General features: G+C 38.4%; 1 long non-coding RNA gene across 1 annotated transcript; it reads right to left on the bottom strand.

Annotated features, from left to right (window-relative positions):
* Nucleotides 1-36289: 36289 nt before the first annotated feature.
* LOC129204107 (uncharacterized) lies at nucleotides 36290-52045 on the bottom strand. The gene is made up of 3 exons (XR_008576281.1): nucleotides 51958-52045; nucleotides 50858-50900; nucleotides 36290-36380 (listed from the first exon to the last, which is right to left on the bottom strand). It is a non-coding gene; the product is annotated as an uncharacterized LOC129204107 (long non-coding RNA).
* Between the last annotated feature and the right edge of the window lie 20044 nt (nucleotides 52046-72089).

Genomic DNA, 72089 nt, shown 5'->3' with positions numbered 1-72089 from the left:
TCAGCGCCTCTGTGATAACATATTTAAGAAGGAAAACAAAACAGTTAGGGATAGCTTTTGCAGCTGGAGAGAGGAGTGAGAAGATGTAAGAAACTCTGCAGACACCAAGGTCAGTGCAGAAGGAGGGGGAGGAGGTGCTCCAGGCACCGGAGCAGAGATCCCCCTGCAGCCCGTGGTGAAGGCCATGGTGAAGCAGGCCGTCCCCCTGCAGCCCATGGAGGAAGGATGAGGGGGTGTAGAGATTCCACCTGCAGCCCGTGGAGGACCCCACGGCGGAGCAGGTGGAGGCACCTGAAGGAGGCTGTGGCCCGTGGGAAGCCCACGCTAGAAGAAGCTCCTGGCAGGACCTGTGGAATGTGGAGAGGGGAGCCCACGCCAGGGCAAGTTTGCTGGCAGGACTTGTGACCCCATGGGGGACCCCACGCTGGAGCAGTTTGCTCCTGAGGGTCTGCACCCCGTGAGAGGGACTCCATGCTGGAGCAGTTCGTGAAGGACTGTCTCCCATGAGAGGGACTCCATGCTGGAGCAGGGGAACGATGAGAGGAGTCCTGCCCCTGAGGATGAAGAAGCAGCAGAAACATGTGATGAACTGACCCATAACCCCCATTCCCCGTCCCCTTGTGCCGCTGAGGGGGGCAGAGGTTGAAGCCGGGAGTGAAGTCGAGCCCGGGAAGATGGGAGGGGTGGTGGGAGGTGTTTTAAGATTTGATTTTATTTCTCATTCCTCTACTCTGTTTTGCTTAGTAATAAATTTGATGAATTTCCTAAGTTCAGTCTGTTTTCCTCGTGACAATAATTAATGAGTGATCTCTACCTGTCCTTATCTCAACCCACAAGCTTTTTGTTATACTTCTTTCTTTCCTGTCTAGTGAACAAGCGGAGTGATAGAGCGGCTTGGTGGACACTTGGTGTCCAGCCAAGGGTAAACTACCACAATCCTCACCAGCAAGAGCCTGTCTCAATGTATGAGAGCTAGGAAAGCCTGGCAGGCTTGGTAAAAGCTCCTATGTCCAAGGAAAGCATGGATTGCAATGAACTGGCATTTTCTAATTTAAAAAAAATTTTTTTGAGCTATTCCTGAACACTCCTATTCATAGACTTTTGATAGATCTGAATCTGGCATGACAACTAGCTGTTATTAGACATTAATGGACTCCCACAACATACTTTGATGTGGACATATCTTTAAAGACTCTTTAGTTGAGAATAGCTTTAGTCAGCAACACCTGGCATAAGGGAGTTTCATTTTTGATAACTTCAGTTTGTATTCCACCTCATGATCTAGTCTCAAATACTCAACTAGGAGTTGTCACAAACTAGCATCTTTGCATTCTTGGTCCTGGACTAACTTCTTTGGCCTTAGTCAGATGCTACTACTGAGGAAATAAAGGTTTCCACTCCATAAAGTTAGGTAGTTGTACTCTGTTAATACCTTACTTTTACAGCTCACGTTTCAGTGCTAGTCTTCTCAATGGCTATTTGTTTGAATCCTACATTCAAACTTACACAAATTCTCACGTCAGCTGAAAGCTTTTCTTGTCCTTTCTAAGGTGTGCTGATTTCACTATGTAGGGTTTTGTATGGGCTACTAGGGGACTGTTTTTGCATAAGCTCCTCCAGGACAAATGGATGGGAGTGCTAATTTAACATCAGACTCCCTCCCTGTCATAAGTCCTTACTTGGTTACAATAGAGTATGAGGCCTGCAGTTCATGTTCTCCTCCTTCTGTCATGCATTATTTGCCAAAGATTTATATTTTGCTCCTAACTGTTGTACTATAAACTCTAAAGATATTCTATTGTTTTTTAAATCTCTTGACAGTCTGTATTTCCCCAGCATATCTAGTCTCAGATTTTTATTATAAAACATCAGCATTTTTTAATTATTTTTCCAGTGTAAAAGGGATATTAGTATTGCTACGATTGCATTACAGTTTTCTCCACAATCCATCTCAAATAAAATATTTCAACTATATATAGGAAACTATTGCAGGGTTGTAAATATGACCAATGAAAAGCTGTCAGCCTCTTAAGTACAAGTGTATTCAGGGTCTATCTGTTCAGCTTATGGAAGATTTTAGTCTTCAATGCAGACACAAAAACTTCATGTGCAAATGTAAGGCAGCTACAGCATTATCACAGAAGATTATGCTATTTTTCTAGTTCAAGTATACTACTGTAAGTAATTTTCATTCTGAGTCTGAACAGGTTCTCTGTTCTTGCTAACTGGAAGCATTTTCCTGTGGCTAAATCCATTTCTGTGATTAAAACATCCCTCTGGTTAGATTTCTGAAATTGAAAAGGAATATTTTGTCACGTTCCCAAGTTATAGTCTAGTGGTAGATTACTCAGTTCAATAACATAAACAGCTGTTTTGTCTTCTATTTCTCATTTTAAAATCAAATTGATAATTAAAAAAAAATCCTTCCTGCTCTAAATCAAAGTAATCAAAATAGATTTGTCAGTTGTGATAGTGTTTCTGGTGTCATTATATGTCCTACCTTTTCAATGACCGCTTACAAGATAAAATGAAAACTCTGCCTCCATTTTTTCAGGCTTACAGTTCATGTTGAGGCCTGAAATCCTTACACAAGCTTAGAAACTAAATCCTAATGTGCATCCACTTGCACCTCTTCTACACCCAGTCACACTTGCCTGTTAAATATTCTCTTGTTTTCTGATGTTAGTCTCACCAGACTGCCCATTAGCACCATATTTTATTTAATATGCTAAGTAAATAATATGGAAAGGCTCCAGGAAGTAGAATAGTTGTAGAGAGGAGAGTGTAAACTCATCAACATAAGCATTGCAGCTGTCACTGCCTTTTCAGTTTTGAGCATACAGACTGATTCCTTGGTTCTTCCTCCAAACGTTTAATCTATAATGCTTTTTTCCAAGTTCTTTCAGGTGTGAAGACCTTTCTTGGGAAGCTAATTAAAAATAAAAAAAAAAGGGGAAAACCACTGGAAAAATGTATTCTGCATGTCATCTCATAATATCCTGCATAAACACATGCCAATTCCCTTAGGTGAAGGTGTACAGTATGTGGGAGTTGGGAGAAAATGGAAGAAAAAGAATTATGGAAATAAATGTTTCAATAAAATATGCATCTGTTATTACTTCCGGGAGACAGTATCGATCTTAACGTGTCTCCAAATTTCCAGTATTATTTGGTTCATCTTTTGCTTAATGGATCATTCTGTGAACTGTCACATTTTTTTGGCCACTTAGGGAACAATTAAAGCTAAGTTACAATGGAATGAAGTGCTAGGTAATGAGACTAATGAATACAATAGTGACATAACTTATTTACTGAGGACTCATGACATACCACACTGCTAATACATAACAATAATGCCTCCATTAGGAAACATCAATTCTATACAGCACTTCACAATATTAACACTTCCATCCTGTGAGAGAAGAATAAATAATTTGTATTATATTGTAAATACAGGTTTATCAACTGTAATTCACAGTGTTTTGTCTTCCCTCCTTCACAGTATCATACACAATGGCTCCTATCTCTGACTGAGGATCATGATTAAGATACAGAAGCAAATAAAAAGCTACACCTGCTCTTTCCAGTGCTGACTTTGATATTAGATGTTTATTAAAACAGCCTTTAAGCTGTGAAAATTCTACACTAGTGTCATCTGTGATATTATTTAAAAAAATAAAAAATAAAAAAAACCCAAAACCCAAAACCAAGCAAACAAAAAAAAACCCCAAACAAAACCCCAAAACCCCAAGATGTATAATGTTTCAGAGGTGCTTTTAATGTTACTGGATGTGTTTGCTTTCTAATAATTATATGTTGTCAATAAGAAAAAAAATGTTAAGTATATTCTCAGACATAGTTTCTGGACATAAACTGATCACCAGCTGGAACCAGGAAGAAATTTATCCCTATAGTATATTATTGCAAAATTAGGTACATAACATAGCCTTTATTACCTCCTCCAAAGCTTTAGGCATTGACCTCTGGTAGAGATAGGGTCAACTGAATGGACCTGCTGGCCTCTTCTGCTGTAGCAGTGTGCATCTACTTATAGAATGAGTTATGGGATGCTAAAGTATCATCTCTAGCAAAATGGCCATCACCCTGGCCTCTAATGCAGGTTTGCTAATGGTGCGGGACCCATCGACCAAGCTTTCCTCTTGTGCGTTCCCAATGTTATTTCCACTAGTTCAGAGAAAATACAACAATATTCATCTGGTCTCCCATTGTGCTTCTAGATCTATAATTGCCATCAGATAATATTAGAGGGTGTAGCCCTCCAAATTTATGGTTTCCATTTTGGCATATTTTTTACATTTTAAGAAATTAGTAGGTTAAGCATAAAATGAATGGGGAAAGAAGAATGGAGTTGATAGGACATGGGTGTCTTACATAAATACACCAGTTTATAGGAGAGATCCTACAACACAGTATTGCATTCAGATTAAGATCCATATTTGGAGCACAGAATGCCTCTTACAAGAAAGAGCCAAAGACATTCTGCAGCTTGCCTGTATTCACATTCACAAAGGATTTTCTAACACCTAAGCTGTGGTTCAGAGTCTCTATTTACCCATGAATTGAACTTATAATACAGAGGATTCACAAACAGTTTGCAAAGTTGGGCCATTTCTATATGAGGTCAAAAAGCAATGCTATTTAGATCAGCATGGAACTCACAGAAGCTTTGCTATGTAATAAATAACTAGCATCTATATGTTAGGGGTATGTCTGAATAGTGCAACATACTGCCGTGTAAAAACCTCTGAGCCAGTTAAGGTTCTAGGAGAAATAAAGGACTATTACAGTGCAGCTCTGCAAGGGCTAATTAACCTAGGCTATGCTATTCTTCTGTCCAAACTAGTTTATTTGTATCTTGCCTGTGATCTAGAAACAACATGAGGAATATGGCCTAGAACTGTAATAAAAATGTGTTTTGACACAATGTAAGGTGGCATTCCTAATGTCAAAAGATGTTATTGTCATTTGGAAGATAACTTCATTCTCTACATGGAATTAATATTTCAATAATTTTTTTTCCTACAAGTTTAAAGAGTTTGAAATATTTCTTCAGGAAGATTTCCTATCATTGTTTTGTTGGGTTTTTTTGTCTTGTGTCTTTTTATGTGGAGTAGGTTATAAAGTAATGTGAGAAAAGGTTATTGCTCTGCTCTAAGGGTTTTAGAAATTCCATTCTGATGTGCCGTATCTGGGAGAAATTTTAATTACATCTGGTCTTGAAGGTCCTATGTATTGTCTTATTCAGACTTCCCCTGAAACCATAGCACTCGCTGCCCCATGTAGTTTATACTTCAGAATAAGGGATACTTTAGTTTTTACTGCTGCAGAGGACCGTAATGTGAATTTTTAACGGGACTTACTCACTGTCTCCCTTTTCTTACTTGGGTATAGCAACAGTTTTGGGGAAAAAAGAGAAGGTGACAGGAGTAAAAACAAATTCAGAAAGAAAATAGCCATCAATCAAGTAATATCTGCAACTATCTCCTAAGGGTAAAACTGGTGTGGTTCTGTTATATCTCATTTCAGTAAGGAGTGGCATAAAAAGGGGCTAAAAAGAGCCTAGAAGACGTGAGAGAGGAGAGAGAGAGAGGGAGAGGGGGGGAGAGAGAGAGAGAGATTTAATCAGACTGACTGACAAAGTTAATATATATTCTCTATGAAAGAGGAGTCTCCAGGGTCATGGTTTCAGTGTTGAACAAGAACTCCAGAAAGTTTAGAGAGCTGGATTGAGTCAGAATTGATTTTTCTCTGTTTACTACATTCCCCAGGTGAAAAGTTAATGAACCAAGGCTAAAGCATAAAAAAGGGATAGGTTACTTGGAGGGCTGTGATAAAAATATCATCCAGGTAGATCAGGGATGAACTTTCATGCTCCAGAAACTAACCACAAAAAGGAGGAAGGAAAAATGTACTGACAAAGCAGAGCATGGTCTGTGATGATATGCTGTTCCAACCAGAAAATACATGGTAATCTCAACAGTGTAAGCGCATACAGATACCTCTTTACCTGTAGATAAGCAGATATTTGACTGCAGCCTTTTGACAGGTCCATGAAGCCTGAGGTAAAGAGTTTACTATCAGAACTACAATTTCTAGGGAGAAATGCCAGAAGTCAGAAGCCTGGATTGTTAATTAGGACTGAAAGAGAGAGACTCACTAGCCCTATGAAATCTACCTCACTAGTATGATATAATGCTTTCCTCCCATCACTGCCTCTTCTTACCCAGCCCTGACAGACACTGCGTGAAAAGACGTGTGTTCGTTGGTCCCAGCATTTCATATTTGTTCTTCTCAATACCAGCAGGGACCCTGCTTTGCATCCTGTTTATGGAGCCTTTCTTGTTCCTGTTCCAGCAAAGAAAATGGAGCAAAACCAGCTGATTCCTTTTACCGTCCTCCCCTTTCATCACAAAAAGTCCAGAGCAACAATTTATCTCAGACTTTTTTGGATCCAGGAAGAGTGAAAAAATCAGTGCTACTTGATGAAACCTGAAAGAGGTCATTTTGGATGCTGGAGATAAACACTGAAAAAGTTGCTGACAAGGGATGGCAAAGATTTTTCTAAGCTTCATTTGTCTTTTACAGATTTGTACTAGGTATTGATGAATGCTTTGTTGGAAAATTTTTTCATAAGCAGAGTCAAAACTAGAGAACATGAACAGCACAAGCTCTGCCCCAGATCACATTGAGTTATACTAGTGGATTAAGTGATTAAAACAAGACACAGGCTCTATAGCCTGGTGGTTAAGACATTCATGCATGATATTAAACTCAATAAACCTTACCCTCAGATTACTGAGAATTTAGTGCAGGGTATTAAGTTTTTAGTGTGGTTTTGACCACGATCTGTCTATCTGTCTCACCTTTTTCCAAAAAAACTTCACAAGATTCCCTTCCACAATTAGGCTTAACTGAAAACTATTTCTTCTCAAAAATCTCAAAATCATGCTTTGGATTAAAAAGTTATTTCCCTTTGAGTTTTAGATTCCCTTTGAATTTAGAGAAAAAGTGCTCTGCGAACATTTTTACTTCAAACAATGACAGGAGAGAGAGGGTAATTAAGGTAAATCTTAGGTATTTCCTTGTTACCTCTGTTACTCATATTCTTTTGACTTGTCACTGTCTATTGCAGTCCTCTTAAAATGACTTTAAGATACCCATAAATACTTTGGGGATTGGTTACAGGAAAAATTATGAAGTTTCTCAGAATAGACTAGAAGAATATGAAGAAGCGACAGGCCTCTAATGCTGGTATCTATGTCCATGTGAAATACATCACGTAAGCAAAGTGAATCTATTAACAGTATTCACTCCGCTCTCATAAGACCCCACCTGGAGTATTGCATTCAGCTCTGGGGCCCCCAACATAAGAAGGGCATGAAGCTCTTGGAGTGAGTCCAGAGGAGGGTCACAAAGATGATCTGAGGGTTGGAGCACCTCTCCTGTGAAGACAGGCTGAGAGAGTTGGGCTTGTTCAGCCTGGAGAAGAGAAGGCTCCGGGGAGACTTTAGAGCAGCCTTCCAGTACCTAAAGGGGGCCTACAAGAAATCTGGAGAGGGACTGTTTATCAGGGAGTGTAGTGACAGGACAAGGGGTGATGGGTTTAAGCTGAAGGAGGGTCAATTTAGATTAGATGTTAGAAAGAAATTCTTTATTGTGAGGGTGGTGAGGCACTGGCACAGGTTGCCCAGAGAAGCTGTGGATGCCCCATCCCTGGCAGTGTTCAAGGCCAGGTTGGATGAGGCTTTGGGCAACGTGGTCTAGTGGAGGGTGTCCCTGCCCATGGCAGCAGGGGGGTTGGAACTAGATGATCTTTAAGGTCCCTTCCAACCCAAATAATTCTATGATTCTATGATTTTCTTAAAGCAAGAAGACAGGTAGGCAAGAGATTGAAGGGGATCAAGCAGAAGTTCTGCACTGAAGATGGACAGAGGAGCTAAGAGATAGTGGTGTCTTCCTTTAATATATTTCTTTTTTTCATATGTGAAAAAATACTCTTTTCTTCTTTATAATGTCACAGGACATATTCAGGGAACAGTCAAATACTTGAATGCTGGTGAAGCATTAAGTAGTTAGTGCTATTTAACCCCTTTGGATTTAGTCAACAGGAGGGTAGGAATTTTGAAAATAGTTTGGAAATTAGAAGTCCAATGTAGGACTTCAAAAGTACATTGTAAGATGTCATCAAATATTAAATTTGCCAGTGTCTCTGAGCTCTCAGACTACAGAGCAATGGCAAAAGCAGTCAGCTAGAGCCAGCCACATACTTCAGGATTCTTGACCTTTGATGGAAAGCAGATAAAAACTAGACCCACAGAAAACATTCTTCCCTCAAAGACGACTACACAGGATTCCCATCCATTGATCTTTTTTTTTATTTCATTTTATTCTATTTTTTCACTTCACTAAAAGTGATTTCAGCAAAATGACCCACAAAGGCTTACAATGGAAACCTCACCTGCCAATAGATACATTTTACCAGGCAAAAGACGTGCAACACACAGGATACTCACAGGAGTTAAAGTAACCAACCATAATTTTTTAAAATAATTTTAAGTCTCTATTGTGACAGTTTGTTTTATGATGTCATGCCTGGGCAATTACAGAGCCATAATTGCATAGCTATGACTCATTGCAAACCAATCAGTGCAGTCAGTTTCCTAATGCTATTTTCTACTATAACATTGTTATTGTAAAGGCAGGAATTCTTTAATCATCAAATTGAATGACTGCCAAGAGCTCATTTTATTGACCATTAAACATGCTTCTGTTTAGAAGAAATGTTACAACATCACTGTTTCCAATAGTGGATTTTTCTGCAGTGGTTTTTCATAGGACAATCTGCAACCAAACGATAGGTCAAAAAAATGTTTATCATCTGCAAATTTACAGGACATTCACAAATGCAGGTCCTAACCCAAACCGTATTAAAGTCTCTTCTAAAGTTTACTTTTTGGCTTTTTTAAAGTATTGTATCAAACCCCATTCAAGGAAACAACAAAACATATATTTTAATTGACAAACACTGAAATTTTTCAAAGATGACTGGTCCAAAAAATAAAACTAATATCTGCACCTGAACACCACCACCGCATGTCTTTTGATATTTGGCAACTCTTGGCAATTCAAATGTAATTTTTAGTAAGGCTACAGTTTTAGAAAATTAAATGGAAACTGGTAAATGCACTGCTGAATTGTGGGAACATTTATAATGACAATATTACAGTTTCCTCTCACTGTCAAAGGATTCCATGGGAGGCACAGCATGATGTTGCTTTATTCAGAGAATAATTTTCCACCTGCTGGAAAGAGGTATCTTGTTGGCAGATACATCAATGATCTGAAAATTGAGATGAAATGAAAATATATATACAGCCATATTCACTTTAGTGGCAGAACGATGGGTTGATTCCCAATTTTTGGAAAACCTGTACAAAACCTTATGCCAGTACCTAAATATTTCTACAGCTGCAATTTCTGAGAACACTTGCAGCCTCATTCAGCAAAAAATCACCCTATTTACAAAAATACATTATCTTTGGACAGTAAAACCATGAAAAAAACATGCAATTATGTTACCTTTTATCTTTAAACACACAGCAAGTCTAGAGTCTATAGGAATAATCTCACTGCATTGACCTGCCAGTACCAACTAATGATTTCCTACTGTTTTCTCTTTTTCTTGTTCAGTTTACCAAGAAAAGTGTTCAGAGAGTAAAACTAAAATAAAGCCTTTTTCTAAGGTAGTAAAAAAAAAATTGAATACTCCTTTGTAGCTCCATAAACATCAGTAGAATCATTATGATATTTGTCACTAAATAACCAATTCAATCAATGATAAAGAAAGGGGAAACAGTGCAGTCTAGTAATGTACTTAAAAAAAGGATGTGCTTATACAACAAAACAAATCTGATTATGTGAGTCTGTAAATAAGCAGAGGTTTTGTTCTCTACCAGTTAGCAAGTTGAGATATCCTTTTAACTGCCATGAAAAGTAAAATAGGTATTATTAGCAATAAGGAAAAACAAGAGGTACCAAGAAAAAAGAAAACAGCATATACATGCTGGAAAAGAAGGGAGAGAAGGGAGTAAGACATGGCAAAAGAAGAATGTGTCTGTGGTATAATGTACTGACAAATGCATCCACGTTTCAGTGCAGGCATGTCACACAGTGACAAACAGAAACAAATCCAGAATTTTCCAGTGGTAAACCAGTCTTTTGGAATGAAAGTATCAAAAGGCAAACTGACTTGGCCAATTCATGTTGCAGGTTAGGTATTACCTGGTAAAAGAACTAATATTTATGGACCAACAATTCACTGCTGAAGTCATTAGATGATGCGAAAGTGGGGGTTTTTTTATTCATTTGCTCTTCAGTGAATGCAGCAGGACACAGGCACCTCCATGGAACAGTCCCTGGTGCTTTAGACCATTTCTCTTTCTTATTTCCCTTATCCAGGAAGGCATAAAGGGAACAATGATTTGGATCTCAGTAGATAAGCCAGTACTGTCTTCTAAACCATCTTGAGGTTGTCCTCAAAGCCAAAACCAAAGTCTGTTTAGAAATGAACGCAAAAGGATTCAGCTCACCTATCTGAGCACACCCAGTGCCTTAGTATCCCAGTGCTTCATATCCTAGCAGACAACCATCAGTAGACTGCCTGAATGCAGATGAAGAGCTTGGTCTTTGCTATTAGTCATAGGTTACCCAGAGCATTTAAAGAATCCATTCATGCCAGTTCAATTGTATTTTGAAATATGACGTCCAATTTCCTGTAATTTCACCTATGTGAATTTGGGAAAACACACTTCCAGATAAAGCTATATGTAAAAGCAATTGTGTCACATCACAGGCTGTACCACAGGTATCCAGGGTGCATAAATAAAACTGTTGCAATGCTGATGTGATCATGTTCTCTCCTTGCCTTGTAAGCCCAGAGAGAGCTGTCAGTTGCACACAAAGAAAACTGCAGATATCTACTGAAACATCCAAAGTAAAATCTTCTCAAATGCAGAAAGAATATTGTCACACTAGTGAGCAGACCAGAAGCTGAATGAACAGCATGGACAATCATTATACACCTCTACTTCTTGCAGCATTTGTCAATGCTAACCTTTCATGAAAGACATCGATAAAGTAACTGGATATTGCCCATATTCCTCAGAAGAAATTTTCTTTATTAGCACAAAACCAACCTGAAATATAAAATATGGCAGTGAGATGAGTTTGTGAGAGACTTATCTTAAAGAAGGAATCAATCCTTGCTCTGCTGAAAGAGTTGAATAAGGATGTTGTTTACTGCTTTGCTAGCTGCTATTGCAGTTGTGACAGTTTGTCTGAAGGTTGTATTATAAGCGATAATTCAGCAGAAGGAAAGAGAATGATAGCCTAGTGCTGGACAGTCAACTACTGAGGCAAAATTAAATGGATGAGGGACAAGAAGTCAGAGATGTCAGCATCCAAGCAACCCTAGCCACAGAAACCAGAGAGCAGCAGATTGTAGCAAAAAGGTTACCTTTTTCCTCTCCCTTTAAAAGATAGTCCTCAGAAAAGAAAACAGCCATGACTACTGTCAGGAGCCTGAGTGCACCCATGGGCACCTCACCCTGACTGGCCCCACTGGGACTCCCAGGCAGACCCTCTCAGCCCATGGCCTGATCCATTCAGGCTTGGATCAGAGCACCCACACCTGCCCTGAGATGTGTTCCCTGATGTTCCTGACTTCCTCCTTGGGCTTCTGGCTTGATCTTGGTCCAGACTTGTCACCTATCATTTGCTTGACGATCACAGGATTGTAGATGGACCTTGACCCTGCCTGCACCTTGACTTGGGTCTTGTAGGCGAGGGCCCTGCCTATGTTGGGGGTCACTCTCAGCTCCCAGCTCAGGCCTCCTCATGGGGCTGTCCCACTCTTACTGCTCCTGGTATCTGCTGAGGCAGGAAAGGATGCAAGGAGAGTAAGTCCCATCTTCTCTTTTCCCCTCCCACTGAAAAATCCCTTGGTGCAGTATCTGTGTGTATATGTACACTAGAGCAGGTACATGGCGGAACATGTTTGTGTATAAAGTACTGTATGCTAGAGTTTGTGGTGGAGAACAGCCAGGGGAAACCAGAACTACATCTGGAAACAATGATGGAGTACGCATGGGGACCTTAGGACACCATGAATGCAACACAGAAAACTTCAGATCTTGAAGGCAGTGCCTGACACAAAGGTAGGAAGAAACCAGTTACTAGGTGCCTTTAAAAGAAGGAAAAAGCAACAGGATATAGGAGAAACTGCCCTAAAATCATAACAAATCTTATTTTATAAATGAGCACTTTCAAGGGGAAAAAAAAAAACCAAACAAAAAACAAACAAACACGATTAATGGGGCAGAAGGAAGACTGCAGAGTAACACTCCAGACTGACTCCAACAGCAAGGAAAAGCTGGGCCATGTGGCTGAAGACTGCATGCTTAGCACTAACAGATCCATACACAGAGCAAATCCAGGAAGGAAAGTTACGAAAATTATGTGCATGCTTGTAAAGAGGGGTCTGAAAAAGATTCAGAAATACACTAGTCAAACATCAAAATGGGTAAACATTGTCACTCTGTTCCCATCAGTACTAATTAAGGCTGGCAATATCAAACAAGACAAAATGCTTCCTACAATATTCAAGTCCCTTGGAAAGACAGTTTCCAACACCTGTTGTCCTCCCAGAGGGGCTGGTTACTTTTTCAACTAATGACATCCAACTATCACATGATATCCTTAAGTAAATGAAGTGTGGTTGTCTTTATTTACTTCACCTAGATCTTTTATGAATATTTTATTTTACTTTAAGGTCTTGTACAATCTTAAAATTATATACTCTATTTTGGACATTCAGATAAACATTTTGGGAAGTTGTTAGACTCACTTTAAATTCATGGATATCTAACGATAAGTGTGTAACCTCGAGAGACTTGTCAACAACAAATCAAAATACAAATCTACACAAATACATGGTGACCCAGAGCACCCACAGGTTTCCTACTACAGGAATTGCATGGTGTAGTTTCGAAAGCTTTCACAGGAACGACAGGGGAAACAAATCTGTTAATGATCAGTAACAAACAAGAAAAGTTCTATATCATCTGGAAATTAACCTGAAATTTTGAAGGAGTTTGTGACAACATTACCAGAAAATAAATATATTCCTCTTACATTCCTCATTGAATTTTTTCTAATCTCTAGCTATAAAATCTTAAAAATGAACAAAAATTTGCATCATAATATAGGAGATCCACAATTACTAAGTTGTTCATTTAGTTTTCCTAATTATAGGCAACCACTTCAAGACATAGTCTTAGGATTTTTAATAAAACCTACAGGCTGTTTAAAAAAATACTGCAAACCTTCATCTGGTCATGGTTGCCTAGTTATGCAAAGACAAATGGGTACCTAAAGCCGCACACGAGCTGGAAGAGCAGTATCCAGACATTCAATTTTAACATGAAAATACTGTTTTACTTGTATTTCAGGATAGGCCAGATCCAAACCATAAATGCAGCCTTTTTGAATGCCTGCAAAGCAATGTTTAGAAAGCCAGTGAGTTCTGCTCTTTCATATCCACAAAGTAAAGTTGGACTTCCTCTTTGCTAGTAATGTCAGTTGTTGCCATCTCATTCCTCCACTGTACCTTCTGCACAGATTCTGTGCCAAGACTTGGGAGAAGCTTTACTTCTGTGTTATCCCGTTATAAAGTTTCAGACTTCACCAATCACCCAAAGGCTGTTTTCTCCCTAACCTGTTATTATGCAGCCAGGACAGCCTGTTGGGGTGTTTTTCAGCAGGGCAAGCGATATCTCTGCCTGTCTGAAAAGCAGTCATTAAAAATAGTCCTTACATCTGTGTCTGCTGTTTGTATCTGGTAATCAGAAGTCATTAGTAATGGCTCTTGTATAAAGCTGGAGAAATAACCAACACTTTCCTCTTACGCAGAAGGGAGAAAAACTAGGAAAAATACCTAAAGTTCCCTTGCATTTCAATTACATCAATTCATTAGATAAAACTCAGACAATTTACATTGTAAACCATTAGTATATATAACAGAGGTTTCGACACAGATTTTTATTATATTCACTTTGCTTATAGAGTAGCAATATATTTACAGATCTCTTTTTCATCTTCATTTTCTTTTAAAAAAGCTCAGTAAACAGGTACATCATCTTCAAAGTCCCAACAAAAATGAATGCAGTAACTCACATCATATTAAAAACATCTTAAAAAAACCAGAGTATGTATACATATGAATTAGGAAAGATCAAGATGAAACATGGCAGGAGAAGAGAAATACTACCCTGAGAGTAGAGGCCCCTATTATGTTCTTCACAGAGTAGATCAATGCATTTTTGATGCAAACACAATGCTTAGTTACAAAGGCATAAGTCCTGCAATTGACTTTGCATAGACAGATTCAGCTGCCCTCTTGAAGCCTCATTGACTTCAATTGACTCCCACGTGGAGTCAGTTGCAGAATCAGAGACTCTGGTAATGACCATGCGATAAGGGCCTGAGTCCTTGTCCATTAAACTCAGTGTGAGATTTTTCAGTTGACTTAGTGGATTTCAAATCTGAGTCTAAATGCAGATAAATAAGAAGGCATAAGTAGTTTGAATGCATTTCTGAATTAAAAGACTTTCTTTCAGCCATTGCATATAAACGTTAAACTCAGCAGCATACATCCTTTAAAAATCCATTCATCTCTGTTATGGGAAAGTAAATAAAAAGGAATGTAAGGAAAGCTTACATCCCAACTGCTTGAATTAACCTAAAAAAGGGGTAAGGTTTTATTTTTTCCTGAATTTTCACAACATTAAAGCTCTTCTCTTCTACTACTGTGGTCATGTGCAGTGCATTTCACCTTAAAAAGGTCCACTCATTTTCATTGATAGTTTTGTACATTTACAGTATAACTCAATGTTAATTAAAGTCAGTCAATGCAACTGAAACAATTATAGGCTCTCTTTTAGATTTAAATGTTCCACCACCGAACAGTTACAATTAAGTGCAATTAAATTTTCTGTTTACATAGGCTACATTTCTTGAAACTATCATTTTTATAGCTTTACAGTGGGAGGGAAAAATCCAGCATAGCCCCCAAATTTCCTCACATATTTTCATCCTATGGCACTTTCACAGTAAGAAACACCGATGACAAGGCTTTCTTTGATAAGAGCTAAGAGTCTTTCTCTGCATTTCTTATCTTGTAGGCATTGAGATCTGGGTCTCAGAAGACTTACCCATTTCAAAAGCTTATTAACACTAATTCTTTCCTTTAAGTAAGCAAAACAGATAGATTTTTAAAAGCTAGGAACAATAACAGATAAAAAACATATGGTAAATATTTGTTTCTTGTGTTATTCTAAATTCATTTTTCATTTTCGTGTTGTAAATTGCCTAATTTTTAACACACTTGAGGCAAGATCATTACCTTTACCTACACTTGCTCCATGCAATAAATGCAAAACATACATTTATAAATAAAAGATAATACAGTAAATGTGGAATAGTCATACTGACTATTTTTAGATTACGGCATTCCAGAAGTCTTACTGCCTCTTTTACCACTCACACTGCTGTAAAACAGAAGTAATGACATCTGTCTTTGGTAGATAGACCATAATATAAAATTAATGCATCTATATACTAGCAGGCACCTTTAAAATAGTATTTGAAGGCATCATTTATAGTATTCAATGGCTGGAGATGAAGTACTGCCATTTGTACAAGCAATGTAACTGGCCCTGCCTGATAGAGAAATTGTTTCTCTTAATTTTGCTAGTCTAATTGTAGTTAAATTTTTCAGGCTATACATCTACCCATGCTAACTATTTTGGGAGATGCTCCAGAACCAGATTTTGTTTGAATATTAAGATGGGTGTTGAGTTATTTTTCATTAAATACAGGTAACTGTTCTTTTCCCAGCTTTAGATGACCTGATGACGAGGAGAATTTTAAAAAATGTGATTTTGTTTAAATATCTGTTAAGAGCTTTTATGCCATACCCTGGTAAATCCATGCAGATCTGGTCAGTTCTTATGTTTGTGGTAAATTGCAGTTTTACATGTGCTTAGTGGAGGTGTTTTCAATTTTAACAGCTATACACCTCTGAGGAAGTTATTCTCCCTTAACTTTAGCAAGTCACTGGTGGTGTTGAGATTTTATGTGCCTTACACTCACAGAGCAACCGGCCAGACCTCCTGAAGCAAGGAGCTGCTGGCGTTCAACCAGATGTTGTCTGCAATAGCTGCTGTCAGCTGCACAGGGCTGGTGCAAGACCAGCAGCCAGGAGAGAGCTGGGAGCCTTTTTTCCTCCAAGCTAGAAGTATTTCTCCTAGTAGGACCCAAACCAGAAAAAAAATAGGAGGAATCATAGAGCAGGAAAAGCAAATTGGTCCAAAAGGCTTTGCAGAACCAAAGCCGACACACAGCAACAGGGGGCTCTGGTTGGCACAGGACACCAAGATCACACAAGGATACAGACCCCAGAGGGAAAGCTTAGCCAAGCTGGGTGAGAATGAGGGAAGGAGGAGACCAAAACAAGAACACATGTGCATCCCCAGGGAAGATTTATCCCATGCAATGACATAGCAACTCTTGTAGAAAAAAGTTATGAAATAGGTAAAAACTGTCTTTTTATGAATCTGGATCTGAAGCACCTAATCCAGATTGATCTTGAGGTTACTAAACCCATCCAGGCAGAGGAAGACCAAATTAATGATGCATAGGCCCCCTGGATTCCAATAGTTCCTAACATTTAAATTCTTGACTTTGCAACTTGAATAATGCTTAATGCTGCAGTTCTTTATGCTGCATTTGTAATGCACCATCGTTGTGAAGTTTGAATGCATTAGCCAGATTAAAATGAACAGTTATTGTCAGTGGCACAAATCAAACTTCTCCAACTACTAATCTCAAATGGAACAGACACAGACCAGCCTTCCTAAGCCCTCCTTCATGTTTTGCAGTGGAAGGCATTATTTGTTTGCTGCCTTTATTACATACAATATACTCTTGGAGAGGCAGGTTGCAAATATATGTTCTATATCAACCACATGAAAAATGTTTGCCCTGTATTTTCGCTAGCAATTGAACTCTCTGGAGGATAAGAGCTATGAGATCAAAGCAAACAGAAAGAAGTCGTAAAAACGGTGCCACACATCAACACCCTGGTAATGCACAGAAGTTGTCAAAGCTGGATGCGACTGCAATGTCAATAGGGTGAAAGGAAGCTGAGGGGTGGCACAGCTGGTACGCACAATTCAAAATATGCTTCATAGAGTCAGGGCTAGTGAAGGTTATTTCTTCGCGCCCCTTTCATATAAATCTGCCTTGTTCTTCTGCTTCTGTCTCTGAGAATAGGACAAAGGAACTCAGTGGGCTCCCCTAGACTTGGGTAAAAAGGTACTGCTTAGAAATGCAGTAAGGAAAAATAAAAAGGGTTTTGCCAACAACTCTAAAACTCCAAGCTGGGCTGAGAAAACTAGAAATGCATTATCTGGAAAAGGTGAGACATCTTATATTTTACCAAGAAAGTAAGGACATATTTTTGGCTTGGAGTCGTAAAATATGTTAATTGTGATGCTTTTGCTAACCATTTGAAAGTTTAATTTTAAAAGGTACATATAAAGATGTAGATAAAGATATAAATATACAGATAGCTAAATGTAAGCTGTTCTAGATGAAATTGGAGTGGAATAAAAACTAGTGTATGACTGTAGAGGACTTTTAGAGACACTTTTCATGAAATATTTGTTCTGTGTACTAATGGACACCTGTAGTCCACCTCCAATGCTATCAGCTTTGGCCATTTATCAGCATCCAGACTAAACAATCAACAAAATAACCAAGGAAAATTGCCATGAATATCAAGGCATTATTACCAGAGTCAGAGGGAGTGTTCGTCCATTTTGTTAAGGATTCTGCATTCATATTTTGAGGGCAGCTCTATTTAAACAACTGCACTTAAAAAATCTATCTAGGGAGCTATATTATTTTTTTGAAAATAAACGTGAGAAGTTACAAGTAAAATTGCAACTTTGATGAACTTTTAGTGGGTTGCAAAATATATACATATTTTCTGAATCCGATATCTCTATACTTGTTTTCTTCCTAACCATACAACTACTTCAAGACAGTAGTGTTAGTGCTTCTACTGAAAAAGTAGACTTATTACTACACTAAAAATAAGGATACTTTCAGGGTTATATAATTTCTGCCTTTATTCCCTCTTTAAGAACAACCAAAAATGTCAAGTATCAGCTAACCTATTCTCATCCATTAGCTCTCGGAGTTCAGAGTAGAATGGACTTCAAGAAAGGACAGTTAGGAAATGGGTATTGACAAAGTGCAATTTTAGCCTAGTATAGCTAATCTCTTTAGGCTCTGTCTATAGTCAGTGGAGTAAGATAGTTTCCTATAGAGGATGATTCAGAACAGAAACCTAATTTAGCTCTTCTGACTCACCCTCCTCAGAATGAATCAGCAGGCACTCTTGACCAACATTATGCCTGAAAAATTGAAAATACCTTTCCTCTACCTGAGCACATATGACGCACTGTTCCCAATCAGAAGGAAATTTATATTCTCTACAGTACTTACTGTAACCCATTTAAGATCATGTTTTCCTCTGGAAATCACTAGAAAGAAAAAAAGATCAAGAAATGAACAGAAGAACAAGACAAAACATAACACAGTTAAATAGCTGGTCAAAGCAGTCTAAGTCTTTATGGCCACAGCTGATATAGGAAAAATGTGATCAAGTATAAACTTGTTCCAATTGATTTATCTCTTTAAGTTATAGGCTCTATTGAATATGAACAGGTAACATCCTTAACCAACTGTACTCTTTTGGGGGTAAAAGTCGTGATTTCCTTTGTGAACTTGGGCAGTGCTTGATATGCCATAAGCTTGGCTGGAAGATGAAGCTAGTTCAGAACGTTAATTTCAAGTGGAAAAAAATCAGTCGTATACAACAGCTTGGCAGAAGCAAAGGTGACAGATAAAAAAATACCCACAGGTATCCACTTTCCTTACCATCATGTTCATACTTATTTTTTTTCCAGCAGGAGGAAGGGAAAGACATATTCTTGAAGTATATGAAAAGGCAAGAGTTACCAAGGATGATATTACACATTTTTAGGCTTTAATGATTCACAGTTATATCAACCAACTATGAAAACTGCATGTTAATTAGAACTGGTGACCTTGGGAAAACTCAAGTGAGTAGGCAGATTTCTCTGAAAGAAAGAAAATATCCTCCAAGTTGACTAGAGTTGTAACACCAGGAAACAAACTTATTTGAGAACTCACTTTTGCAGTTTTTCAAATATATTTCAGTATATATTTGAAAGGGCAATCCCCTTTAAAGATCCATAAAGATTCACAGCATTCATAAAATGTATAAACATTCTTATTTCACAGAATTTTATTTTCTTAACTTTTAGAGTAGGTGTTAACATTTATAGAAAACATTTCCATCAGAATTATTTTATCTAATCTGCAAAGAGTGCCGCAGGTCTGTTCACACAACAGCATTACAAATACTGATCTTAAGGAACATTTTACAAAAGCATTTGACAATTAACTGTAGTCCCATTTGCCCAAATGACTGAGATTATGAACAAGTCTATGTACTTTACACCTACAGAGTAGTAGTAATATTCTGTTATGTTCAGTATATCTGAACTAGCTTTAAAGCAGCTTGGTTGGTGCTCTCTGGCTAGAAATAGACTGAAGGTAGATAATACTTACAAATATCTGCTTTGCACTTTAGCAGCATAAGTATAATTCACTGGCAGCAGCAACTGCAAGCTAGACATACTTGGATTAAGCACCCACTGGAAAGGGGGCATAGTTATTTCAGCATTTTTTAAAATGCTACTTTGTCTATTTCAAATATGTTCTTTAACACGCAGCAGTCATTGCAAGTCATTTCAACACACATTTGTACATGCATTAGCCACCTGTTATGGGTCCTCTGCTCTTTTCTCTGCTCTGTTCTCTGACACTGTCACAACATCATCCTCCAGGCAATGTGCTCAGCATGAAACATGAGTGATACCTTTTGGTTTTATCTTATGGGGAGAGGGGAAGCACTGTAGCTCTGCATTGCTGCATCATAACATTTGTATATATGCCTCATAGCATCTCATCAGGTGATGACATTGCATTTTTGCATCATGTAGTCACACTCTGATGCACATCATCACACCATGATGCTGCATTTCAATGCAAATTCACCTCAGGAGGCCTGAAATAAAACGGTGGTGTTTCTAGATGTCCCTAAGCCTAGGAAATTGAAAAACTTGATATAGAGCTTTACAAATTGGGACTGCACTGCAAGTATTACTGAGTTCATTGATCTCATAACCAATGTTACTTTATACAGTGAACAATTCAGCCAACAGCAGTGTATGGGAGTTTGCTATTAGTTTAGGGAACAATATTTTGTTTGCTTGCTTGCTTTTGGCTCACTAGCTGTCATAGGCCTAACAAAATAAACCAGACTATTGAGTAAACAGCAGTCAGCCTAAACACTTTGAATGACTTCTTTACCACAGATGCATTATCTAGCTAATAGTTTAAGCTTTGTTCCTACTTTAATGTGAGTCTAGGCATAAAATCATGGTGGAGGTTTATTCCAAGTGTTTTGTGTGGTTGAATTGAATCCTCATCAATATATGTTTGTTTCTACCAGGTTATCTTCACAGAGGTGTTTGTTACAGATGATGCCCAATGGTGACAAACAGAGACGGAGCATCTCTGCATTATAAGACAGACGAGATTCCAAAGACCCTGGAAATGCATTAACAAAACCCAGTATAGGATCTAGCCATGTGTTATGAGAAGCTGAAGGAAAGCTACCTCCACACTCACTGTATAGGATTTCCTTAAATGGCCTTATTAAACTATTTTTCACACCAGATTTGCACAAGGAGAGGAGATGGGGAGACCTTCACAGAGACCCTGGACAGTTCATGGAAGGCTATATGGAATCAAATGCCCTTGAAACTACACTAAGATTGTTTTAGCCATTTAAGCAGCTATAAATTGTGCATTTAAGCAGACCCGTTGTAAGCTATACACACTTCGCCTTCCTCACAAATGCAGAAATTGTTCCTGGTTCGGTCACAGACGTCCTCTATAACTACGTAAATGTCACTCCTCTCTGTGCCTCATAGCACTACTGTAACCCAGGGTAAGAAAAAAAGGGAAGCGAGAGGTATGTTCTCCTTCTGCCTTAGTGTCTTCTCTGTTCTGTAAAAAGAGGGTTACAGTAATTTCTTCCAAATAAAATAATTTTAACACTGCAAAAGTAATCACAGCTCTGTGCTAAATGGTTCTGTAACCTGGGGTTAATTAGGGACTATGTGACAGAAGTGACCTACAAGCATGAATACTGACCAGTCCTGTAGATTATTCACTTTAAAAGTCTCTGCTACTAAGCACATCCCACTAGACATTCAAGTTTAGCAGCTGTTTCAGGTTTTCTTCCAAATAGAAACTTAAAAGGATGACTTTTCAAGGACTGCAAAAGCAGTCGTACATACACCGGCAGAAATAGTTAATGTTGACCCAGACACCAAAGGGAGCTGAAAGTGTAGAAAGATTTGTATATGCACAGAAACTGAAAAGACTAGTAGACTTACTTACATTCTTACTCGGCATAGGGCCAAAAAAATTTTGCCTCATTCTTTTTTTTTTTCCTTAAAAATTCTGGTAACAACTGGGGTCAGAGACAGGTTATTGGAAAAGAAGTCTGTTTTGCAGTGACCAGTCTTGTTCTGCAATCTTACCCATAGGCGAGGCAAAGAATAAGCAGGAGGTAGAGATATTTTACTTTAAAGTTACACCCAACTTGTTTACGGCTGTGGAAAAGAAAGATGTATCACTTAGGTTGTCTTCACACTTACTCTTTGGATTACACAGCTTTTAACATATGTTAAGGTCTATTTCTTCTCTATGGGATGTTTTATGAAAGTGTCAGAAACAGGTATTCAGGCACTGAGATTTTCATTAAAAAGCTGTCATGCCCATATGTGCTTAAAATTAGAACACAAAATGGAGTTTAAGTTGTTCAGTTGAGAAAAAGTATGAAAGAAAGGAAAGGCAGAAAAAAACCCTTCCACTTGTTTGTTCAGTTTTACTTTTAAGTGACACAATCACCAAAGCAACCTTGATGGTGATGAACACCCTCTGGGGACACTGTCTGGCAGCACAGAGATGGTCACCATTTACAACCAAATTATGTGTACAGAGATGACACCACTCTGGGAATGTGAGTGTGAATAAAGGAAGAAGAAGGAAACTGCCAAAGTAAAGTACATTATAGAGACAGGGCAGACAGGGCATCCAAACTCTGGTTTGCACAACTTAACTTACATTGCCTGCTGGAGAAGCTGTATGTAATCTTCTGGGAAGCCATAATCTTCAATTTTTCTATTTGTTTATAAACAGGAGTAGAAGGAGATGGGATTCAGCAAGGATTTCCTCCTCTTACTGCACCATCAATTCAAGAGCAAGCATTTTAGACCCATTCTTTTTCCCACTTGTCTTTTCTCAGCAACATCCCCTCTTCCAAAGCTCCCACTATGAGTGTTTCTCTGGTTTATAAATTGTTTTCTGGAATGGCAGCTAACTGCACTACTGCTTGCAAAAAGGGTCAGGAATTATTTTTCCCCAATTATAATTGGCAGCTGCTGTTCTCATCTGGTTCCAAATAAAGATTACACATGCTTCATAAAATCAAACTTACTCATTTAAAGGGTGGAACTGGCTTTATTAGCAACTAAAATAAACCCATGATGTTCAGTCTAAATGTTCTCTCCTGAAGGTGCTAGCATCTCCAGGTTGCACCTAATTATCACCGACCAGAAGGTCAGGCCATCTCCCTAATATTCTGAGTCATTAAAAGCCAGCACGGTGAGCTAGCAGTGCTTGCATGGTATGCTGATGAAGCACTCTGACTCATGCTGACCAAGTGGGCCAGAAGAAAGGATCCTTGCATGCTTACGTGAGGTTATGGCCAATGCCAGTCTGTTAGGGGCACCTCCCATCACAGGTCTGGACCTAATGAAGTCACAGCACTGTCTGGACTTCTGCAGTTATTAAAATGCTCACTGCCCAGGAGGAATACAGAAATCTGCTGCTAATGTAGGTCATTCAGGGAACCCACATTCCCATTCCCAATTACATTTGAATGGGATAAGAATGGGTATAATTAGCTGACCTAGTAGGCTAATACTTTCTCCTCTTCCCTCACTCCCCTAGACTCCCCCCGTTCAACATTCAAGCACACATTTTTATTTCATGAGGCTATTTGCAAGATCACTAGCCTTTCTCCTGAGATTGTTAGTACATGTGGCTCCATTTTAATTGGTTAACATGTGCACATTAGAATCCCCATCACCCTGCAACTCTGCTGCAAATATGCCTCGCCTCTTTTCCTGATCTTTATTTGCTATACTATTCATCATCCGTTACGCTTCTGAAATCTGAGCGCATGTTGCAAATAATATAATGGCTCTATTATGGCACAACAGCAGCCCTGGACAGAGACATTGTGGGTCACATGTCCAGTAGCTCCCATTTCTTAAGGCAGTGAAGAGAGAGAATACAAATATGAGTGTCGTATTCAGCATTGTGCTCTTGTTCACTGCAGCTTTCTTTTTTTAGACTTTGCTGCAGTTCCTGTAAGGATCTGTGTGACTTTCCCACCTCATGTTCATTTGTACACATTGCAAAAAGCAGGCAGTAACAGTCCTGTATCCAAATCATGCGGGTCTAAAGAAAAAAAAAAAAAAAGAAAGAAAGAAATCATGAAAGAAAAAATTAATTTTTTTGGACCATATGCAAGAGAGGCACTGGGAAGACAGAGGTTTTGTACTGCATTCAACACAAAAAGAGTGTTTTTTTCTACACCAAGCCATATTTTACAGTGACAAGCAATGACTGGACAGTGGCTGAGATCTGAACATTGCAGCAGTATCAATCAATCATGCATCAGATAAACACATTTCAAAGTGTATATTAAATACAGGCTTGAGCTCATGCAGACTGACATACAGTATTTCATTCTCAGTGTGCTCTTTTCCTACCAGCAGAGACTTCTTTGTTCTTCAGCTGTGTTGCTTAAACTGCTTCCTCTCTGCAAAACAATTTCTGAATTTCAGAATAATTTCTCTTAAACCTATTTTTGAAAGTTGAAGTTTAGGTCAAATGCAAATATGAATATAGTTTTATCCTGCATGCATAATTTGTAGTCTGTGTGGAACTGACTCATCTGTCTTCTGTATCTGGCACTCATGTGATGAGCTCTCCTGCTAAGAGTGACCTATTCATCCTTCAAATAAACATCCACAGAGGAAGAAAAACAATATGTACGGTTCCAAATAAGGAACGACATATTGTGCTTGATGTGATCTACTCATGTCAGTTCTGTCAACAGTCTTTTGAATTAAGAGTCTCTTATTCAGAAAACATTCAGAGATACTGGGTAGTATCTTCTGCACTTGAGCAAATCAAAACTCAGAAATATCTGACTTTAACTGTTGATGACACATGGGCAGTTAAGACAATGTCTTGGCTCAGTGATCTTAAGCAGAATGCTTTGAATAATTAAGAAAAAAATTTGCAGACATTTTGCGGTTTGAGGAGCCTAGTGGCGAACAAAAGGGTATTACTGCCTTGAGTGGCTGAAGTCTTTACTGCTTACAAGTATTTTCACAAATTATTTTACATGTATGATCAGCACAATGCAGCAAAACCGCCAGCTAATACTTTCTATAAGACTTAACTGTTCAACTAATGTGCTCCATTCTCTCAGCATTTAAGATTTAACTCTATTCACGGGAGAAATCTTGTTGCATCCAATGGAAGACTAACATTATAAATATTCACATTCCATGTGTGCATAACATGGGACTACATCTTTAGATGTTTTAAGTAACCAGCCAGAGACTAGATCTATAGAAATCTGACCATAGCCACAAACAAATGGAACTAGTATGGCTGAGTGCAATTTTTCAAAATTCGTTAAAATACTGAGCATTTCTAATCAGAAAATTAGAAAATATTAAAGTAGCTTGTAGTCTGAAGATGATTCTAAGAAAATTTTTAACAGCTAGAAATATAAAACCCCATACAATAATTAGTTTTCTGTAGAATAAAAAAGACTATACACAGGAAGTATTGATCCTAAGAAATAATATCTTAGCATTCATACAAACTGTATTTCTACCTGACAAATACAGGTGATAAAAAGGAAGACAAGGTTTCTTTGGTTTTGGCTCTGATAAATTACCATTCCAAAGTAAACAGATTTCAATTTCTTTTCCCTTTACAAATGAACCCTGAATATAGTGGCCAGGGTTGGTTCATTTTATCAGATGTTCTACAACACCTGAACAGAGCTGTCTGCAGGAAATCACTGACTACATTCACACAAACCCACAGTCTTCCGATTATACCCTCCCTACATGGTAAAACCACAAGGGTTTATGTATTCGCAGAGGTGTTACTAAGAGCATAATAAAAATACGAGGGACTGTACAGGTGTCCCGATAGACCTAATCTGGCCAGCAGCCCCTGCATTACTAATAATGTTGAATGCAATGTCTAAACCAAAACAAAATCTTGGCTTATTTCCCAGATCTAGGGGGTGATCGCACGGCTTGTTACTGGGGGGAGGGGAGGGAAATAACAGCAATTTTTTTCTTCAGCTGACAAGCAGAACAAATTTGAGCTGGAAATCAGTAGGAAAATGGATATAGAACCCTATAATGTCATTTTTATTTAATCATTTTATAGGGTACAACTAGCAGGCTCAGGTTTTGCCAAGTTGTTTTGTGTCACTTAGCACATTGTGAAAATCTCTTTTACAGACAGTCACAGTCAAATAAACTGGGTTACTAGATTGGAAATTTAGAGAAGCAGACTTAACACTGCAATTAATTTGATCTTAAACTTTGTCTGCTTTTCCTGAGTTTCCTTTGCAAACAGCCCCTGGCAATTGTTGTGGCCTTGCTGGAGTTTTTGTGTGTTTCACTTTGTTTTGGGATCTTGTAACATCCTATCCCACCTCTCAGTCCCACTGAAACAGCTTCCTCTGAGATTGCTTCTATCTCCGCACCCATTTGATTAAAACAAAACAAACAAACAAACAAAAGCAAAATATGGTGTGATTTAGATGACTGCTGAGAAGAAGGGTCAAGGAAAAGGGCTGATGGTATCGCTTCTTTTTTTAATAAGGCTGGCAAAGGATAAAGAGAAATAACAGAATAATAACTAGTAAAATTTCATCTCTGCGGTGTGTTTGGAAATGAAATATTTACTCTCATCAGAAATCAAAAGTGGCTATTGATTCAAATATGAAATGCATTATAGGAATAAGTCTTAAATTGTTATTTCCGGTTCTATGTTTGAAGTGTAGTTATGTCAATGCCTGTGTTGTCCCTATGGTAGAGAAAGCTCTCTTGAAACATGTGAAGGTAGGTCAGACGGAAGCCGAAAAGAACATTCTCATATTGTTACTGGCACGTATTGAGGAGGCTGTTTAATGGGGCATTGCCTGCACAGCCCAGACCAGAAAATAGTTCAGGCAAAGTAATCGCTGCTGCATTGACCACAATACCAGCAATACAAAAAGTATTGTGCTATGAAGGAATCCAGTATGAAAATTTTAAAGGTACAGTGAGGAAGACAGCTGACTTCTTAAGCAAACTATATACCCACTGATAAATCTAAACCAGAAACTGGTCTTTCTTAAAAGACACTAGTTAACTGTTGTCAGCTTCAAGGCTACTACAGTAAGACAGCTGTAGCTAATAATTTGGAGGAGTGTAGCAGGAAGATAGAGTTTTTTGGGTGAGGGGAAGAGAATTCTGTCAATGAGCTCCTATGGAAAATTACATCTACATTACACAGAGGGAAAGTCTAATGTAAAGAATTTACCAAACACAGGAGAGTCACATCAAGAGCACAATAACTAGCCGATGTGGCAGGGGGACAATCAACCTGTATTGGGCTATGTCTTATGGGAAGAACTGCCCCCAGCCCTGCTGGGGTGTTCCTGTGCTATCAGTTCAGCACAAGTTCAGATCTTTTCCAAGTTGCCCTAGAACTCCAATGGTTATTCACAAGGTCTTGCCTCACTGATCAGGATGCACCATGCACGAACTGGACGTGAGATGTCCCAGCCTCTGATCCTTCTAAGCAATGTTTGCAGCTGAGCTGGAGGCAACAGCTGCAGACTGCACGCAGTCGCACGCTGGTCACAGAGGTTGCTATACTTAAGTACATGCATGATGTATACATAATCCAGATATCTGGAGGCCTCAACAGTTAGTTACCTACCGGACTCAGACTCTGTCTGAGTATTGCAAGTAGCCAACGTTGAGCCAAACACAGGATTTTCAGGCTCTAATTTTAGACTTATGTGCCTAGTACTTTTGTGAATCAATTTAGAAAGTAAAATGCCTCTCTTCCAAGTCCCTATCCTATACCAGGTCTTCTCACCATGTCTGGTTACTCCATATTCCCTCTGCAGGGGCTTGTAGCAGTGGCAGGCTCCAGAAGTTTGTGTGTGCTTACAAATGCAGCTAAGGAAGACTGGAGGATCTATGTGCTTGAGGGCACTCTTCATCTGGAAATAATTTTCTGGGTTGGTTTATTTTTCCCTCTTCCTATATAGCAGCTCGTTCTTCTCTTTTCTGTTTTTGGATGTGAGGTAACTAGAGTCTGCTCTCCAAGGAAAGGTTTTCTGTATTCCCCATGGCAGCTAGGGAAGCTAGGAGGCTTCGCCTTTTCAAAGATGAGGGCAAAGAGATCTCTGGAAATATTGCTGGGAATTTTCTGCATTTTGCCAAATAGTCTTTCATATTTTCACCTTTCCTATTCCTCCACTTTTTCTGTCTTTCTAAAACCTTCTTGGACACTGCTGCACTGAGGTGCATTATTATGTGTTTATTCTTATGGTGCTGTAGTAGTCCCTCCTCCTTGTTCAGCTTATGCTCTCAGCCTGCATCTTTCAGTCATTTGGTTACAAGCGGCATTTAAAGTACCTCCAAAGACTGTTTTTCTGTTGTTTATGCGGGCATTAGAAGCTCAAGGTATGTCACCTACTGGGGCACTGCGAACCTTTTTCACCTATTGCAAGCAGATCCTTAGTGCCAACTTTACCTCACCCTGCTGATTGATAGCTCCCTGCTTATAGGATATGAGGACATCCTAAAAGAGGCAGAGCAGAGCACAACATTGAAAGCTGCATGAAAGTCTTATTGAATCCTGCAGACAGCAGTCAGAAATGTAGCCCAGAGACCAGTAAGGGAACGTGGCAAGCAGATGCTGGAAAAGGAAGTGGAAGAGATGAACCATGTTTATGACAGCGAAGGGAAAAAAAAAGAAGTCCTCTTTTCCACAAACTCTTAAAATGCCTGTTAGTCTGAATGACTAACTTGGAAAAGAAATAGGTTTAATTTAGCTGTAATAAATATTTACAAACATCACACTATTGCTATTCCTTTATCTAGCCTGCAAAAGACATAATTGGTATCTGCACACCTACAGTTGCAATGCTATGGTTCTCAGAAGTAACTGGCAACATGATATATACATTTTTACTTTTGTCTTCTACAAAGAAATTTAAACCAGCTGCAAGGGAATTTAACAACCGAATTTATAGGTGTTTATGCTTTATAGAACAATCTACTTCCCTCATGTAATTGTCTATTAACTTTATACAGAATGCCTGAACATGAATCATGCCATACAAGTAAAGGATTAGGTTATGCCAGTCTTCTACGTTTACATAAAGTGCTGGCAGCTATTTCAGAGGACCGCCTGTTCTGAACTTTCTTACCCTAGGGTTACAGATTGACACCATGAGCCCAGCAGGGTAAAGGGAGACTCCTGTGGTGAAAATATCCACACAGATAGACCTGTTTTTAGAACTTCATTCTGTTTGCTCATTTTTTATTCTAATTAATTCACCAATTAATTCCCAGCAGTGTCTCAGCATCTCATGCATAAGACTCAGCTAGTGCATCAGTGGTCTGCAGCTAAACACCTGCAGGTGGCAGCTTGAGAAAAATATTGATTTTCAATGACTGGAATTTGTTGTTTAATTCAGCATTAGCTTCATAACTATTCCTTCCTCATCAGCATATGACCACAAGAAGCTTTTCTGTTCTAGGTAGTCAGGAACAAGCCATGAGTCAATTCATAGTAGCAGCTTGCTCCCTAAGTAGGCAGGAGGAGAGAAGATGAAAGGACTACACAGACAGCTCTGGGGAACGGTATAGCCCCATTCTTCCACAGACCACTCGCATGAGTGCAAAGCAGAAACAAAGGGGTCGACCAGTTGCAAAGAATGGGGCGGATCAGTTGCATGATGCACCCCAACATGGGAATCTGGGAGGGACGTCTTCTACCAGTAGTTCTTCACAGCACCCTTCCCTGGCATAGTGCAGCTCACCTATGCCTTTAGTGATAGCAATCATCCAAGACAACATGCTAACATTTATTTTTCTGAGTGATTTCATAATAGCTATAGGGATATTATATAGGGAGGAGTTTCTGTTCTGGGGATGACAGAAAAAAGGAAGCATAGGAAAAAAAGCCCTCATTGGCAGAGAAACAAAGGAAGCTGCTGCACACATTAAATAAAGAAACAAGGTGGAGATGTGTTTATCAAAGAGAAGAAGTACAGCTGGGAACTGTGACTTCTCTAGAGGATGTTTGTGCCATCAAATTAAGGAATGATAGTAATCATTTGATTATTCACCCAACTGCATGGAGGAAAGCAGCAAATCATATGGCCTATAAAGAAAACCCTGTCGATAGAAAAAGAAGAAAAAAAAAGATTTATTTACTTCTACACTGACCAGAGATCTTTCCTTCTGAAGTCATTGTTGGTGTATGTACTACAATGTTCCATAAAGTTCAGCCATCTACATTTTTATTCTCCAAATAAGCTTTTACAGAGTATGAACAATCTGAGTTCAAATCTGATGCCTTATCTCCTACATGTAAATACTCATCTATACAAACTAAGTGGAAGGGAAAATAAGACCCCCCAAAAAATGGGCAATCTTGAATTTTGCCACTGGATCTCCATACTGAGTACTGGACAAGATTCTTCCCTGATGCCATGGTATATGTATGCCCTGATATTTTTCATGAAGTACTATAATGTAACCTGTAAAATATTGGCGTGAATGATTCAACTCTAAAAATGAGCATAGTCTGGAATATTGAGTTTGGAGTTACAGGACTGTATTGAGAGCATTAAGATTCAACACAACCCACTATGAAATCTTGTCAGAAAAATTACCAACAGGAGCAAAGAAAAAAAAAAAGAAATCCAAACTGATGTCCATAAAAGAGTGTGCACAGTAATATGATAGCAATACTAGAATTTTCATAGCCATATCACACTAGTGACATATCAAATCCAGTATTTAATCTGTGGTCTTTCAAAGAAAAATGTGAGAAATCAAGAGAAGGATTATTCTCCCCATAGGAAAAAAAACTCTCCATAATGCAAACCAGGTCTCTGCTCTGAGGCTTAGGGGTCATGCTTCATCTTTTAAGGAAAAAAAAGTGCGATCATACGATCATTCTAATGAGCTATTGAAACTATGGAAGTTCTCATTATCTATTCAAATGGCTAATCACTCTTTGAATCCCACTGAGCCTGGTGGCATCTTGTGGCAGTGAATTCTACCAATTCATTCTATGTTGACTTACTTTACTTTTTAATAAAATCAGACAATAAATAAGGAAATCAATACTTCTCCTCATGTAAGATCATTATGAAAATCTGAAGGTTAGTCCTGAAAACTCATTAACTTGGCTGCTATTCAGAACAGAACAATTAAAGACAGGACAGACGAAAAAAGAGGGGAAAAAACATTGCTGAATGTTGATAATGATCTTCAGCTATTGGCTCCCTTTAAATAGTACTTAACATATTTTAAAATATTTAGCATACTTTTCTGTGTCTTTTAGACTGAATGGGATTTCTGCTTCCAGTTTACATCTCTATTGCCATTAGGTCTTCCCTTTCTAATAAATTCTCATTCACACAATGTTAATGTATCAAATCAATCATATGCATTTCCAAGTAAATATGCCTTGGTCTTTCCATTGAATAGGGCACCTCAGACTTTCTCACTGGGTATTTTAACTTCTTTAAGAAGCCCTGTATTATTTTTTTTTTTTTTTGCTCCTTGTCCTACTAAATAATCAATCTCTGCATAAAGGGTTGGTACCAAACCACTAAGTTCAGAATGAACAACAGATCAATAAAACATGAACTTTTCTCCCACTTTCAGGTTTAACAAAACAGTTATTTCAATAACTAAGCTTGCAGCCAATATTGTTACATTGCTGTTTCTAAGGTCAGAACGGTTTCTAGCTTGAGAAAGATCTAACAGTTAATTTTTGCTTATAAATGAGAAGATTTAAGTGCCAGAAGATTGGCACATCTACTGACTAATGAACTTCTCTCACGAAGTCTGATTTCATCTCACATGGCACAAAAAAAGTGATGAAAAGCACTGGCTAAATTGGCACACTCCCTAATTTAAACTACAGGCACAAACGTGATGTATGAAGCAGTTCTTCCATAGCATCAATTTCACACAACAGTTACATATGTCTCAGCAGGTATTCCTGCATCTTCTCACTTTGAACCAGAGATATTTATCATTGGCAGCAGTGCCTCAAACATTGGCATAGACAAATAAAACTCACACAGAAAAGGTGTCCCCAGAGGGATGGTCTCTGATCCCTCCAAAAGTTCAGCAGAAAGAAGGGCATAAATTTATGTAGCAAAGGCAAACTAGTGGCAGTTAGGAGAAGGGGAGATTTAAGACTCAGTCCCAATACTACAAGACCATTTTCACTGATAACCAGTGAGCTCAAGCCCATACCTGAGCATGGTGAACTTGGGATCTCTTTTCTTCCCACTCGTATTGCTGGTGTGTGTGGAGCCAAGTCAAAAACTCCTGCAAAACATTGTGATTAGGAAAAGTTGACCTCAGGATATGTTCAGGTAGACAAAAAAGGCTATTCCTAATTCCAAAATATGAGTCTAGAGATGTGGTAAAAGCGTGTTAAGGCTCTGTTCTTCCGGAGTTCTGCTGACCATAGGGAAGATCAATGCCAAGCGGCCCACACAAGCAGATGCAGTGGTCAGCAGTGTGGACAGTTACAGATTTGATCTTCAGAACAAGCTTATGCTGACATAAGCATGCCCGTATCTGTAGTTCATGTAGTTCCTGATCCCACAAATGCAAGTGTTAACATCTGTAAGCAGCTCACTTACTGTTCAAGAGTAGGTTTGCACAGAAGCTGAACACATTCACCAGTGACTGTAAGATCATGGATAGTAAACTTTGTGTCAGTTTCCCCAGTAGTAAAACTCCAATTACAATGTTTATTTGCTTCACAGGAGGTCATGAACCCAAATCTATGAGTATTTGATAGCTGTAAGTGGAAATAGCTGGATCAGTGCATGGTATCATTACTATATTCCCTCAGTGGTGTGGGAAGCATCATCAGAATAATTTGCATTCCAAAGGAAAAATCCCCTTTTGAAGATTTACTTGCATTCCAGAAGATGAATTCCCCCTCAGAAAAATCAAAGAAAAAACAACAGGGCTGCTGAACACACCTTTGCACAAGACTTTATTTTTTTTTTTTTAATTATCATTATTATTATTATTTCAGGCAGTAGGGAGGGCTGAGTCTGTGGGATGGGTCTTGTTTTCATTCTTATTTATAGAGTCTTACCTATAAAAAGAGATTTAATAATTCATGAAACCAGAAGGCGAAAACAACACTCCTCTTCACATGAATAACTTTGTCCCTTGGATTACTTTTTCTTTTCAGATTTTTCCTGATTCCAATTGATTTTAAGCCTTCTCATCATGTTGTATCATAAGGCCATTCTCAGTTTTCTGTGTCAAACATAACAGTAATTTTTTCCTCTCTAAAAATAATTTCTGTAAAGCAATGATTTAAGTTTGTTACACACAAATGGTATCCTGCTTCTTCAGCCCAGGCAATACCTGGTATAGACTAGCCATATGTATCGGCTTTGGACCCATGGCTGCATGAGTGCTGTATGCACAAAATGCCATGGTCCTCTTGTGCCTTTTCACCTGTTTGTATTATGCAGAATTTCTATATAACCGATTGGAGCAAAACTGTTCGCCTTCCTAGCATCCCACATACTCTGGGGACACTCCCTGGGCCAACTTTAATTGTCTGTACCACCTGCAAATAGGGATTAGGAATAGCTTCAAAAGGCAGTACAGACATACCCTCTTCCCTGTCCCAACCCAGACAAAGCCGTTGTTCTTACTTCAGAATAAAAGCTGGACACAGCGAAACCCCTCATTTAGATCACCATTAGTAGCTTCTATGTTTTTCAGCATCTGCAAATAAATTCTCACCCAGCTGTGTTCTTACTTCTCTGCTGAGATCATCTGAAATATTTCAGTAGAGGCTGATAATTGAACGGGGATTTTCCTTTACAAAGATAGACCACAGCTGCAGGTATAGCATCACAGCACCAGAGAATTGAGATGGTAATAATTTAAGCACTAACACACATCATCCAAAGATGGGCAAACAAGGGTTTCTCTGATTGCTTTCTCTTGTGTATGAGACACTGGTATAACCTCATGGCCTGGGCAAAAGATTGGACTCCACTCAAAGAAAGGTAAGAGGTGAAGGTAAGAGGTGAAATACGTACATTGCTCCAACCACAAGGAGTACAGGCTACTTAGATGACCCACTCTCAAAGACTACGATTTCCCCAGAGCTCCCACTCACAGTCCTGAAGGCTTTCGGCACTTGGCATTGCTCCCAGGGAGTTAGTTCCACAACAAATTGTCTTTGCACAGGTTACTTCTGTCACTGTATCTTCTAGCTCTTCATTGTGTGACTTCGCTACTTTAATGCTATTTTAAATTAGCATTTTACAGCCTGTGTATTCCTCTCAGCAGATAAGCCCATCTGCCTCACACCTTCCAACCCTGGCCTCCTGTTCTCCAGGACTCCCTCCACCACTCGTTTTCCTTTCTGTCCTGTTTTCCAGTCTCAGTCTCCCAATGTCAAAATTTGTCCAGCAAATGCCAGCTGGTGCCAGGTGTTCTCCAAGCTTCACCGCCTTTTTTCTCTCCCCTTATCTAGCAATGTTGTCTCCAAATTTAATACTTACCATAGTCATTTTCATTCTCCTGCTAAGTCCCACCCTCTCCCCTGTCCCATCTCACTGCTCTGGTTTTGAAGCATTCAATTCCTACTATAAAAACAATGCATGTATTAATTACAGCTTAGTCTTAAATATATATTACATCTTCAAAAGTTGAATCAGATTTTTTTCCCAGTTAAAAAATATACACTGTAAAAGACTGTCAAAACCTCTCAAATATCTTGGCTAATAATTTCATTTAATCTTTTGGGAGAAATTAGCTGTTAACTAGCTCTGTGTGTCTGTTTCTATCCTCCTATACACTGTAGATGCTTATATCATGTTCATCAGTGTGCTTGCATCAACTCATTGCTATGCGACTTCGTAATTATAGGTGGCATAGATATCACCATCTTCCCACTATAAGACATTTTCTTCAATTGCTTAAAACTTTGTTATATTTTAGCAATTGCAGGTGCTTTCAAGAGGCTACTTTTTTTTCTCAGATTATTATTTCAGCTACTTTCTAGAACTATGTGTGCACACACATAAGCTCTAACAAATATGGGCTTTGAAGCAGGGAAGTGAAAATCCATAGGGAGCGATCTTTCTATCGGTTATGTATCATTTTCCACATTTTTACTGTTTTTCTCAAATCCACCAAATAATGTACTTAAATCTTAGCTAACTCAGATAGTCAACAGAGATTGCTTCAATTCTGGCAGATAAATTATTTGACAATTCCACCCAAACTATGTACCTTGCAATCTAGAGTGTAGGAGGGAAGCAGGGCTTCCCTTCCAATTCTGGCTGCCCAAAAGCTCAAGAGCTGCCATTTCCTTGAACAGAAGGATTGAGAAAATGTCTCTCTTCTGCTGGTAGCACAACACTGTACCTGCCACTCCTGGGCAGTGGGAAGAAAATGGAAAGTTCTCTCCTATAATTTAGAAAAAAAGAAATCTGAGTAAGGCAGAAAGACATGTGAACTGAGAGAAGTAAATGAGGATGATTATGGAAAACTTGAGGCAAAAAAAAAAAGATTGGGGGATAAGAAGAAGGACTGGGATCCCTCGTAGCAGACTGAGATGACTGAGACAGAAAGGTGAAGGATGCAGGAAGGAGGGTTGTCACTGAAATTAGCTCTGAACCTTGATAAGTCATTCCTGTACCATGCACACCTTGGTCTGTGCAGAGCAGACATCAGTTACTGAAGGAAGACTAAAGAGCAGGATGGAGAGTTCACAACTCAGGAACTGTAGCTCTTTAAGGCTGTGTATTTCCACACATATTTCATATTAAATGATTTGTCTAGTTAGATCTGTTTCCCCTTTCCATCTTATGCCTTTCATCGCACCAGTTCCTAACCCTTGGCCTGCCAGTGCAGCCATTTTTCCCCTCGCAGTTCCTCATCCATCATTTTCAGAGACTGAACTTAGCAGAAGAACTAGGGAGGCTAGAGCCCTTCTATTACCACCTGATACAAAACATGTCTACATGATGAGGAAAAAGTTGCATTGCCTTTCTCTACCCACTTCTTGAAGATACACCCAGAATCACTGCTTATCCTCATGTTTCCTAAAACATTTAAAATAGATTTGACATCATCTTTGCATGGTATATGCAGATTATATATACTGAATGGATAGCTATTCAATATTCATGTCTACATTCAATATTCATATCCTCTATATTCAATAGTCATACCTTCTTCTGCTGATGTATGACGCTGGATGTCATGGTGGTGCACTCTGAAGTATACTGAAACCCAGTTCTGAGTATCGATCCCTCAATTTCCCTGAGCTGTGAATTTCAGAATGGCCTAGGATTAAAATGCTTTTTCTCCATTAAGAAGCTCAAAGTCTTTACCCTATAGCTCTTACATCCCAGAGAAGTGTATTCTGAGAAAGAATGCACAGGTTTTAGTCTGAAATTCTCATCACTGAGACCGTCAGAATTACGTTCAAAATGTGTTGTTTTATTTCCATTAAGAGAGGCTTTGATAGCTCAGGAACGGGTCTTCCTTCAGCCCCACTCCCAGAACCATGGCTTTCCCTTTGCCCCACGCCAAGTGGCAGCTGTCTCCACCGCCGCACAGCTCCGGGTCCTCCCCAGGACACGGCCCGTCCTGGGGAAAAAATAGCATGGGATTACGTAACGAAAGATAGACTCGTAATGTGCATGCACAAGAGGGCAAAATTAAGGTCATGCAGGCAGCTCTGTAATGATTTCTGATTGCTTAATTTCTCCTCAGCACCTATCCTGCTCCCCATCAAAAGGCCTTATTCCCCCTCCCAGCCTCCACTGTTCTGTTTCCTCAGCTTCCTCTTTCTTACCCATCCCTGCCCATTTACAGAATCATGTTTCTGTCTCTGTTTCTGTCTCTTGCCCCTGTTTTGATACTTTCTGTACATATGGCTCTCAGTCTCTGCTCCTATTTCTCGCTGCTGTTTGAACAAACAGTTCACTGCCTAAGGCTGCTGTCTCCTGACAAATACAACTCCCCCTTCTCCACCCCGTCCTCTTGTCTGACTCTACCTTCTCTCGAACTCTTATACAAAATACTTTCAGATGTACAGAAGACTTTCTGATTTAATTTCCTCTCCAGACACAGAGGGGAATTATTTGAAAAATCATGATTAGACATGATCTGAATCAACTGAGGCAACATAATGTACACATAGCACTAATAATACTGAACATTTATACAGCATCTTTAGCCATGAAAGTGCTTTACTAACACTAAGGGAGTGATTTTTCAGAGGTCCTGTGCACTCATTGCTCAGTGGCTTTAGCTTTTTTTGGTGATTGCTCAATGCTTCTGAAAATGAGAACCCATCTAATTAGTGTTTCAATATCGCCAGAAAAAAATATCTCTAGTTATCATTTTATATACAGAAAAACAGAACTATAAAGAGCACCACAGGTATGAAGCCAGAGTGTAGAACTGCCTTTTTATTTTATGTTTGGACAGCAAGACCCTGGGGCTGTATACAGAAAAGGGCTCAGCTCTCAAACTGGTACGTTAGGTGTCTAAGTCCATAAAGTTTGTTGAAATCGAAGTTTCTGGGGATGTTGTTACCTAGATTTCTTCCACTTTCATTTTTAAACAAAATCATAACTTGTTTTTGGTTTTCAGCCTTACACAGAGGAGAACTAAGACAAATATGAAACCCACTGTCTGCTTTTAGTCAATAATTCAATGGTTAGAGTGCTCATCTGGATTGTGAAAGATCTCGCTTATTTGAGTTTGACCCCTGAGGTTTGACACCTAGCAGAGAGTATAATGAAAGCATTAATATGACCATTTAGCCTCACAGGTAAAGAAGCCAGTTCCAAAAAGGGAGCCTAACTTGGGTCTTTTAACATCTTACAAGAAGACTCCTAACTGGGTAAGATTGTCTTGTATGTTGTTTTACATGAAAAAAAGGCTGTTCCAGCTTATTTTCCTTGTATCAAGAGACGTTTCACACACTCATTTACAGATGGAGGCTCCCTTTTCCCTTTGTGGTCTAGTAGAGGAATTCCTGCAATGCCCCAAGTTCTCCTCATTATTTCCCACTGACTGGCTTCAGCAGTGCTCACCTTATTTCATTGGCTTTCTGTATTCCCCTCTTAAATGCTGAGCTCTTCCTGTACACTGTGGAGAACCTGTAGAGCCATCCCATTTTAGGCACTCATCCTTGTAATGCCTACATCCCACATGGATTTAGCCCTTGGCATCTAAGCAACACTGTAAACAGAAAATATCAAGGACTCAAAGTTTCTAACTCCAAAATCCATTTAAATGAAGTTCAGTGACCACTTAACTCCAAAGTTCACTTAAGAGTTGGTGCAGTTCAGTCCATATAATCTAAATTTCATTTATCTGACATCCATTGTGTGAAAAAGCACCATATTCACTTTAGTATTTCAGAGGAAAGGGGTTTAAGATAGGTGAATCAAGGTTTTGTAAAGATTGCTAACAGCTGATAAAATATTTCAATCTGACCCTGTATAACAGCAGGTCTTCACTGCGATAGTTCAGAAGTCCTCTGTCAGGAAACCTTGAGTGAAGTTATCTAAATCAGTGTATTTCACATCATCAATTGTGTACATCAAAAACATTGGGAAGATGCATGGAAATCTTCCCGAGAATGCTCTGCTGTAGAAGGCTCGCTTTAGCAGGTTGTATATTGCAGACCCTTCTGCATGTGTCATCAATCATTTCACCAACACTAAATATTTTCTGTCCTTTTAGCCCATAGATAGCTAAAAACAAACCTGTATTCAGTGATTATTTGAGATACTAAAATTGGTAATGCTCTTCTAAAAAAATAAGATGGATAGATTGTCAATGGGCTTCACCTAACCTCAATGATCTAAAAAAAATTAAAAACTACCCTACTTTTGGGTGAGGACCTCTTTTGGTATAGCTATTTGTCAAAGATAATAGGGCTTCTGGTCTTGCAGGTAATATTTCCTTTAACATTTTCAAATAGTTAAACAGTTGTGGTTTCTGACATTTTGAGACCAATGTAAAGCCTCGTGTAGGATGAACATGTAGTGGTGCAGTGTATTCTTATCGGAAATGTTAGAACTAGTGTCTCCTTGACCCTATAATTTAAGCGTGCCTGCCCAGCTTTGTGAGCCAGCCCAATGGTCCTGCCTTTTCTTCCAAGGTACGTCAGCTTGAACTTGATCTATAGAACTGGTTTGGTATCTCTTAGGAACTGAATCCTTTCCTTGCTCCAAGTCTTTATAAGGGTATTCAGTAGATTAAAAAAAAAAAAATTTTTTTTTCTTTTTTCTCCCCAGTGTCTCATAGTTAACTACTTTGTTTTTCAGACTTGCAAAAGATCCTACACAACAGCAACTTCCTTTGCAATCCCAGTGACTCCTGCTCAGAGAAGCAGATCTCACTGGTGGGGCTCAAGCACCTTATAAGAAAGGAAGAAAAGTATCATAAAGCTCAAGTTGAAAGCTCTGCTGGACAGCTTGTCACAGGAAGAACAGAATATTGCCAGTTTTCAGAAATGAGCCTAGACAACAAAGAGACTATGCAGTGCAGTGGTTCTTTATTTTGCTGTATGGCACTAGGGGTCCTGTGAAAAAATTTGAAAAAGAAGGCAAAGCTGAGACAGCACGTATGCGTATTTGAAGGTTGCCCATTCATTTCTTGAATTTGGTCAAAAATTAACATCTTTGCATTGTTCTTTCTTATGTAGTGCTGTGTGTTTATGTGTGTACATGCATATACATACATATAAATATACACACATATTTAAGAATAATTTTCAAAAGTGAAAAATAGTTTTGAAGTACTTCATATATAATTTCCCATCTTTTGAAGATCTTATGGGAAACTTTCACTCCTGGCAAATCTTTGGAAGAAGCACTTTTTTATATCTAACTTAAAATTATTTTACAAGTACAAATAGAGCTAACACCAGAACTCAATCTACTCCAAATTCACCATTCCTAGAATTCCTACCTACCCTGGCATCTAAATAAATGATCTAACACTGAACTGTACTCATGAAAATTTTCAGAATGAATATATGGTACTCATACTGTAAATATAGTTTTCTTTATGTTCATGACAGTTTTATGGCTCCCCGTCTTATCTGAAATTGCCTCACCTCAGATTCATTGTGAAGCTGGTTTACTATAACATCATGGCAATTTTCACCAACCATTTCAGTTTATCAAGATACTTTTAAATCTCCAGGAAGTTGATTAAAACCCCATCACCCTTTTGCTTTCTGGAAGCAGACTGCACTTGCATCCCAACAATTTCCATGAGCAAAATATCCTTTTCAATGTAACAAAGTGTTGTGGTTTAACCCAGCAGGCAGCTAAACACCACGCAGCCATTCGCTCACTCCCCCCACAGTGGGATGGGGGAGAGAATCAGAAAGAAAAAGGTAAACGAAGGGAAAATAATAATAATAATGATCATGATGATAAAATAATATACAAAACAAGTGATGCACAATGCAATTGCTCACCACCCACTGACCGATGCCCAGTCAGTCCCCCAGCAGCAGCCACTGCCCCCCTGCCAGCTCCCCCCTGGTTTTTTGTTCAGCATGACATCATATGGTATGGAATATCCCTTTGGCCAGTTTGGGTCAGCTGTCCTGACTGGGTCCCTTCCCAGCTTCTTGTGCACCCCCAGCCTCCTTGCTGGCAGGGCAGTATGAGGAGCTGAAAAGTCCTTGACTTAGCGTAAGCACTGCTTAGCAACAACTAAAACACCAGTGTGTTATCAACATTATTCTCATTCTAAATCCAAAACACAGCACTATACCAGCTGTTGGAAAGAAAATTATCTCAACCTAAACCAGGACACAAAGCTTTGAGTTAAAATAGACACAACATTACATTCCCCAGCGTAACTGTTTCAAGCCTCATGTTTGGGTCCATAGCTTGTTCTGGTTATAACAAGTCCTGTGGCCTTTAATGGAAAGCATGGCTGATAAAGAAATTAATCTGAGATTATGGTGCAAAACAAAAAGTGTGTTACAAGATCTCAGGTTAAGGAACTTAATGATGGTATTGATGATTTCAGGTGAAGCAGAGGCTTTATGTTTGTAAAACACTGGGATGAGCTGATTTGCCAAATTTGAAAGATTTTTCTTGTGTCCTTTCTTCTCCTTAACAATTCACTGAAGTATGTGTAGAGGACATTGGGCAAAAGCCTGAGGTTGTGTGTGTCTGTGTGTATGTGTATAAAGTACATATATGTATGTACATATATGCATCTATGTATATATAAGTATATACGTATGTGTGTGTATACACATATATACTCTGTGGACTTTCAATGATATAGAAATTTCCAAAGTGACATGTAGTCTCATATATTATATATAGTCTCTAATATATTATATATATAATGTCTATAGCATATCTTATTTAATATTAAATACATGTGCAATATACATGTATAATATGTATACTACATATAAATATAAGAGTGCATATTTTTCTTGCTTTTGGGTAGAAAATCAATTATTTCCTTGAAAAACCTGACATTTCCAATAACATCCTGTGTAACAACTACTGTCTTAAAAATACATTATTTCTATCATAAACTATCACATGTAATATATAATGGGGGGAAATCCCCAACAAAACCACTGTTGCCATAATTCACAACCAGTTTGTTAGAGGCTTAACTGCTTTCAGCTTTGCCTTGGGCCATTAACTAACAAACCAACCATTAACTGCTAGTAATGACCATTTTTTCCCAGAGATTATTGCTTAATTGAACTCTTGTGCTGTATTGGTTATTTTTATGCCATCTCACAATGACTATGCATTACTGCATTTTCCTAGTATACCAACCACCTACTGAAATAAACAAGATAAGTGTTGGAGAATTGGATCTTTCACTGTATATACTATTTAAAATACATTACTTTAATGAACAGCTTTGATGTAGCAGACGTGCTTTTTCATTTTTCCTGTTCTCCAGAGCATATGCATCAAGTAACTTAGATGCAGAATTAATGCATGCTGCTGTTCAGTAATGTATACAATGTCAAGGCACTGTATTAGTAAGCTGTGTTATATATTCATTTGGGTAAGACACATTTGATTATTAGCATTCTGTTCTTCAGCAACAAGCCACATGTGCTGTCTGTTGCCATGGCAATAAATTAGGAAGGATAACCTGACTACTTATCAATTTTTATTAGTGCAATCATCCTACCTGCTTAACCCCTCCGTAACAGTAGCATATTTAAACACCAGTGATAAAATCAATGCAACTCTGGGGGTGTGAGTTAAGCTAATAGGGTGGGGAGGAAGCCAAGGTACTGTGGAATTGGGGGAGAGAAATACTGACTTGCAACATGATGCTGATGTGATTCATTAATATTACAGGATCAAAAATGTTAATGTTTCTGAGAATCTTAGCACAGTGGGAAGAGATTAAAATAAATGCAAAAACTTAAGATGGATAAAATGAAAAGTGTTTCCCTCCTGCTGTGTTTAAAGCAGTATGTGTAAATGCATATGTTAAACTGTAAACCTGAATAAATGGAATCAAAACATGTACTTGCTAAATGTTAAGGAACATCATATACTACTAAATATATCCTTTAAAGTAGAAGGGAACGAAGTCATTAGAACATCAGCATGATTTTCTTTAAGATATTAAAATTATATTATTATTGGTCTGTGACCTTTAAGACTACTCCTAACACCCTTTCAATTATTACCCATAGAAAAATCAATTATTGTGTAGTACTCAGGAGTAAGAATAAGCTTCCCATTCATTCCAAGATGTTCCTGGATCAAAATGAAAGTTACAACAGATTTATTCTGAAGTATCTCATTTTGATCTAAAGATCTAAATGTTCCTGCAGAGCTAAGTATCCTTAATCCGTGTGTGATTGTTGTAAGGCTGATTATTTAAGTCTCGATATCAGCATTAATGTTATTGCTGAGTTTACATACACAAAAAAAAGGTCTTGCAAATCTTGTTTGTTTTAATGAAGCACTGGATCTCACCGGTGTTAAAGCAGGGCGTGAACGCACAGCACGGCAGCGAAGGCTGGACAGGGACCTCCTTGGACCTGCTGTGTGGATCCCCTTGCCAGGAGAAGACATGCCCCGCTCTGCTTTTGGATTCCAGGGTGACCCCACCCATCGCCTCAGTCTTACTATCATCTCTTTGCTGTCCACAGGATTTGAGTTGTCAAATTAAACTGTACATCTGTGGGCAAGGCATTACTAGGTTAGCAAAAGGCTGTCAATTCAAAACTTTTCCAAAGCCTTAGGAAAAAAGGAAACATTAAACACAAATAACTCCTTACTTCAGCTGGGAAGTATTAGCACATTTTCCATCACCTAAATCCTTCACTTAAAAGGCTGCCAACTCTCATCTTTTTAGGAGCCATGGGGGAATATGACAAGAGTTTGATGGGAGCTAAACCTTGTCTTCTGGACAGAGGAGCATCTCTGGCATGCCAAGGGAAAAGCCCGGTCTCCTGGGATTGAGAGCTTGCTCCAAGGGAGAGGCAGATCTCTTCCATCACCCATTCACTGGCACCTGCCACGCTCAGTAGGGAAAATGAGGGGCCGGCATGGGCAGGCTGCCCTTTCTTTCCCACCAGGATCTTCCTTCACCTACCTCTGAGAAAGAAAAACACCCGCAGGAGTGGCAAAGCTGCTGGTGGGACAGACGGGATGTGCAAATGCCGCTCACAGGAAGGGCCTGGGACAGGGGCTGAGGGGGAGCCAGGACAGGGAGCAAGGGAGACCTCAGGAATTTGGGGCAAGAATCACTGCTGGGAGACGAGTGAGCAGATGTGGCATTTGAAGCATCCTGAGCTGTGACGAAATAGGATATCTGGAATACCTTTTTTTTATTACTCATCCCTACATGAATTGCCAAAGTAAGTTTAAATAAACCACAGTTAATATCAGTGTGCATTTCTAAAGCATCTGAAATCTTTTAATCTGGGAGCAAGTTGGACAATCTGCGGTTTAAGTTTCTTCCTAAAATAAGGCACAGTCTTCTAGATCATGTAGGTACTTAAAAATACTGAGTTATATAAGCATAGAGTCTGTGCACTTTTAGTGATAACAAAACTCTCAAGGCATCTTTGACAGGTAGTGTCAGGGTCAGAATATTTTCCCCCACAGTGTTTTAAACGTTAAAAGAAGTCTGTGCCTTGTGAAGTAATTTGTTTTAGAAGGAATAGTTCAAATTCACTTTACAATCTACTGCGAGCTTCTAATCAGATATGCCAAATGTTTTTCTCCACAATGACAAACCATCAACCAGACAGCAGGTCAGGGCCAGCTGGTAGTTCAGAAGTCTTGATTCATAAAAGAGTGGTGCAACCACTGGCCACAAGCTCTGTGCATGTGCACGCGTGTGTGTGTGCATTCAGTAAGAACAGCAGGATTTGGTAAAACTGGGAGTGTTCTCACTGTGCCTTCTGTTCGTTGCAAGACTTTCAGCTTTCTGAAGGAAAATACTTTGTTCAAACCTCAGATTGTTACTATGCTTTCCACACCTGAGAAGATGTTAAGATGATCCATTTCATTCCATAGTTGAAAATGTATTTTCAGTGGAGCCTGACAATGGTGCCCAATGCCAAAGTTCAAACTGAATTGATGGATTACTTACTCTGCTCCACTCCAGCCGTGATGTGTAAAGGAAACATGACATTGCTATAAATGCCTGTCCGTTGCCCGATTTCCAAACAGGGCTGCTGTTTGTGCAGACCTTTCTGGAATGAATCCTGTGCGCAAACAGACCTTCCCCATTTGGAAGCTGAAAAAATCCCAATGTTGTTATGTCCCAAAAAGCTCAACCTTCCCTGTCAGCACCTCACTAGAAAGAGGAGTTATAAAACTCCTGTATCCACCCCGACTGTTTCCAATAAACTGTAACAGTAGTGTGCCTCTAACTAATATACCCAGGAGCATTTATAAATGTTGAGGTTTGAACATAAAGCTATTGTCAATAGCAGGTATCACTTTAACAACTGGAATTTTCACAATCTACATGTTAATAGATACTGATTGGACTAAAATGGGATTGGAACAGCAACAGAAGTGTATTCAAGTCTTGGTATCGCACTGGAGTCCAATATCATGTTCCCATGGGTTTGGCACAGGCGGTGAGAAGGTGCACAAGTCTCCTCATAGCTCATCACAAGCTGAGATTCACATGCAAATCAAAGACATTACAAAAATAGATACCAGGATACCATTAGGGGCTGTAGAAGAGTTCTGTCTTTGCGTTCAAGCAGGCAACAAATACTTTTTGCGTCAGAATCTCAGACAAAGGACACAATAGTGTTATCCTGAATATGACAGGTAAGGCTTAGTTTTGAAGACAAGTTCTTCAAAACTGAGAGGGGAAAGAACAATTTCTCTAAAAGCCGATTTTCTGTCATCTTAAACTGACATCTGGTGATTTAATTCATAAACCAAAATAACATTACCGTGGATAAAAGTGAAGTACAGAAGCTAATCACATAAAGGTAAGACTGTTAAATAAATAAATACGGGCCACACAGTGGTTCACCTATGCATGAATGCAGGAAGCAAAGCTTTCTTTTGCTTCCCAGTCCCAGATATTTTTTCAAGTGGGCAGACCTTTACAGGAACAAGTGGCTCTGTTTTCCATATGAGGACAAGACCATGCAAAATAGGGAACTTGTCTCTCTGCTTCGTTTCTGCAGCTGGAAGAACAATTCCTGTTGAAGGTATTGCACCTGCACTATAGCAGACAGTAAAAATAAATCAGGCAAGTGGCTGTGAGTGACATTCTGTTCCAGTCTCCTTTTGGGACCAAGAAGCATTCCTGGAAAGGTAATAAAAGGATAATTACTCTCTAAGTAAATAAACAATCTACTGTGAAAAGTGTCCATCGTGTTTCTTGTTTTTCATCTTCTGATTCCAGGATGATTCCACATTTGCTGAAGAGCTTAACTGAACACAATATATCCCTGGGACAGGGGCTGTACAAGGTGGGAGAGAGAGAGAGATTCTACAGAATAGGTATGTTTGCAGAGGAAGACTTCTACAGGATTGGTACCCGTCCTAGAAATATATATATAGATATATAAAAATATTTCTATGACATTTTTGAAGTAGTTTCTACAGGAAGCATTAAAAGTTCAGTCCTCAGTTCATTGTATACGACTCAGCCATAAGAGCCAGTTCAACATTCCCAGTGTCCGGGTTCCAGGAAAAAAGAAAGCTTAATAAGAAAAACAAAAACACATGAGACACTGAAAGTTACAACCGGTGAGCAAAAAACCAAATCCCTGCCCAATTAACACTGGCACAACTAAAATATCATAGATAGAGCTGTTTGTTTATTTGAACTTTGTTTCCTTTCTCTAACAAAAGCACACAATGTGGCGGGAGAAGTCAGAGACACAGAAATTCTCTGACAGGAGAAAGTTTTCAGTAATGACAGTTCAGACTTTTTTTTTAAATGACTAGCACACCAAGCAACATGTGTGCTTTCTAGCTGATCTAAAAGTCTTACTTCCCTCGCTCTGTGGCTTGCACTTTACCACAGCCACTATACAGCCTTTTACTGTTTTCACAAGTAAAAAGTTTGCTAATGACCAAGCCTGGGGGAAGGGCTATGGCCACAGCGTTCTCCAGAGGCACAAAAACACATGAGTTTGACAGATGGTTTTATTCATTCTTACTTCTCTGTTCGTACTGTTCAATTGTGATTCTTTTTTACTGTTCCTTTTGCGCTATTGTCAGCTCTCTTCTGGCTCCTTAAATAAATCCTCAGCTAAACCCCAAGTGTAAAGACCATACATTTTTTCCTCTGAACTGTAAGTATTTTAAGTATATTTGTGATGCTTTTACTTCTACAAGACCCTTTACTTTTCTGTCTTTAATTTATACAGTTTCTCCAGAGAAATCATCAGGTGCACAGGCAAGCAGCCAGATGTGGAACTTGTGATTTTGTATAAGTATTAGATATATTGTGATTGATTACTCAGACTAACAAATAGCGAGAGTTCAGAAGAAGTCAAGAGTGACATACCTACACAATGTGAGAGCAGAATACTTAGTCAAATATTTGACGTACAGTTTTGCTTAATTCTAACACAGTTTACAAAGTGGCTCCCCAAGCTCCAAGACAAAGGAAACTAGGTTTTCTTATGGATATCAGAGTCTAAGATGATATAACCTATTCTTGAAACTTTTCCAAGGTTGAGCATTCGCAAAGTATTTCTCCTGAGCATGGAGCCTTTGGTGTCTCATAAAGGCTGAATTCACAGTGCAGCTTTTCCCACAGTTGGAAGGGAATTGATACCCACCTTTTACCCTCCCACCTACTTTCACAAAATCCTACAGGAACTTAATAATCTGTGTAAACTTTACCCTTCAGTCAAATTTGGTTGGAATCAGGAAACTAATTCTACAGTTGTTCTGTAGGTGTGGGGGACAAATGGACAGACAGCTTTGATATGAGTATACAGTTACATGTAGCCACACACACAGTGTAACCATGTAAGCCTTGTTTTGCTATGAAATCAGAGTATAAAATAAATGGATATTTGGCCAACTAGGCTTAATAGTTTCTGTACCTGTCAACAAGTGTTTTTCCCTAAGATTGGACAGATTAGAAATACAAACTTTGCAGTGTGCAAGGTTAATAAATCTAGACTGTGAAGGGCAAAAGACAATCCAGGAAGGGAATAAATTCTAAGGTTCAAGTCTCCTTTGCTGACACAAGGGCCCCAGTAACATCTCATTTTTACTGAGGAAACTTCTTCAGTCTAGTTCACTCAGCTGTGCAAAGCTTTGGGAGTGTCAAGTCGGCCAAGATGTTACATCTCAAAACAGTACCTAACTGCTGAAGGTTTTATAATGCAAAAACAAAACCTGGAGATGGTTTCTGAAACAAATAACCCTGCATTCTCATTTCCAACAGCAGCAATATGAACATCACATTCACCATTTTCAGTATCCAAGGGACCTGGGAAATCACTGAATGCTGTATGAGAGGCGTTGCAAAGATGCCGGCTGGAGTAGCATGCTCCGATCTCAGAAGGAAGAGGAAGTAAGACTAACTCTATCAGAAGAAGATAGAACAAATAAGGAAAAAAAGCTTGAGCTCTTTAGCTTAATAGAGCAAATACTGAGCAGGGCCACAATGCATAACTGTATTGAGATGGACAGCTATTTAAGCTAAAGGACATCAACACAAGGACATTCATCTGTGAATAAAATTAAGCTTGCTGTTTTCCAGCTGTAAGAACACTGAGATTCTCAATGGTGTCCCTATATGGCCAGTGGTTTTCAAAAGGTCAGCTTTTACTTGGCAATCGATCTGTTTATGAGATTTTATGACATCCTTGCCTGGAAAGAGACTGAATTTGAAGATGCAGGTGGTGTTCACCAATCTTGCCTTCCCGTAAAATCTTATGGACTCTTGCATTACTGGTATCTAAATGCAGCAGGCCAAAGATGAAGTCCAAGGGACATTTTCAGAAAGAGAAATTGTCCGATTCTTGCAGCGTTGAGGTGAACAAAATATTATTTTCTACTTTAAGCTCCAAAGAGGAAGAAAAAAAGTCCTCTCCTTACTCTACCTGTAACTCTGTAACCCCATCCAACTCTTCAAACCAGTTCTCCATTCCACCATTATAATTTCCCTTCCATCTGGTTTGATCTTTTAGAAAACATCTGCAGCTGTGGTTGTTTTTAATTATTATTCCAAAGAATGCTGTTAACTACCAACAGCTCTGTCTGTGCTCACGTTTGTAATTTTACCAAGCAAGTTTGCTCCAGTTACTGTCCTAAAAGCCTCAATAAATTCATAATACATTCACTGTGAAAACTGAAATCCTACTGCTTGCAAAAGTGTTATGGTTTAGTGTTTGAGAGTCTGATCTTTGCAGAGCAGTACAAGGAACTTTGGGAAGTCAAGTCTATTTCCCAGCTCAAAGGCAGAATCAATTATACTCCAGTTTTGCTACGACTGATGAGCTTTACATCCTCAATTCCCAAATTTTGATCCTATTCAACAACTGAGTTAGCAAGCATCAAGTTGACATTAGTGTCTAAGAGTTAAACAAATATTTAAACAAATGATTTCATTTGTAAGCATTAAAGCTCTTCTGGTGATTGCTGAATCAATATTAAACAAGCTGGAAACATTTAAGTTCTACCCACCAGAGCTGCAAGTTAAAGCATTCTGTTATAGTAGACCAGTAGCCATATATCTAAATTTATCCATTGTAATTAATAATTTTAAGACATAGTTCATGATTTAGCTCAAGTATACATTTTTATTATCCTTCCAGATTCCTCGATAGCGCAGAGATACACAGTTGTCTATTTTTAAAGAAAAGGTTAAACTCTTGGCCTTTTAGCTGTGTGTATCCATGGCTGTTTGAAGAAGTGTGAACTAAATAGCCTGCTGAAATACTGCATTTCAAAGGACTAGGAATGGGCAGAAGTGGTAAGGGTCCTTATTATACATGAACTAGATGAGCACTCCAGCTGCATTCTGCTTTCAATTACTTTTGAATCATCCCTAATCCCTGGAAGTAAAATGTGATTTAAGGAGGAAAACACAGTTTGAATTCTGCGTTTAGGTAAGAAAGAGAATAGTCAACAGATAAAAAAACAATGTCAAAAAGGCATTTTTAGACTAAGTATTACTGTTAGACTGAAGCGGGAGTGTTCTTCATCTCACAGGCTAAGATTATAAGATGTCCGCCTGAGTTTTTTCTTAATAACAATGTTATGAACCCAGACTTTCTTAAAAATAGAAGTTTGTTCTTTTTTCAAGAAAACAATGAACTGTTTTGGAACAGATGTACAGAACTCAGCGAGATGACTCATCAGCTGTGCTCAGTTACAGTGGCTTTATCTGTAAACGCGTATAGACGAAAAGCCACTCAAGAGAGTTCGTAAAAGAACAGCCAATCTGCTGAGAGCTAATCACACTGGGCTATTCTTGGAGGAACACAGTGTTTGTACGTAATGCCAACAGTTATTGCCTCTGCTTGGAAAAATGAATAGATCTGCGCAGTTATTTAACGGTGCTCTCCGCGAAGGCTCTATTTAAAATATCGGAACCTGTAAATGTCTAACACTGACCTGATCCAGCAGCTGAGCACTCTGCAGTGTGAAGGCGTATCTGCTTAACTTAAGCTTGTTTTCTCCACAGGAGACATCCAGGGACTGGCATGCTAAGATGCATATTATAATATGTCATTTGCATAAGGTTGCTTTGAATTCAGGAAAATGGATTAAAATCTGCATTTTAAAGCCAACTATTTGCATGATATCTGCCTTATGAGGAAATGATAACTACCCCATCAACTACTGATGTCAATAAATGACACTAACCCTAAACATAAGGAATGGAGGGGTGAATCATACCCTTATAACCAAAATAAGCATTACAGTCTCATTCCCTCTGACGTACAAATTAAGAGCAATTTAGCATAGAAAGTTTTGTTTCATGAGTGAGCACTGGCAACATAAAAAAGGAAGAACAGAATGGGGCATCTTTACTAGCAAATCATAACTTTCTTTTCAAACCCAACAATTCCATTGTTAGCTAAAAGGTCTCTTTTGTGACAGTTATTGAAAGTTGGCACATCATCTTTAAAGTCCTTCAAAGTCAACTGCGGTACCTGTACATTATGTGCCTTTTTCAACAGATGTAAAAGAAATGATACAGATTTGAAGGAGGACATATGGTAAAGGACAGGCAAAGAAATTTGTATGATTTATTCATATAATTTTGAAGTAGCATATTTAAAATCTCATCCCATTAACATCCTTTGCCCACCTAATTACTATAAGTAATTGACAGCTCTCATTAGGTTGAGACAAAACTAAAGGGAATTAAGGTCTTGATCTTGCAATTGGATTTCCATGAGCCGATGCCTTCATTGTGTGGAGCCTCTTTGGCATATGTGGGCTCGGTCTGGATACAGGAGTCCATCTGTGCAAATGTGATTGCAAGATCAAGGCCTAAGTGATATCATGGGAATCAAGCATATTCTGTTATTTGGAAAAGATCTGCCCCAAAGTTACATAGCAAGTTACATGTTATCAATTGTCGTGGGATAGAGTAAATATACCGTAGTTTGTTACCTGAATTGGGAAAATACTGCAAATGACCCACTCTGATCCAAATCTGAAAGCAGAGGAAAAGATAATTTTGCAAACATGTTCTTTACATCTTTTATGCCATTAGTGGGCCTTTTTAAATTATTAGTGTTATTGAGAGATTTTAAATGCTATGTGGGGAGATAAATACCCAAATCCTGTTAACAATAAGAAGATTTGCTCATGGAACTCCCCCCCCCCCCATCTTTGCAAATTTACCCCTCAAGCTTTAATCAAGCATTTGGGGAATAATTATTTTTTTATTATTCATAGCCAGTTTTAAGGTCAAATGTAATGTATCATAGCTCTACAAAGTGAGTTCACTCCTAATTTATCCCTGTTCAGCTGAGCAGGTGGTGTGGGCCAAATTTACCCATGGACTAAGCATCTGTAAATCGCATTGGAGTGCTGTGACTAATTGGTGACTAAACAATAGTGCATGTTACACATGGCAATAAATTGGTGGGGAAGGTAAATGAAAGTGGTGTGCCAGAGAGAATATATAAGAACGTAGTACCAAGAAGGTATGCAAGGAGAAGCTATAAAATGATAAAAGTATATTTTCTCTGATTCCTGGCAGAGTAGGTGACCACACACACACCTGCAAGCGCTCCTGCCTTGCCGTGTTCTCTTTCAGAATTATCCCCTCCTTGTACTCGCTCACTTTCTTCCATATGTACAACTTACACACTAAATAGATGCAAAATCCACTTTGCTACACATTTTTTTCATACCTAACATACTTACTGATGGAGATACCAGTTTATTTAACCACAGATTCTAACATCTGGAATAATGAACTTTTGCTAGTTGGATCCAGGAGGCAGCTGAACTCATTGCGTTTCTGTGCCTCCTGCCCTTACCCCAGCAGACCTAGGTAAGGATGGTCTTCCCTGTCTCCTGCCCCCCCAGTTGCACCTCTTGCACCCTTCCACAAGACTTTTACTTCTCCTTCTGGTACTTCACACATAACATGAGCCTCCTCTTTTGCTCACAGTTTCATCTCGTGAGCCCTATCTGTTTGATAGCCGGCCAGAGATGCACAAGTACTGATTGGCAGGTGCCAATCATCATGATGCACATACCGACTGGCCAAGTGGTTCCTTTCCCCTGGAGCGTGTGGTGTTAGGTTCAGTTTGCATTTTCCTCTTATGGAGCTTTACTTCAGGCCCGTCTCCTCTACCCAGCTCTTGTAGCACAGACAGATGACACAACCTCACTGGTATTGTTTCCTTTCCAAAAAGATCAAAATGTTCCCTGAAACACTACAAAATTGCGGGCCGGGAATATTATCTCTGAAACGGCTTTAAAAAAAAAAAAGTAAAGGTCATATTTTACTGCTGTATAAGTTTCTTAGTCTTGTGTTTGAAAAGGAGAAAGGAACTCCCAGAAAATAAATAGAGTGTGGAATTTCTATTGTCTATTCTGTAAAGTCACTGTGGAGTGGGTGGCTGGCTAAAAAAAAAAAAAAAGGAAAAAAGCACTTTTCCAACACTGTATGTGTAGGGCATGAACAACAATAGCCTGAATCATAAATATCTTCTTTGCAGCTGGGAGTGGGAAAGAGAGCTTATTGGCTGAGAAGAATGGAGTTTATTATATTGCAAGAAATATGCAAGAAAATCAGATTCTGAAGCAAGACCAGGATATTCACTGCAAAAACTCTATGAATAACTGCTTTGGGGTTTGCTGGCAGAACTGAAAAATAAAATGCTTAACTCAAAAATAAAACATCTTGGTTTTCCTCATGAAAAGAGATGTTTCATTCTTGGTGAAATTAATGACCATTTCATATTAATTTTCTATAAATAAAGTACTAAAAATCAATCATAGCATTTAGCTTAGATGATGTTAGGTCCAGATAGCCCTCTCTTTTAATCTTGTCTATTAATTATGTTGTAGATAGCAATTGAGATAACTGTTATCTACACTGACATACATCAAAAAAACGCGGTAGGCAGATAGTAGTGCTACTGAATGTATACTAATAAAAATAATAAATATTTATATTACGAAACAGTTAGCTTGCTGTGGAAAAGATGGAAAAAAAAACCAAACCCCGTTTTAAATGCCAAAAGGAGGAAAAAAATCATAAGCTTTTCAAATCTTGGCTAGTAATTACCGCTTATTCCAAGACAAATTGGTAGCAGATTAAAGAAAAGGAGTCTCGATCCTTTACTGAATGGCATTCCTACTGTGAATTTGGCTGAGAGCGTTACCATTATTTCTTCTAAATCAGAAGCCAGAGGTGCAAAACAGGACTTCTGATCTACCTGCCCCCGTTTTAGTATTCAATTTAGCAGGTCAAACATAGCGGTCAGAACTGTAACAAAAATATTTTGGTCTGGTATCAGATTTTTTTCTCTTCTCTTATTTCCTTACTTATTCCTCTAAATTCTTGATAATACAGACAGTCCAGCGAACATGCTTGGAATATGATAGAAATCCATAGCAACATGAAAAGCCATAGCTTACAGAAGGCATGCACTCTTGGCTGAGCCCCCTCGACCTTCCCAAAGGGGAAAAAGATGCAGAAAAGTAAGCAAGTGGGAGGTGTTCTTCAATAAAGCCTTTTTATATCCTGCACCTCAAAGTAATTGCCTCGTCTCCCCCAATACTTAGGCTGTGCTTCCCCTCTCTTTCAGTGGAAGCACCTGGGCCAGCCTGGGATCAGTGGGGCTGCCGGGGAACCAGTGTGGGGCTGCCGGGGAACCAGTGTGGGGCTGCCAGGCTGCACGTGGGGGCAGGAGGGAAAAGCCTGCTCTCGTGTGTTGGCGGGAATCAGCGTGGGATGCAGGGATGCAATGTGTAGCCAGATTGACTATGTGTTCCCATCTCTCCCTTTTAACACCTCCCTCGGCTAGGAAGTTTGTATCATACCACTTTTAACATAACCCAGAAGAGAGTGTCACTGGGGCAGGGGGAGGGGAGAGAAGAACTCTTCAGTAATTCTTATAATTTGTTGAGAATAAACACGAATGAAGAAATCTTGCTTTTTGTAACACACTGATTCCAGAATGCCCTCTCTGAGTAAAAATATCTTTTAGTGTGTACAAAGATAACCATAAAGTTGAATGCATTGCGTATGTTCCATTATATACACGCATATATGTTTACCTGTCTATAGCATGCTCTCTCCCACTCTCTCTGTCCATGTATATCTTACAAAGACTAGTATATATTATAAATAAATTAACACCAGGAAGTTCTGACATTCCCCATAACCTGCCAATACGAGCAAGGAGGTAACAGGTTCCAATCCAGGCCGTCACCCTGTCCTAACACCCACGTTTCATTTTTCAACAGGCAATATCGCTACTTTAACCCCCTGCAGTGATTAGGATAGCCTAGAAGCTTACTGCAGGAACGCTAACTGTGACCCAGGCAGAAGCTGAGGAACCTGCCCTATCATGGCATTATAATTTCAAAGGGGTTACACCAACATAAATCAAGAGTCATCATGCTGTGACTATATATATATTCATTCCTACGAATTTAGAATGGGTTCAATCTGTAGGCATAAGCTCATCTGTTAAATGACACGGCAATCCTGTTCTCTGCAAAAGTACAAAATGAGGGGAAAACACAGACAAATATGTATAAGAAAACTTACGGGTTAGCTGTATTCTCTCTAGTATCTACATAAATCCATCTACATTTTCTAATGAATATGGCATGATATTTACCTTTCACACAGGCATGAGGCAAGACATAACTTTAATAGTGTTTGCAAAGTGCTATATAAGTGCAAATGATTGATAAAGCCAGTGAATGGCTAAGAGCCAAAGAATATTTAGACTGAGAAGTGCTTAATCCAGGGGCCTTTAGGGAAAACGCTTCTCTTCTAGCTTTTTCATAATTCACAAATCAGGAATTGGTGAGCAAAAGTAGCTTTTTACGTATTCTTAGATATTGAGAAACTGGAAGAATTTAACAGCAAATAGTTGATCATTTTCCTATCATGTGAGGTATAAAAAGAAGATAGACACATGATCGGTAACTATTATACAGCAAATTCACTGGATTTTTCCCTCTTACTATTAATTGATGATCTCTTTCCTGTGACTAGGTTTCGTAGGCTTGTATTATGTATTATTACAACAGTTCTATCACTTCTAGAATGTCTCAAAACAGGAAATTTCTGGTTAATAAAAGACATTTATCCAGCATGAGATAAGTCAAGAGGGCTTTTCTTAAAAGAAGATAACACAAAAAAAATGGTACTGCCAGAAATAAATATAACTCTATTTGATCCAATAACATCTTTAGAATTCAAGGGGTTTAAAAATTGTTTAACATACTTTATAGTCACAGCAGCAGACTCTCTCAAAGGATTTGTTTTCAGAAAGCTCTAACTGTGTAAACTTTATCACCCACACAAAATCACACTGCCTTTCAGAAAGCTGCAGTTTCAGTGTGGAAGATACTTTTTGTCTTTTGCGTTTCACATCATTTGGTGTACATACAGTTTTCACTCCGAGGATCACTACACAGCGATTCTTTTCAGAAGCATGATTGGGACTTAATCTTCTAACTTTGTCTTGGTGATATAGCTTGCCATCTAGTTTGAAACTCTGCTAAAAAGGTAATTACAGAATAGAATCACCTATACCTCATTAAGCTGTTTTCTACAAAATCCCAAGGAAGTTTTCCACAAGGCAAACTCACAAGTTGGAGGGGTATGGGGGAGTCCAGGGGGAGGAACAGAGAAGAGGGGCTAAGTTCTTCTTGACATGATAGAAAATACATATTAACTCTTCCCCATTTCTATCTATCACGGTGAAAACGCACTCTTTGCTGTCTGCCATTGTGTAGATTCTTTGCTGCCATCACTGAAAGAATAATTTTTACCAGTAGTTAAACTAAGACTAGTCTGCAGTTCTTCCACAGTAAGGATTTTGGTGGGAAGCAAAGATGCCATGAGAACACTCATCTAGGATGCAGAAGAATCAAAGATTTTATCACTTTCTGCATTGGCTCCACAGAAAAATTGAAGCAGGAAGTTTCTCTCCCCAGGTAAATGCTTTGACATCTCTCCTCTCAGGAGAACCTAATGACCAGTCAATTCTTAAATGAGAACCTAATATTTTAGGAGACTGACCGTCCAGGCTGGTGCTTACGGCACAGGGATGTAGGAAATCCAGTTTCACTATCCCATTCCACTGGCTTTAAAAGGTCTGGGATTTGTTCAGTGTGGGACAAAACCAAGCCCAGAAATCTTTATATGATTTGGCAAAACTGAATTCTTGTTTTCTGGCCAGCCTTAAATACCACACACAGTAGTATCTGGTGTCATATTTAATCTAACTCCCCCCTTAGGAAAGATCTCTTGTGTCTTATATATAATTCAGTAGTGATAGCTTAATAGCTAATCACTTGCTTATGACAACCACCATGAAAGAACCCTTAAAGACCAGGAATATGAAAACTTTTTTGCTCTTGGTCTGAGATTCAGATTTTATCTCAAAGGTGAAAATCACAACAAAAGGTTTTGTTTAAATTGTAATGAGAATGTTAATAATAATGATGATGATGATAATAATAATAATAATATGCTGCCATTACTAATTACTATCAGCCACCATTACTAACTTGTATGTGATAAGAAGAAAGGAAGGAACCATAAATCTTAATGTTTTAGGGAACCGATTAACTCAACATGGAGTAAGAGAAGAGTATGAAACAGTTGAAGACATGAGTAGCATCTTCAAATGAAGAGTCATTACAAGAGGAAACACTATTAAGACTACATCTGAAGATTACAGGTGTCTGGAGATTACAGGGGTTAGGTTGCATCTTTGCCAGGATTATTTTATTCAGGCTGTATATATGTACAAGGAGCCTGCAAAGATAATAAAAGAAGGAAAGAAGCTCCTGCAAAGCTCCAAGTGTATGGATCCTTAGCCTCAATGGCCACTGATCAAATATCTGCAGGACACTAATGGAACTTTTCCACGGCTTTCAGGCTGACAGTTTAGTACAGGCAATGCTCCTGTTCAAACAGAAATTTTGGCATAGGTTAAGCCTGTTAGTAATGATTGTCAATCACATCGCCAACTTCTTTCTGTTAAACACACTCCAGGGACTTTAAATACACTTAAGACTCATGTTATCCCAAGGGTTATTTTAATCTAGCATCTAAATTGGACCTTTAGTATTATAGATATAGGTGCCGGCAACGCGTCCTTTGGTTGTGGGCTTAGGAAAGGGCAAGAGCACGACAGCCTGCAGCCGTCAGGACCTGTCTGAAGTGTGCAGTGGAAGCAAGCCACCACACACAAATTGGTGGTTACCTTCACCAGACAACCAAAACAATTTTAGAAGTAGACAGGGTTGGGTTTTTCCTTTCCCTCCCAAATTCCAAGCTTGCTGGGAATGTCTCTCTGTGCAAAGTGAGTATTATTCATCAAAGTACACAGTGAGCAGAACAGTTCAGAAGTGATTGCACAATATAGTCTGTATTTCCAAAGTGGGCACAGGCGCTCCTTATATAAATCACAGTTGCAGCAGTGACAGGAAAAATATAAAGAAGCATAAACTGTATTGTTAAAGGTTTTAGTAAATCATCAGAGCCTTGAAGTTGCTTGGGGATTTCAGCTCAGTGCTGTTAATGGCTGCTGACTCTCCTGTAATCAGATAAAGAGCCCAGGGCAAATTTGGTAACTGGTGGGCAGGTTCTACTTGGGCCGATCACACGCATACTCGTGCTTTCGAAGGAAGGTTTTGTCTTCCAAGGAGCTGCCAAATTCATCATGATTGTCTAGCTGGATCACTGGAAATCCAAAGGTCTCTTCGTGTGGCTTCAGTAACAGAAATGATAATTGTGGGAAGGTATTTTAAAATGCATTTCTAACATGATTTTTAAGAGCAAAAACCTCTAACTACACTTTCAACTACATGGCACTCAGACACAAGTAGAGAAGAATTATTCCTGAACAACAACAACAGCTCCAGTCTTACTGTACCAGACATAGATGGATCAGCTAATAATATGGGAAATATGATGGTGTTTTCCCTATTTTTGCACACACACAACCACCCCAAAACAAACAAAAACCCAACAAACCCAGATCTCAAAAAAAAAAAAAAAAAAGCAGCAAGGTTCAGAACAGCACTTACAGAATATGCAGTAAGAACACACATTTCAAGAATTATAAATTTAAATAACCTGATGATTGGTGAAGAGTTTACTTTCTGAGACCCTTGTTTCATTTGTGTATCAGACATAACAACAGAAATGGGATTGCTGCCCACTCATAGCCCTGTCTCTCACAGCATAAGTAGTAGAAGTCAGTTTTGTTTGCTTTGGAAATGCTAAGGGTTCTTGGATGAGACTTGGCTGTTGTTGGCACACTTGTGTATGGTCAGGTTGGACTTACGGGACACTTCCTACAACTTTGTGAGGTGTAATGAAGCAGCCCACTCCCCATTTTCTCACAAGAGACACTATCTCCAAAACATATACTGCCTTATGCCATCACTCACTGGCTAGCAGTCTTTGCCCACCCAGTGAGGCAGCTTGACATCTTAGAAAGCTTTATGCAAAGGATTAAATTCTTCAAACTTCATTAGTATACAGTATATACAAAATTATCTAGTGTACCCTACTGCTGGAGTTGACCAATGTCACTGTGGGTTGGAGTTTTTATATGAACTGTGTTAGACATCAAGACAGAATTGTTTTCCATGTAATCTTCAGGGAGTCCTTCAGGAAAGTGGAAACAATGAATTTGAAGATACATTTCAGTGCCAGCTAGCAGGAATCTTAAAGATTATTCTATGTTACACATCTTGCATCACACAGCTGATTTCAAAGCTAAAAATGTGCCCGTGAGTAATGTCCTACAAAGCAGTTTTCTTTATAAAATGTAGAAATGCAATCCAAATGCGTTGATAAATAGAACAAAAAATATGTGCTGTGTATATTGAAATGGGGAAAACCTATCTACTAAGAGATAGACTAATAAGTTTTGATTAGGCTATTTGATAAGTTCATCTTCAGTATTCAGTTACTGTGTAACTGCTTTAAGACACCAAACAGAAAGGAATAACACTGCTGTTGTTTAAACATGAGAGTACTATCTGATCACAGCCTTAAGAAAAAGTCCTTAAGAATTTATCTAGGTTACTAACAAATAGAGCTTTATTCCCAAATACTGTTAGAATTTGTTAGAAAATAATTCCTAATATTGTGTATAAAACGCTTTCCCATAAAAACATGCAAAAGAGTTACAATTCTCAAAGCATGGTTATCCAAAAAGACTACAGAACGATTCCTCCTTTGCTACTGAATTTTTTTTCTTCTGGATAAATACTACCACAGTTTCTTTCACACATGCTGGCCTATGGACATGGTCTCCACAGAGGTCTAATCACAGGTCACAGAGTTTGCAGACAACGTCCAGCTATGCAACTCATTCATTGCATAAACCAACACAGAAAAAAACCCCAAAACTATGGAAAAGGAAAAACCTTCATGGGCTGTATTAATTGCAAGTGATTCTTTGAATCCGTATGGCATTTGTGACCTGCATATCTGTGACATTTACAAACTCATTATCTAAGTCTCTCTCTCTGGCTCTGCCCCCCACCCTGCAATCTGCTTTAAATCTCCCTTAGACAATTCCCTGGAAAGTCCCACCATGTACCTCAGGTTTACGCTGCACAGTAACCTCTTCGTCCCAGCGTGCACCTGCCTGCCTGAATTGACTCAGGGCCATTACATTTTGGCCATCCTGCAGCCACAGATGGACCTTCTGGATTCCATCCTCAGAGTCCAAGCCAAAACAAGAATGACACACATTTGATTTTCTGTCTTTTTACATGCAAACTGGTATATTTCTTTCTTGATGGAGAATTAGGACTCAATTCCAAGACTGCATGTATTTGTGAAGTCAGCTAGGTCCAGATCACATTGAAGGTTTAATGATAATTTTGAATTACAGATGCATTTCTATGCTGTGTTGCTCCTGTCACTTTTACAACTATAAGGTTACCTCAGAGAAGAGAAATGGTGCCTAGCACATACAACATAATATATTTTCTACAAGAAAAACATATAATCATTTTGTTTTTCTTCTGTCACACAAACTTACAATTGCCTTGTATTTCCAGCTGCTACCTTGGAATAAAGTTAGATAATGAAGATTTTCTTAAGTGTGTCATCAGTCTCAGTGCCACCGGCGCTGTTATGCAGAGCTGTTTGAAAGAGTTTTACAAGGTGGGGGGGGGAATAAAGCCTTTGCAGAAAGTGCATATAGATCTATCCTTCTATAGGATCTTACCTATTCTGATGAGCCGGGTAAGCTGAGTGACTCCTATAAATAGACAGCTTGCCAAAAACTGTGCTTCTATTATTAGCTATTAGATAGATGACAACTAATCAGCATTCACTTTTCTAATTGCACTGCATCTGGGTTCTTCTGAGTCCTCTGTAATTGTGTCTTTTTGGAGAGGAAAAATGGGAAAGGAAAGCTCTGCCAGTCTTATTTGCACATCTTTGCCAAAATTATGATTTAATAGCAATAAAATTTTCAACAGCGAGGCAATTTTTCCCTGTTTTTATCCCAAAGTCATATCAAGTGAACCTGAATCAATGATAAATGTCTACATTAAAACCATCATTGCTAATAGTATTCTATATCATTCGTCTTTTGCTCAGTGTGACCAAATTACAATCAGCACATGACTATAGCTACTTGTGATTAATGATGGTTTTACTTAGTAACTGACAGTGAAGCTTCTGGGAGGAAAATGGTAATATATTTCAAAATTTCAAGCTATAAATTTTGAAAAAAAAAATAGCTCTATTTTCAAAGCTGTAGTTAACATGTCTGCTGCTGCTTTTACCACTGTCAGACTGAAGGGCTTAAAGTTGCTCAAATTTTGAAGGGATTACTCCTCTCTTCTCAGGGTGGAAGTTTTGTCTTAGGTGTTCTTAAATCCTTTACAGACTATACACAGTATTTCAGAAGAACTAGAGAGTATGCAAGAAAGAGTGTTGCAATTACTCAGGAAAAAAAAAAAAAAATTAATGACCTGGAATAAAGTCTCTCTGAGAGCATGGTAAATTAAAAAATTATAGATAACCTTTATGAATGAATTAGAGAGTAGACTTTGTGAAACACTGGAGGAAAGCTGTAAAAGCTTTCACTTGGCAGAGTCTGATCTTGATAAGGTCAGAAGTGGCTAAAAGCCATTTTTACCATCTGATGGACACTCAGCAGCTTTAGGCTGGTGTTTCTTAGTCTGGCACAGATGTTCACATCAAAACAAGCACTCCTGCTGACAATCTCAAGAGTCTGAACAAGCAGAGAGACTTCCCAAGCCTGTTCCCCACAATTATTCTGGTACAGAAGAGCTGGGCAATGTATGAACAACCGGTGTTGCCATTGCCAGAATTATTATAAGCCTGAGAAACCTCTGTCTTTTGAACCATTAGCCTGTAAATTGTGCCAACACTATGCTTATTCGAGATTGAGCATGAAGTAAAAAAAGGTATGTATTTTAGGTGGAACTTTTACAGCATTTATCAGAGATTGACGGGTACTTTCTACCCCTTGAAGGCAACAGCAAAATTTGCCTCTGCCTACTGGGAGCAAAGTGAAAAGCCCATTTTGAAGGCGAAACCCTGGCACTAAGTGAGGTCACTAGCAAAACTCCAATAGGCTTCAGCCATTATACCCTAAATCTCTCTATTCACAGACAAACTTCAGAACACATGCAGAGCAGGGAGAACTGCATGTTAGCTGCCTCTGTGGTCTTTTCCTCAAATAATTCTTCTGTCTCAATTTTCTGATATGTTAATTTGGGATAATTACATTTACCCTGATTCATATAACTGCATTAAGCATCTTATGTTTACAATGTCAGTATGCAACCTAAATATGTGATTATTCATGCTGGGTTTTCTTTTCCTATGCATCAGTTATCTAAATGTATATAAAAGTGTATTTGTCCTAGTTTCAGCTGAGACAGAGTTAATTTTCTTTCTAGTAGCCGGTATAGTGCTGTGTTTTGAATTTAGTATGAGAATAATACTGATAACACACTGATGTTTTTAGTTGTTGCTAGGTAGTTGCAGTGCTTACACTAAGTGAAGGACTTTTCAGCTTCTCACCGTGCCCTGCCAGGTGCAGAAGAAGCTGGGAGAGCACAGCCAGGACAGCTGACCCAGGCGGGCCAAAGGGATGTTCCCTACCATAGAACGGCATGATCAGTATATAACTGGGGAAGCTAGCTGGGAGGTGGGATTGCTGCTTGCAAACACACTGGGTATTGGGGTTTTTTTTCTGCATTTGGTGAGGAATTGCATTTGTGCATCACTTGTATTATTATTAGTGTTGTTATTATTACTATTATTATTATTATTATTGTCTTCCTGTGTTATCCTAGTAAATTGTCTTTATCTCAACCCAGGATTTTTTTTCGATTCTCCTCCCCATCCCCTTGCAGGGGATGGGTGAATGAGTGTCTGCGTGGTGCTTAGTTACCCGCTGGGGTTAAACCACGACAGTATGATTGTGTACACACACACACATTTTGAAGTAATGCAACTGGAAAGTATACTTTTTCCATTTCTGCGCAAGTGAAGAAAATATCATTATCCACGGGAATTTCACAGAATTTGGCCTTTCTTTCAAAGTTCTCCTTAAGACCCAATTAAAAAAAAAAAATCAATGAGCTAAAGAAGTATCACTTTCAATTTGTGGCATTTTGCTTACCTTTAATTTGTACTGGGAGGATAACTGCTATCAGCTTTTACACGAATGCTATGAGTAACATGTAACTAAAGAAATATAGTTTCTAAAAACAATTAATTAGCTGATCTTTTAAAATTAATTCCTATTGTGACTAGAAATGACATCTAGGAGTTCTGGGAGACTGCTGAAGACTACAGAAGAAACTTTGCTTCTGTTCTCTTTTCCTTTTGTTTTAACTAATAAGGAGTAATTTAAAATGTTTTTCCAATGGCAAAGTCACCCGGGATCTGTGCAGCAGTCCAGCAACATTTTGTCTGTGGATGATCACTGTTATTCTGCTCCCAACTGTTTCATTATTAGGCACGTACGAGAGAAGTTGGGTTGTCTGTGTTTAATATACTTGAGTCACCACTAATGCTGATGTAGATCACAATGCAGCTTGCTTTTTCAAATCTCAGAAAGAGTTTAAAGCTGCAGAAATGCAACGCCATACAAATTGATAACACATTACTTGTAAACTGAGCAGATGTGATCTGCAGACTATTGAAACACATTTGTATTACAAAACCCCTCAGAGTAAAATTACTTCAGTTCATTCTGCTTCCTTCAAAAATTAAAGGCATCTTTACTCTACATTGCTCTTAGTTCCAAAACTGTCACACAGTAACACAAATATGAAAACATAGTTAAATATATCTAATATTTTGGTAACAGAACTACTTACATAAGGGTCACTATTTTTAGTTTATAAATTCATTTATTCTTACTGTAATTTTGATGAGATAAAAATCAACAATGTAAGTCAGTGCATAAAATAGTCAAGATGTTGCCTGCAACTATTTGTATGCAGATAACAAATACTTAGTGACATTCAGACCTCATTGAAAATCCATAGAAAGTGACCTTTGCAGTGATTTACAGGAATCTAAATCTCCAAATGCAGTCAGTGAAGTTTACACCTAATTACTTATTCAGAATCTCCCATGAAAAGTGCTACATGCAGTAATCATATATGAAAAAGTACACTCTGTTCTTCTGATGCAGCTAGTCACAATGATTTTGTTTCACCTTTTGTAGTAATGACATAATACAGCATCTTAAGAGGTAAAGCTTTTTCTCCAGGATTAGTTAAAGTGTAAACTCCATGGTGGTTATGTTGGAAACTGGATTTAGCACATCTGAAAAATTCTACCAGCTGCATTTTAACACCTTCAGACACCTAATATACTTAATTTCTGTGAGCATTTTTCTTCTCCCAATTAACCCAGTGGGATCTTAATCACATAGTTTGTCAAGATCAGTTTCACATTTCAGTTTACTGGTATATTAATTCTCTGATTTTTAATACCTTATATTAGTACATTAGAATAAAAATATATGATGATAATAATAATGTAATCTTATTAGGTAATTATGCAATGATCATTATTAGTTAATATATTATAATGTCAGTTAAACAGTCTATCACAATGTAGTGTGCTACAATTTGGTAAGGTTTGACTTCCAGATTAGGTTTAAAGCAAAGAAGTTATCACTGTATAGAGAACAAATTATATCAGTGAGATTTTGTAGGGGAAAAAAAAAAAAAAGCCAAAGCAACAGTTTATAGTATGATAAGGAAAAGAAAACCAATATAAATAGCTTGTGTCTGCATTGCTTCAATAGTTAAGTTGTGGTGAAGCCTGAAAAATGTTATAAGATGTTAGCAATTACCCAGTGTTTGGGGAGTTTTCTTCCAAAATAGTGGCTTCTTCATGATTTCTTTTATTTTGTGTTTATCTTACCAAAACTGAGGCATAAACATTACCTTCACTATTACATCTGGAGTTGCTCTGCCACTAAGCTTAAACATTAAAGATCTTGAATTGAAATCAATGCTAACAAATTGCTGTCCCTTTACTATGCTCTTTTTTTGGTTATAACTTTTATTGTCATCAGATCTACATCTGTTAGCAGTTCCAGAGCTTTCACACTTTCTCCTAAAAACTGTTGTCAAAATACCCATTACTTAAAACTGCAGCAGGAATACCAAAATTTTTGCTGTGAGGCAAGTTATTCATCTAACCTGGGATCTTATGCTATATCAGGCCTTTTGGGACCACTTCCCCAATACCAACCCTGAGGCCAGCTATTATACTACTTTTAATTGAGACAATATATATTCTCGTGACTAACTATCAACACCTTGCACAGCGATAATAAACTACAAAGTGGTGCCACATGTATGCAAAAAAATGACAGCTGATCTCAATTTACTAGTCCTTATTCATGGAAGAAGATGCACAAAATGTGTATCTCCTAAGTGCCAATCTTTTAAAACATTAAAAAAAAAATAATTTTAAGTGTCTAAGTATTCCCGCTGAAGCCAAGGGAGGTCGCTTAAGTCAACAGCACTACTGTGTGCTTAAATGGCAGATAAACGAGGGGGCCAGTTTGGGGGGAAAAAAAAAAAAAGCATCTATTTAAGCACTATGCATCTGAGGTCTGCTTAATAAAAATGAGTCACAGAGCAGCTTAACTGTGTTCCTCCACTGGGACAGAGGCAGAGAGAGACAAAGTACAATCTGTGGAACATTTATGTTTAGAAACCGTCACCTCAGCAGCAACAGGACTCTGCTCCTCTGCAATAGGAAATTCAGTGGATAAAAAATAGTAGGTTTCACACTAATCTGAAAGAGCAAGGACTTTGGATTTTTTCTTTCCTTTTTCTTTTTTTTTTCTTTTTTTTGTACATCTAAATACTGTGGGTTTATCACTAAACAACTTTTAATTTCTTCATATTTCCTTTCAGAATGTTCCTATTCTGGCCCCTTAATAATAATAATATTCTTGATAGCTTATGACTGTGTGCTTTGATTAGGATAAAAGCCTTAATTCTAGATAAAAATTTTGGCCTAGGGCTCCTCACTTATCTAATACCGATTTTCCCTTTACTTCGTTACACTTTCTTTCCTGTTGTAACTTCCTGTGTTCCCAGAAAGCTGCCCATGGCACTGAAAGTTTACAGTTTGAATTTTGTATAGATTTGTACTTGTTAATATTTTATTCATTGGTTTTCAAGGCTTATGGCAAAAAAAATTGCCTTCTCTTAGCGCTTTCGCATGTATCCTGCTCTAGAGGATAACACTTCAGACCATGATGTGATATGGAGCAAGGCAAGTCCCTGAAAGGTTAAGAAAGGCTCCAGAAATTTGCAGTGGCATTCTACCTTGCACCTGGAGTCTCCTGTACTCTGGCATAGCACTATTTCAAAGAATAACAGTGATGACTGAGCTCCAGAAGTTCGTCTTAAACAATTACATTAGAATTTCTTTATTTTGTTGCAGAAATTTGGACACTATACAGAATTTGACTTCCCAGTAGTGCATCTGGTGGAGCACTCCTTGCAGAGGATGTTGATGACACTGGACTGGTCTCTTTTGCTCCTGTCAATGTGCCTCCTAAAAGAGCATTATTCCATAAACTACAAACTATAAGGAAATTTAAGAAAATATTAAGGAAATCTTAAATTTTCCCTGTTGCTTCGTGGTATTTGACTATCACCTTGGGGAGGAAGAGATATCAAAATATGCTAAAAAAGAGCACAAAGTATTGCTAGGTATAAAAAAGATTGAATAATCTGAAAATGCTAGAAGACACAGGGAAAAAATATGCAGGAATTATTCGAAAGCAGTAATGTGTTCTCCTTGCTGCGTTTATTACACTTACACCTTGTCTTTACACAAGTGCCAATATTTGCATGGAAAATGTCATCTGGTTGTCATATATCTTTGCTAAATTAATGTCAAATCTAAACAAACCTGAAACTTCAATGTAGATTTTTACTCATGGGTAACTGAAGTCAGAATTAAATCCTAATAGTTCATTAAAAGTGAAGCCATTAATCAAACCCAATGAAATGAATAACTTCAACTGTCCAGTTAGCACTATAACTTCCCAATTCATTTCCAGGTCACCAGGCAGCATATTTAACATCTCAGACAGAAATGTGTGCAAGGAAATGCAATGCAATTACTCTAATACTTTCTAAATGTTTTAAGTTTTTGTTCCATAGCTTTTTGCTTTTTTCTCCCTATTTTTTCAGTTTTAATTTACACACATTTCTTTAATTACATGGATTTGGACTACTTTAGCTTCAGATGGATGTTGATAGCAGAAATGTTACCCACACAAAAAAGTACTCTGTCTTTGTAGTCCCTTTGGTGGCTACACTTGAGTTTGGTTTTGGAAGTTAGCCTGCTCAAATTATTCAAATGGAGAATTGAAGGAGTGTTGCACACTCACAGAATGTATCCAACTTTTCCATGGGGTAACGCTCACATGGGGAATGAAATCTCTCATACACGGTGGCCAGTCACTGTTGGAATGTTGACAGGAGTCTCCATTGCAAGGGTTCTTGCAAGAGCATTTCCAGCGAGATTGGGAGCTGGAGCCCAGCTGGTCCGTGGTCCAGTGCGACCACTGCAGTGCGTGCATGATCCATTTCTATTTATTATCTTAAATCACGTACAAAACATCTCCTGGTTGTTTTAACTGTATAGAGAAGATTGTCCTATATGACAGTAACTGCATCTGCAGGAACAGTTTATGCTATTTCAAATTACCTACATGCAGCTTGGTCAATTCTATAGCAGGGGTTGCCATGTCCAGATTATTCACCCAGGGAGTTAATCAACACATCTGAAGTATAAAGGTTGTGCCTACCAGTTGGTCTGGTGGCAGCAGTAGCTGTCTGGGGGCATCTCCAGGACTGTCTGAGTTGCTGTAACAGCGAGTCAAATGCTTTACTGTGAAGCTGGCTTCCAGTGCAGTTCATCATCTTGTTTCAAGTCAGTCCATTGTCTCAACCTACAAAGCAGTAACTGGGGAGTTCCTGGACTAACAAGGAATTGCTGAGTGTCCTGGATATGTGTGCACACACACATGACCTGGATGCTCATCTACAATACAGCTGTAACAAGGCAAATTTTAATTTCATACTTACATCATCATTATAACTTAGATTCTTGTAAGTCATTATAGCTTACATATCTTGTGTCACAGGTCAAATGGTACAAAACTATCTTTGCAGTATCACCAAATTAAAAAAAGTAGTAGTACATGTGGTCACCACCTGAATGCTTCACACACACATTCAAGAAACTGATATCTTGTCTTCAAAAGGTTGCAGAAAAGACAATTGGGAGGTATACAGAAGATTTTAACCCAGAAAACATCTGCATATCAATCTTGGTAGAACTAAATGTATACGCAGTCTGGACTGTCAGGTGTGAAAATAAGAAATATGTAAATATGAGAAAAACAGTGACTAAAGAAGTGAATACACAAAATTATAAAGAGTTCAGAGTAATCTATTTACTGAAATAAGAAGCTATTTATTTAATAGCTTTAACAGCAAGAAGTGAGTGAATATTTAAGCACACTCAGTATAATTTACAAACAGAAAGCGAGACTTTAAATGTTCATACACTTTAATGTAAGTAGCTAACTCTGCATGTGTCATGCGAAGGTTTTCTCATTCAGAGTAAGAAAGGAATCAAATGACAAATTCCCAGTCAGTGGTGGAGCCATTTCTAACATGAATCTTCAGTCTGTGCTTCTTCCCCATCTTAGGAGCCATTGACCAACCTACACAGCTACTGCAATCAGCTTTGTTCCTTGTCTTACTCGACCATTTGCCACCATCCAAGCTAAAAATGGCAATGCTCTTTTCACAAGTTCTCATATTTCAGTTTTCATTGCTAGGCAAATCTGGTCTACTGGTCTCGGATTAATGATATTATTTCTAACAATGTTACTTTCTTGAAGCTACTCCAATGTCTGCCACTCTGCTCCCCGCTGAGTAACTCCTAGCTCGTTTGTTTTACACCACACCCAGGCTCTGCCCACTACCGATCTTGCAAGATTATACAGTGCTACTACACCTCCTCAACCTTCTAAGAGTATCTTCTGCACTATTTATTTTTTTTCCTATAACACCAGCTGGAGAAATATCTTTTTTGTGAAGGTGTGTCCTGCCTTTACAAAATCTTTCAGCCACTAGCTCATCACGTCTGCCCAGCACCACAGCATAACTAGTTTTTCTGGTTATGGTACCATCCTCTTTTATTTCCATCAGTGTGATGTGTAGTTATGGTAGAGGTAGGGACAGGGAGAGAGAAGAAAAGAAAATATTCTCCTAACTCAGCTAGCTAAGCCTTTCTTCTTCTTAGACGGAAGTTCAGTACCGTTATTTAGGCTAAGTGAAACCCCCTCCTTTGTCTGGAACAGTCCCAGCTAGACACTGAAAATAAAACTACAGTCTTTCAAACCCATCATCACCGTTACTGCTGATACGGCAGATCAAATAATATCATCTTCTTTCTACTCCCATGGTTTCTCACACATGCATACATATAACTGTATATGTCATGACCCAAAAAAACCAGTCACATACTGCAGTGGATCTTGAAAATATAAAAATAGCCCATATCTTATGTAATCTGTCCTTTTTGGAGTAAAGATCTTGAAAAGCCCATTCAAATATTTGTCTGACCTTGTCTGGTTCAAAAGCTAAAGAAATACGAAAAAGTCTCTGCAACAATGGTACATAGTTAATGTGTGATAGTTCTTGATCATTCATAGACGGATAATGAAGAGATAATCATAAGATCACCTTGCTAGACTGCTTTAGTGACTGCTGCCTGTCAATATTGTCTTTTTAACTCACATTTCTGCATCCACCACTGTATAGTTTGCATCATCAGTCTCTGACTGTTGACTTACTTAAAAGTGATAAATGAAAAGTTAGCGTTATAGTATACATCCATCAGGGAAATTCCCTGAATTCTTAGTGTTCAATATCTCCAACATCCACTCTTCAGAAAATCTACTTATTTAACAAGGAGGATGTAAACTGTTGATATGGGAAGAACAATTTTCCTTATGATGTTAAAATAATTCTAGTCGGCTTTGCTCTTCGCTTCACTTCAAATGATCTAACCTATCTTCCTTGCTTTGGTGTAAAAACTCCAAATGAAATGATCAGATTCAAAAATTTTTAAGTAAAGGTAAATTCAGATCTAGAGACACCTCGCAATAACCTTAGTCTTATTTGTCTAGATCTGTTCGTAACTGAAATCTACCTTTCACTATGGATCTGAAGATCAACTGAGCCAAGAGTTAAGTCTTTATCTATTGACTGATTTACATACCCTAAGAGGAACCTGGAAAAGTCTCAACCATGATGTAGATAAAATTTGTCACCTTGCTGCTTCTGCTGCACATTTTATCTTCAGTTCTGACAAGGTGGAGTCTGACAGCTACAGATGAAGAGCTAACACACAAGAAATATAGAGATTTAAGACCCAATTGACTCTATCCAACAGGACACAGAAATTAATATATTATACGTTACTGATTCTTAAAACTCGTAGGGGGAAAAAACAGTGAATAGAATATTTTTCATTTTGCAACACAAAGTTTTGGAGGATTTGAAATTTTCTCATAGAAAATAAAGAAGCCAAAAATGCAAGTGACTAAATTTGTGCATAACTTGGGAAACTCCTATAGAAATAATAAAACTGCTATTTTGAAAAATACAATATCTGTATTTCTGTCTTTCAGGGAATCAGTATCAAAGGTGATCCCTGTGTGATGCTGAGGTTAGATTTTATGGTTCTTATTTACTTTACATTAATCCTATCTGTGACCACCAACTTGTCACAAATACCCACATCAACGATTAGATTTTTATTTTTTTTTTAAACATCATTCAAATGTTCTATCACCTTTCACATGCTTCCAGGTCTGACTTCCTTCTTACATTATGTTCACCCCACAATAACTTCTAGAAGAATTCCAATCCATAAAAATCACTATTTTCAACCTTTTATGATTTTACCTTGTAGAAGGCTACCTTTTTTCTTTCTTTAGTGCTTTGTTTTGGTTTGGGTTTTTTATTCAGGAAGGTGCCTGGTCTCTCAGCTTGAAAAGCAGTATGAGAATTCCCAGCTATACAATATTTCCCACAGTGCTTTCCACATCATGAAACTCCACAGAGCTTGTTCAGTGCAGTAGGTATTACGACAAGAGTTCCCTGAATTATACCCATAAGGCAATATGCTAAAAAGGTTGTACAATTTACTGTTGGTTTTGGTGGGGATTTTTTTCTTTTTTAATTATTAAATATATTGTGACTGTCCAACAAAAAAAGATTGTTGTAATTCAGATAGAATTCATACAGTAACCTTTTTCTGCTGCTTAGGAAAAAAAAAAAGTATTTTCACAAGGAAAGAAAATAAAACTTTTTCCATGGATGTTTTACATATAAAATTAACTGGAAGATTTTTCTATGAAAAACTATCAAATTTTTAGAAGCGGCATTTTTCTTACAAATTAAGTTCATGGAAAATTCTAGAATGAACATTTAAATCTCATTTTTATTGGCATCATTAGTTTTCAACTTTACTTTCCATTTTCTATGCCTTCAGCTTCCATTTATCACTATTTTCAGTACAAAGCATTCAATCTTCCATTTGGTTATTATTCCCCTTTCACCTAGCTCTTACCTCTTGTCTATTACAAAACCCCTCTTGATAAATAATCTCCCACCTGTGCTCCAATCTTTCCTCTTTGCTGTCCATAAAGTGCCAGATAGCACTGAAAAGCAATTTTTTTTGTGCTAAAACACTTTTTTTACCCCTGGGAAAACCATCCACATCATCTTTGTGATAATGAGTGCTTAGAAAATTCCAGAAAAAAAAGAACTAATTTATTTTTCTAAATAATCTTGATATAGCAGTGATTTTTTTTTTCTTTTTGCACCTCTACATGAAAATGCCTTACTTTTCTTCAACTTACTGATTTAAAGTCAACTTTTTATTAAAACATCTTTACCAGATTAATTCTGGAGTTTTACAGAAAACTTTTACACCAAGGTGCTTTCTATACCAAATGATTTTTTATACTTTGTACAATTATTCCCCTGCAAGCAACAGTAGGGATCTTTTCCTTATTTGCTTTCTAATCTGCTCCTTGTAATATTTACTCAGTATTTACCCATAAGGTTCCTGCTAAAACAAAATTTAAAGGCAAAGAATTAAAACATCTTTATGGGTCACCTACAGTAGGAATATGTTTTATCTGAAACACTGAGTTCATTAACATTGTCTGCATCACATTTCCTGTCTCCTCACATTCTTTTTATGATGTAGCCTTCAATATTGGGTCATACTGGATGTCTCACCTTCACCATGATTCTCATGCTTCTTTTACTCTTACATGGTCCTCCCATAACTTTCAGGAGCACCATGACTTCTCCACTGTACATCCCTCTCAATGTCTTTCCACTTAACAGTTGTGTCTCCTGCTCTACATTTCTCTCTTGGTACCTTAGAGCTGACTATCAAACTGCAAGGTTGACCTCATGAGCAGTATCCATTATTTTCTGCTCAGGCTTATCTTACTAAAAGTGATCATTTCATTTCCTATGCCTTGTCATCTTCTTTGTTAATGTGTTATCTTGAACCAACACT

The sequence above is a fragment of the Grus americana genome, chromosome 3 (assembly GCF_028858705.1).
Source record: "Grus americana isolate bGruAme1 chromosome 3, bGruAme1.mat, whole genome shotgun sequence".
NCBI lineage: Eukaryota > Metazoa > Chordata > Aves > Gruiformes > Gruidae > Grus > Grus americana.
This window is presented reverse-complemented; position numbering and strand designations above follow the sequence as displayed.